The sequence below is a fragment of the Felis catus genome, chromosome A2, assembly GCF_018350175.1.
Source record: "Felis catus isolate Fca126 chromosome A2, F.catus_Fca126_mat1.0, whole genome shotgun sequence".
Taxonomy (NCBI): domain Eukaryota; kingdom Metazoa; phylum Chordata; class Mammalia; order Carnivora; family Felidae; genus Felis; species Felis catus.
Window position 1 is genome coordinate 90,418,169 of NC_058369.1, and position 72,089 is coordinate 90,490,257.

General features: G+C 36.4%; 1 pseudogene; it reads right to left on the bottom strand.

The window, feature by feature from the left end:
• Positions 1-17,650: 17,650 nt before the first annotated feature.
• On the bottom strand, positions 17,651-43,977 carry LOC101100198 (annotated as a pseudogene).
• Positions 43,978-72,089: the final 28,112 nt, after the last annotated feature.

The following is a 72,089-nucleotide window of genomic DNA, read 5'->3' on the forward strand; positions in this document are numbered from 1 at the left end:
GGAGAATTAAAAACTCTCAAGCGGTGATTTTCTTTCTTCCAACAATGGCAGATTAGGGTTGTTGTTTTTTTAACGGAGGTATAGTTGGCATACCAGGTTAGACTCATGTGTACAACATATTGACATGACAGTTCTGCACAAGATACAGTGCTCACCAAGGTAAACGCTGGAAAACATTATTACATTATGGACTATACTCTATGTACTACACTCTTAATCTCCATGACATATTTATTTCATAACTGGAAGTTTGTACCTTTTGATTCCTTTTTTTTTTTTTTTTCTATTTCGCGTGTACCTTCACCCACCTCCCCTCTGGCAATCAGCAGTTTGCTGTCTCTATTTAAGAGTCTGTTTGGGAGAGGCAGAGCTAGAGCTAAGGTGGTGGTGTAGGAGGAGGATCCTAAGCTTGCCTTGTCCACAGCTAGGTAAATGTCACATCGTTCTGAATGCCCAAGAAATTGACCTGAGGACTGACCGAACAAACTGCACAATGAGAGGGAGAGAAGAGGCCACGATGAAGAAGGTGGAAGTACAGAGACATGGTATGAGAGAGAAACAGACCATGGGTGCTGTGAAAGGGAGGGAGCCCTGATTGGAGAGAAAGGTGAGAGAGAGTGGAATGAACAGGGGATCACACAAGGAGAAAACTTCCCCAAAGCCATTGGCCGAGGAAACCAGAGAGGCTGGTTTTCATAAGGTTTTGTAACCAGCAGGGTACAAAGACTGGAGTTTTTGGGGTCCGTGGCTTGGCTGGGATAGAGCGCTGAGGATGCTGCCCTACCCCTGGAGAGAAGGCAGGGGAGCAACCCAGGGGGCAGATGGCACAATCCAAGGATGGGCTGAGGCACACAGGGAGAGACTATTTGCTCTTCTTGGAGCTCATTTGTGAGAGGTGATGTTTGCAGAGTCCACTCTTAGGGGACAAAAGAGCAGGTGGGTGTCATTTCCTTCCCTCACTCCTCAGCAGAGGCACAGAGACACCTGCTGAGAGTGGCTAAATCAGACACTGGCGATTCAGTCTGCTTTGGCTCCAAATCCTATGTCCCTGTGCTGTGCCCTTTTCATCCAACCTGCATCAGTCCCAGCATGGCAAACTGTCCCCCAGAAGATCAGCACAGTTCTCCACACATGAGGTTCCTAAAGTTTGGAGCTGTACTTTAAAAAATTTTTCTTACTGTTTACTTTTTGAGAGAGAGTGAGACAGAGCACGAGAGGGGGAGGAGCAGAGAGAGAGGGAGACACAGAATCCGAAGCAGGCTCCAGGCTCTGAGCTGTCAGCACAGAGCCCCACGTGAGGCCTGAACTCACAAACCATGAGATCATGACCTGAACTGAAATCAGACACCTAATCGACTAAGCCACCCAGGCGCCCCTGAAATTTGGAGTTTTAAAAGTCAGTAGGCTTGTTTGGGATAGAGCCCAAAGTTTACTGCACTGCCCCGGGCAGGCAGGGAACCCGGAGGCAAACTGGTGAAAACAGCAACCTCAGAAACACCCAGGACACCCAAGGGGAAAGTACGTGCTCTTCTGGGAGTCCTTCCCAGAGAGCAGCAAGCACAGAGTCCCCTGTCATGGGACAAAGAAGCCAGCTATTGCCATTTTCTCCCCCCGTCCCTCCGCATACATGAACTTGAGTAACCAGCACAGCACCAACATTGGCTGCCTAACCTGGTTACACCAAGTCCTGTCCTCCTGTCCTCTGATGGTACAGCTTTTCTTGGGTAAGTGTGTTTAAGGACCAGTACAGCGGGCCCTTTCCCCAGAAGACCAGTAGAAACCTTTGCACGTACAACATCTTCCAAACAGAGAATTCTGGAAAGTTTCAGTTCCAGTGAAAGTAGCATCATGTATCATTTAACAAGCAGACCAGAGCACGCTTCATTAAAACTTGCCAGGCTCTGGCCAAGGTCAATACTGCCAAATGGAAGAATTCATCTCAAAGAACAAGGAAAGGTCGTAGCCAGAGATCTAATTGAAACAAATATAAGTAGTATGCCTGATGGAGAAGTGAAAATGACAATCATGAGAATACTTGCTGGGCTTGGGAAAAGCATGGAAGATGCAAGGGAGAATTTTACTGCAGAGACGAAAGAGCTAAAAAAAAAAAAAAAAAACAATCAGGCAGAAATGAAAAGTGCAATATCTGAGATTTGAAACTGACCGGATGTAATGACCACAAGGATGGAAGAAGCGAGGAAACAAGTGGAACAGAAGACAGAATTGTGGAAAATAATGAAGCTTAACAAAAGAAAGAAGAATTATGGATAATGAGAGTAGACTTAGGGAACTCAGTGACTCCATCAAAAGTAATAATATTTTATATCATAGGAATCCCAGAAGAAGAAGGAAAGAGAAAAGGGGGCAGAAGGTTTATCTGAGGAAATAATAGTTGAAAACTTCCCTAATCTGAGGAAGGAAACATACATCCAAATCCAGGAAGGACAGACAACTCTCATCAAAACCAACAAAAGCAGGACAACACCAAAATACATTATAGTTAAATTTCCAAAATCTAGCGGTAAAGAAAAAATTCCAACAGCAGCAAGACAAAAGAAGTCCCTAACTTAAAAAGGAAGCCACATAAGATTAGCTGAAGATCTGTTATATCAGACTTAAATCAGACAAACTAAACTTCAAACCACAAACTGTAACAAGATAAAGAAGGGCACTATATCATAATAAAGGGGACTCTCTAACCAGAAGGTAGCAATTGTAAATATGTATGCCCCTAACTTGAAATTAACCAAATATATAAATTAATAACAGAAACACACACACACACACACACACACACACACACACACACACACACACACACTGGAATATTACTCAGCCATCAAAAAGAATGAAATCTTGCCATTTGCAATGACATGTATGGATCTAGTATGTATTAAGCAAGTGTAATATGTCAGTGACAGACAAATATCATATGCAATATCAGTATCACTCAAACATCACTCAAAACTAATGTTTTGGTGGTAGTAATTTTGCAGTACGTAAGTGAATCAAATAAATGCATTGCACGCCTTAAATCTATACTATATTGTATGTCAATTAGAGCTCAGTAAAACAGTAAATATAAGTAAGTACACATACATAGATACACCATCCAAGAAAAAAATAACGGAAGACCAAAAATAACAGAATATTGCTGTGTTAATTTTCTATGAGAAATTTGGTAAATCACTAATTTCCATCTGCTTGCTTTCTTATTTGGGATTTGAGAATACTGGAAGATCTTGGTTGATCAGAGTACACTACTGAGTTGAAATGTAATTTTGTTTTTAAAATGGTAATTAACCTTACCTCTTTTTACTTTAGTTCCCCTTGATGTCAGTGCATCTCTGAGGATATAAACAGTAGTGTGAGTTGTTTCAGTTGAGAAGTAACACTTTCAAAAATCTCTTAAATGACTTGAAAACATACACATGCAAACACACACACAAACACACACACACACACACACACACACACACACACGTTTTCTTTTATAGATCACACCCAATACCTAAGAATTGCTAGACACAGGAAATCTGGATTTTATAGATGTAGGATAAACAAGATATGATATATCGAGACTTCCTCAAGAAATATTTAGTGGTTCCTTATTCCATAAAACCAAATTAAAGCAGTGGTTTTTTTTTTTAATTTTTTTTTCAACGTTTATTTATTTTTTGGACAGAGAGAGACAGAGCATGAACAGGGGAGGGGCAGAGAGAGAGAGAGACACAGAATCGGAAACAGGCTCCAGGCTCTGAGCCATCAGCCCAGAGCCCGACGCGGGGCTCGAACTCACGGACCGCGAGATCGTGACCTGGCTGAAGTCGGACGCTCAACCGACTGCGCCACCCAGGCGCCCCTAAAGCAGTGGTTTTTGAAAGGGAGATGGGTTAGATGTTAATTCGTCATCACTCGCCAATGTGAAAAACTCTTTGCTGACAAAAATTCTAACTTTGACAATGTGCCTCTTTAGAAGTCTCTGCTTGGAAGCTCCTGGGCCTTGCAATTCCTTTATAACCGGTAGTAGTTTCAAAGGCAGTTCATTAAAGCTCCCAGCACTATGATTCTATGTGTAGAATGAACTACTCAGGAGGAAGTAGAAATTGGACTATCAGGATGATCAGCGTGCTCCTACTAGTGAAAGCTTATAAAAATAAAGCTCTATTTGCAAAATATTAGCAACTTTGCCCAAAGCTCTCTTAAATTTAAGGTTTTCTGAGCAAAATACTTTGTCCATAGTAAAAATTTTCCTCTTCTCTGCTGCACAAAATAAGCACACACCCAATAACACTAATGTTGATGTCCAACATTCAAATTAATTATTAATACATATTAAGCAATTACTATGGGATATATTATGTATTATATGCAAAATGTATTTAGCATGTAATTATAAAAGTTCTATAAGGGTCCATTGGTCTTCAGCTCTTCCTGTACTTATTATTACTTTCTATATTTATTAATTTGCTTCGTTTCTAAAATGCATAATACCTAATTTATGTAATGTTCCCATGCAGAATAGATTCTTTATCTTATGATTTCTTTCATAACCCTTTTCAATCTGGCTTGTTCTATTTTTACATCACACACACACGAAAAAACTTTCTATGTGACTTTCGTCTGGAAAAATTCACTGGTCTCTTCTAATTGTTTTCCTTTTGTATCTCTCACCATCTCTTGATACCAGAAATTAATTTCTTCCAGTGAAACCATTTGCATCTTCAGCTCTGTGCATCTTAGGTTCCTGATTTTCTTCCCTCTTCACGTTGCTCATGTTCTTTGATTCAATCCTCTACTTTTCCAGGCCATGGATTGTAGTAGCCAAGGGTTTTGTCCTAAAATACCTGCTAATCTCTTGCAACACCAATGGTTTGGGAGAAATTATCCATTTGAAATTTGAAAATTTCCAAATCTCTATCTTCAAACTCAATTACCGACACTCACATGTCACTATTAACTCTCCATACATCTTTTGAGCATGGATGTTTTGGGGATCTTTAAAACTCAGTGGAAACTAACCTCCTCTTACTCCAAGGGTAGTCACTTCCTACCCAGTTTTCTGAGCAACAATTATATTTCCCATCCCAGTTCTCTGTTCTGATCTATGATCCTTACTTAATTACTCCCCATATTTCTTTCTTCTTTATATTTAATTTTAATCATTCCCCCAATTCTAATGCTACATTACAGAATGCATTATATATTTTTTTATCTTTTTTTAATTCTTATCTACATTCATGGCACAATTTTGTTTTCAGTGTATCTTCCGCCACCACCTTTTTATTTTTGGTCTTTAGTGGTTTTAAAATACACCTATGCATTAAAATAATTTGGGGAAGTTTTGATTTTCAAAAAGTTATATTGCATTGAAACTTACATAAAAGGCTCCTGGGTGGATCAGTCAGCTGAGCATCTGGCTTTGCCTCAGATCATGATCTCATGGTTCAAGGGTTCAAGCCCCACGGACAGCACAGAGCCTGGAGCCCGCTTTGGATTCTGTGTCTCCCTGTCTCTCTGCCCTCCCCAACTCATGCTGTGTCTCTCAAAAAATAAAAATTAAAAAAAAAAAACATAAACTGCATAGGCCCTTGAGTATACAGCTTAGTGAATGTTTACAAAAGTATTAACCCATTCTCTACTTGAAAATATACATTTCTGGGGCGCCTGGGTGGCACAGTCGGTTGAGCGTCCGACTTCAGCCAGGTCACGATCTCGCGGTCCGGGAGTTCGAGCCCCGCGTCAGGCTCTGGGCTGATGGCTCAGAGCCTGGAGCCTGTTTCCGATTCTGTGTCTCCCTCTCTCTCTGCCCCTCCCCTGTTCATGCTCTGTCTCTCTCTGTCCCAAAAATAAATAAACGTTGAAAATATACATTTCCCACATTATGGAAGGGTGTCTTATGCCACTTCTTAGTATATAAGCATTAAAATTGCCAAAGCTATAATTCCAGCACTACAGATTTTTATGTAATTCGTTTGAGGTGGATCCTGAACATTGGTATTTATTTTTCTACATAAGGCTATTTAATAACTTAAAAATACCAAGCAAAAAGAAGTACATCGGATGCATTTTATTAGTAGAGTTGAGAAATGGAGCACATGTGGATTAAATTGAGAGAGATTAAAACTCGCAGAACATTTTGGGAAGGAGACAGGGGTGAAAGTAAAACATAGTTTGAGTTAAGGATGGTGTGTTATATAAAACACTGCTGTCATGTGTTATTTAAAATGTTTCTCATAAGTCTTTCAAAAACAGTTTCGAGTGGAAAAAAAAACACATCTGTATGCATAATGAGGTCTCTTTAGGGGATTTTTTAAATCTTTTGTGATGTGTATGGCATAACTTAACACCAGAATTTGTACCTATCTGCATTAGGCAGTCATCCACTAGACTGTCAGATAACAAGCACTTTTCCACTATTTTTCAATAAATTAACGGCAAAGCTAGCTTAAATTTAATGTGATTACTGACATATTTAACAATAAATGTACCATTTTGCTATTACTATTTCTCAATTATCTTATCCCTCTCTCTCTATAGGTAGATAGATAGATACTATATTTAGTTGCCTTCTTTTTGATGAAAATGAAAACTACTAGTTTTCATTTTCCTGCTCTACTAACTTGATATTAACATTTCTGTTACTATTATTTTAGTGGTTACTCTACAGACTATAAAACATGCAGACTATAAAATATGACTTGATATTGTATTTTCTAGATAAAGAAGTTGCTCTCAATACCTTTATACTTCCCTCCTGACATTTTGACATTGTTCTATTGTTGTTTGTATATCATGTCTTTTAGTTTTCAATATTTTAAATCCCACAAGGTTAATTATCATTCTGTATCTATCTACATTTAGACATTGTTCTCTATTGTTTCATGAACTTCCAACCTCCCATCTAGAATTATTTTTATTTTGCTTAATAAACACACTTAATAATTATTATTTAGTGCACTCATGCTGATGTCAAATTCTTAAATTCTTTTTTCATTATGTGAAGTTTTTTGTCTGTAGTTTTGAAGGATATTTTTACATTTAGAATTCAAGAGCAGTGTACCACGTTGATTGATTTGAACAACTTTTGCATCCCAGGAATAAATCCCACTTGATACTGGTGAATTATTTTTTTAATGTATTATTGGCTTTAGCTTGCTAGTATTTTATTGAGAATTTTTGTATCAATGTTCATCAGGGATATTGGCCTGTAGTTCTGTTTTTCAGTGCAGTCTTTATGTGGTTTTGGTATCAGGGTAATGCTGGCCTCATACAATGAATTTGGAAGTTTTCCTTTTCTACTTTTTGGAACAGTTTGAGAAGAATAGGTGTTAACTCTGTTAAATGTTTGGTAGAATTGTGGGACACCATCTAGCCCTGGACTTTGGTTTGTTGGGAATTTTTTGATTACTCATTCAACTTATTTGCCAGTTATCAATCTCTTCAAATTTTCTATTTCTTCCACTTTCAGTTTCGGTAGTTTGTATGTGCCTAGGAATTTGTCCATTTTTTCTAGGTTGTCCAATTTGTTGGCATACAGTTTTTCATAATATTCTCTTATAATTGTTTGTATTCCTGTAGTTTTGGTTGTTATTTATCCTAATTTGTGATTTTATTTATTTGGGTCTTTTTTTTCTTTTTGATAAGTCTGGCCAGAGTTTTATCACTTTTATTATTTTTTTTATTCTGTTTTTTGTTTGTTTTTTTTTTGTTTTTGTTTTTTTGTTTTGTTTTGTTTTTTATAGAGAACCAGCTCCTGGGTTCATTGATCTATTCATTTGTGTTTTTTCTTTCGTTTTTTTAGTTTCTACCTCATTTGTTTCTGTTCTAATCTTTATTCTTCTGCTGGCTTTAGGCTTTGTTGTTCTTTTTCTAGTTCCTTTAGGTGAAAGGTTAGCTTATGTATTTCAGATTTTTGTTACTGTTGTTGGTTGGGGTAGGCCTCTATTGTTACATATTTCCCTGTTAGGAACACTTTTGCTGCATCCCAAAGCTTTTGGACCCTATGTTTTCATTTTTCATGTTTGCATGTATTTTTTTTTAAACTTGTTCTTTGACTTCATGGTTCACCCATTCATTGTTTAGTAGCACGTTGTTTAGCGTCCATCTATTTGTGTCCTTCCAAATTTTTCCTTGTGGTTGACTTCTAGTTTCATAGCATTGTGGTGAGAAAAGGCACATTGTATGATTTTAATCTTTGGGTATTTATTGAAACCTGTTTTGTTACTTAATATGTGACCTATTCTGGAGAATGATCCATGTGCACTTGAAAAGAATGTGTATTCTGCGGTTTTAGGATGGAATATATCTAATTCTGAATATATTTAGTTCTGAATATATCTGTTAAGTCCATCTGGTCCAGTGTGTCATTCAAAGCCATTGTTTGCTTATTTATTTTGTTTAGATCATCTGTCCATTGATGTAAGTGGGGTGTGAAAGTCCCCTATTATAATTGTTATTATCAATGAGTTCTTTTATGTTTATTATTAATTGTTTTATACATCTTGGTGCTTCATGTGGGGTGCGTGAATGTTTATAATTGTTAGATCTTGTTGGATTGTCCCCTTTATTATTAAATAATGCCTCTGTCTCTTTTTATAATCTTTGTGTAGTATGGACATTTTAACAATATTAATTATTCTGACCCATGAACATAGAATATCTTTCCATTTGTGTCATGTTCACTTTCTTTCATCAGAGTATTATCGTTTTTAGGGCACAGATACTCCACCTCCTTAGTTACATTTATTCATAAGTATTTTATTGTGTTTGATGCTACTATAGGTGGGATTGTTTTTCTTATTTCTTTCTTAGATATTTTGTTGTTAGCATGTTAAAACAAACTGATTTTTATAATGGCTTTGTACCCTGAAACTATTGAATTCACTGATGACTTCTCATAGACAAAATATATCCAGTGCCTTATTTTTGAACTTTTTTCCAGTTTCTACATTTTATTCCCATAAATAACCCTGGTTGCAACTTCTAATTGTTTTAAAAAAAAGGGAAATAGATAATAGCCTTAGTTAATTTGTCTTAGACTAATCTCCTAGAACTAGAATTACCAGTTCAGTGAATGTGAACATTAGGAATACTCGTTTTACGTATCACTCTCTAGAAATGTTGCATCATATTCTTCTCCTGATTCTAGAAAGCCCTATTTTACTTCATTGTTGTCAAAATAGAGTGCTTTCTTTAAGATCTTTTCACTGTCACTAGCACAAATATGAGAATATTTGCAACTAGAACTATAATCTATGTTAAATAACTTGAATTTAAGTTAAAAAGATAATATTGGTACCTTAATTTGTGTTTCTTTTGTAATTTTAAGAAAAAATATGCCAGTATGCATTAACTAGCTGTATTTCTTCTATCATGATTTTCTGGATGTGTCTACTAACAGGTTATCTAGAAATCTTAGTTTTCCAAGTTTGCATGTTTGTAATTAATTGTCTGTAAAAGGGAAAATGAGAGGGACTAGTTCAGGAGATGCTAGGAAACATAAGTTTTAAAATTCAATTACTTTTTTTTAATTGGAAATAAAGGTGAATATTCTTGATGTCAATATTAAGTATTATAAGGATATGTTATAATCACTTTATGTAGTGTTTTTTGAGTTTATTTTCATTTTTAGAGACCAAGGATGAGTAGGGGAGAGGGGCAGAGGGAGAGAGAGAATATCTTAAGCATGTAGCTCAGCATGGGGCTCAATCCCATGACTCTGTGATCAGGACATGAGCCAAAATCGAGTCCAGTGTTCAACCAACTGAGCCACTCAGGCGACTCTGTTAATTGTTGTTTAAGTAAAGGTATTCTTGGGAGCCTTTTAAATATATGTACTATTTACCTCTATAGTATATGACCTTAAACTAATGTCCACTAATTTACTTTTTATTTTCTACTTTCTTCCCGTCAGAATGTCACTATTGCCAATGGATGTATATTTACCATTTCTAATCCCACAGATCCCTATCCTCTCCCATTTTTTGTTTGTTTGTTTGTTTGTTTCTCATCACCTAATGATCATATTCTGGGAACTTGAGAATACTAAAACTATAATATGTAAATAGCAGGGCGTATATTAAATGTAAATTCAAAATATGCTACTTCTCTCCCTGACTTCAAATATACCTAGTAGAGATATTTCTCAAGCCTTAATTAATCAGATGGTCTTCCGGGGAAAGTGGTCATTATTCTAGAGGAAATTTAATCTCTATAACCCTGGTTTTCTTAGTGTAGGATCCTCAAATTGAATTCATGGCAAATAAAGATCTCAAAGGAACTATATGAATATGGAGATAGTTTCCAATGTAAGTATTTCTGAAGCATTTCTCATTTAAGCACCACAATCTGTGTTGTAAGCAATTGTTGACCTCAGATTGAGTAGCACCTTTCACCTGGTGCAATTCTTTACATAAAATTAGGAAGTCAAACAGCTGTATTGAGTAACATATTTCAGCAACACACAGTTTATTAAAAGGCTTTAAAGAAATAGATCTGAGACCACTTTGTTTTATTTTTTAAACTATTTCATATATAAACTTGCAATCAGACAGGCAACATGAATGAATAACACAGTGAACGTCATAAACCATACATAGAACAAGAATAATTAATATTTTTCTGTTTTCGTTACCTCTCCCTCTCTGCACGCGCTCACGCGCACGCGTGCGCACACACACACGGATGTAATTGTAATGTCACATAAAGGGTCTCTTCTTCGTTCTGTTTGGTTGTTAATAATTGGACATGGAACTGGGATTGATTTTCTCAGTGCTATTCAATTTTAGATGTTAGAAAATTCTTCCCAAATTTTTTGAATGTGTAAAATATTCTCTTAGTCTTTAAAAGTCAAAATTATGTAAGAGTATACTTAGAAAAGTTTTGCTTGTAACTCTACACTCACGTTGACTCCCACTCAGATGTGAGAAACCTAACATTCCTCTCCATTTTTTGTACAGTTCCATGGTACTCCTTCATGTTGATGTACCATTTAAAGAAATTAAATAGGCCCTTAATTTGAACATTTGTACTGTTTTAAATTTTTGGTGTAACCAGTGCTACAGTGGACAACACTAGTGTCTTCCCTCCTCCCCCCCCACCCCCCCACCCCCATTTACAGAGAGCTACATTTAGGTCGGATGCCTAGCAGTGGATTTCCTAAGCCAAAATGAAAATGGTGTCCAGCGTTTTGTGGTGGTGTCAGTTTCCCCCAATAAATTTTGTAACATTTTGCGCATATATACCAATGAACTATGAGAATAGCTTTTTCCACCAGGCACTAGAGTGTTTTGTCAAAATTTGGCGGGATTTTTATGAACTGCAAAGTGAGCAAATATTTTAAATATGGGTCTTCATTAATTTGGAATTCTTTTATTATGGGGGTGTGTCTGAGCATTTTTCCTAAATAGAGCATTTACTCTATTTTTTCTGTCAACTGTATTTTTAAGTTATTTGTCATTTTTTTCTACTAGAATTTACATAAGAAGTAGATAAAACATAAATAAAGACAAATGATAGGAAGTACAGGAAGGGAGGGAAGGGAGAGGAAGAGAAAGAATGGACACAGGTATTAAACTTCATCTATGATTAAAATCTGCACATATATTCTGATTTTAGCTTAAAGTGTGTTTGTGTTTCTATGTCTAGGTTTTTTTTAATTGTGAAATTCATTGATCTTTCATTACTTCTGAATTTTGAGACATAGTATGTAGCTTTCCAACTCCAACTTATGATAGTAGATATTTTCTTTTTGTAGTTGGAGAATTTATTTGTAAGCATTTATATTTCTGACTGATTTGGAATTTATCCTAGGGAAAGTAATGATACACAGGTTCAATTTTAGTGGGTTTTTTAGTGACTATTGGGTTACTTTTTAAACTTTTTTTAAATGTTTATTTACTTTTGAGAGAGAGAGCATGAGTGGGGGGAGAGCAGAGAGAGAGAGACACAATCTGAAGCAGGCTCCAGGCTCTGAGCTGTCAGCACAGAGCCCCATGCACGGCTCCAACTCATGAACCGTGAGATCATGACCTGAGCCAAAGTCAGACGCCCAACTGACTGAGCCACCCAGGCGCCCCTAGGGTTACTTTTTAAAATATTGATTGAAAACTCTATTTTTCCCCTGTGACTTAATTTATCATATACTATACTTTCGTATGCACTGGGGTCCAATTTTACTCTTTGGTGCCAGGATCTTTCTGAGTATTCATGTACAAATAGCATTGTTTTTATGAGAAAGTTTTTTTTTCTTTATTTTAATATCTGGTAGGGCCAAAATCCTACTTTGCCTTGTTGATCTTTTTTATGGTTTCCTAGTCTAGTCATGTTTGTTGGTTTTCCATATGACCTTCATAATGAATCCAAGTCCTGGCTACTTTATTGGGACCATGGTAAATTTATTTTACCAAGTGTGGAAAATGTCTTCATAAAGTTTGATTGTTATAGTCAAAAACTGGTGTTTCCTTACATCTTTTCAAGGAAAAGATTATATTATATTATCTATCATATATTATATTATTTATATTATATTATATTATATTATATTATATTATATCATATTATATTATATTATCTATTTTTTTTTAGAGAGAGACAGAGACAGAATGTGAGTGGTTCAGGGGCAAGAGAGGGGGAGACACAGAATCTAAAGCAGGTTCCAGGCTCTGAGTTGTCAGCACAGAGCCCGATTAGGGGCTCGAACTCAGGAGCTGTGAGATCATGAGCTGAGCTGAAGTCCAATGTCCACTGACTGAGACACCCAGGCACCTTGGAAAGTCACCATATTTTTTATTTTATTGGTGCTTTGTTAATAAATAGTGGACTTTTAAAAAGCTTCAGGTCTATGGTATGAATTAAATTAATGGAAACCCTGTATTAAATCATCCAGTTTTTGGAATAAATCCTACTTGAACATGATGTATTTTTTAACGTGATTTTAGATTCTTCTGCAATTATTTTATTCATGATTAAACAGGACTAATCTGTACTGTTTTATTGTGTATCTCTTATGCCATTATATCTTTAACATCCTTCTAAACTGAAATGACAATCTTGATTGGGTTTAATATCAACGTCTTCTTTCATAAAAAAAATGTGGAATGTTTTCCAGTACTTCTTAATCTTTGTAACGATTTAACTGGCATGAGAATTAACTGCTTTGGAATGTTTGATAGAATTTTCCAGTGAAATTCAATCTGATTCTTTTTGGAAGGTAGCACTTTGAAACTGTTTTTTTATTTGCTTTTTCTGACATGCATTTTTAAAATATGAAAGGCAGTAGGTGTACACATGTTTCGTTGATTCATTTTTTATTACAGAAGTTAAAAAATAACATTTTTGAAATGGACATTATTCATTCTGCCACTGCTTTTTGTTTAGAAGGCATCTCTTTAATTCTCTTACCCAGAAATCAGCTGATGATGAACAGATATATTATTTTGCTGATTGCTTATAGAACTTAAAACAGAAGAGTGAAAAAAATAAAACGAAAAGAGTGAAAAACAGGTTAACTCAGATTTGTTAAATATCATTAATTTTCTTCTGCTTCTGATATCTGAAGGAAAAGTCATGACTAATGCCCAACTTGATAGCTATTTATTTTCTCTATTAATTCATAAGAACAAACTCAGTGATAGAATTGTCATATCTATATTCATGTATTTGAACGTTGATATTTTAATTTTGAAAGAATTTTTGTTAGGAACTTTGTCTCCCACCTAACACAATAGCAAAGTGATCTTCCCTGTGACAACCACAGATGTGATGTGCCCATGGAATTCTAAGTGTTTTTTTCTGAAGTATTTTTGTACAAAGCAACTAAAAGCTTTCAGTGCATTTTCCTTTGCTCATGGCCTACTTCTGATTGTCATATACCACCTACTTAAAGCAAACATTCTTTGTAATTTCTATTTGTCAAGGTCAAAGGGGATCTCTAAATCAGAGAATGTAGTATTTCCAATTTATGAACAATGCGCAGTACCCTAACAGATTATAAAAATTGTGTGTTATTAACTATAAAGTGGATAGAGAAATTAATTTTTTCTTTTATTGTTAGGGTAGGAATATTCACAGGTCTGAGCAATTAAAATATCTGAGGGCTCTTTCTTTTAGAATTGCTGAATGTCTTACATATAATTCAAAAATTAAATTACAGGAAAAATGAGTGCTGTTTGAGCCCCAAACTTGTGTTCTCCTCTCTTTTCTTCAAGTTTTATTTAAATTCCAGTTAGTTAACATACAGTGTCGTACAGTTTCAGGTGGGGGCACCTGGGTGGCTCAGTTGGTTAAGCATCTGACTTCAGCTAAAGTCATGATCTCATGGTTTGTGAGTTCCCACCCCGGGTTGAGCTCTGTGCTGACAGCTGTCTCTCTGCCCCTCCTCCACTCACTCTCTCTCACTCTCAAAAAAAAAAAAAAAAAAAAAACAAAGTTAAAAAAAATAGTTTCAGGTGTACAATATTGTGATTCAACATTTCTGTACAGCACCCAGTACTCATCTCAGCAAGTGTGCTGGTTAATCCTCATCACCTATTTCACCCATCCTCCCACCTTATCTCTCCTCTGGTAACTGTCAGTTTGTTCTCTACAGGCAAGAGTCTGTTTCTTGGTTTGCCTTCATCTCTCTTGTTTAATGCCTTTGTTGGTTTGTTTTGTTTCTTAAATTCCACCTAAGAGTGAAATCATATGGTCCTTGTCTTTCTCTGACCTATTTCACTTAGCATAATACTCCCTAGCTCCATCTATGTCATTGCAAATGGCAAGATTTCATTCTTTTCATGGCTGAATAATATTCCATTGTATATATATGCACACCACTTCTTTATCCATTCACAACTTTCTGGGCGACCGGGCTGTTTCCATAATTTGGCTGTTGTCGATGATGCTTCTGTAAACACGGAAGAACATGTATGTTTGTATTCTTTGGGTAGGTACCTAGTGCAGTTGCTGGATCCTAGGGTAGGTAGTTCTATTTTTAACATTTTTAGGAACCTCCATACTGTTTTCCAGAGTGGCTACCCAGTTTGCATTCCCACCAATAGTGCAAAAGGGTTGCTTTTTCTCCACTTGGTTGCCAACACGTGTTGTTTCTTGTGTTTTTTATTTTAGCCATTCTGATAGGTGTCACATGATATCTCACTGTGTTTTTGATTTGCATTACCCTGAAGATGAGAGATAGTAAGCATATTTTCATGTGTCTGTTGGCCATCTGGATGTCCTCTTTGGAAAAATGTCTATTCATGTCTTCTGCCCATTTTAATTGGATTATTATTTGGGTATTGAGTTTTGTAAGGTCTTTATATATTTTTGATATAACCCTTTATCAGGTATGTCATTTGCAAATATCTTTTCCCATTCCATAGGCTGCCTTTTAGTTTTGTTCGTTGTCTCCTTCACTGTGCAGAAGCTTTTAAAAAGCAAAAATAAACTATTGGGGCTTCATCTCCCCTTTTCGTTTTAAAAAATATTTCCATTCATTCAGTAGATATTTCATAAGCACATGTGAAATTTTACTTGGAAATATGCATACTTACATCTGTGTAATTCATGATGTTTTTAGACTGTTGTGGATTTAATAGCTGTGACACAGTTAATTCTGGCTCAATTTTGTTACCTACTAACAAAGTAGCCTACTAACCGTAATGAAACGCTCCCAGGTTCAGTGAGTTGAGTTCTTTCCACCTTGCTATTGGAAGTGTAAGTGACACAAGGAATAATTTAAAAATAATTTTTTGAGATCTTCAAAATTTTATAATCTTTGACTTAGTAATTCTCATCCTAGAACTCTGAGTTAAGAAAACAGAAACTCAGGTAATGATTTAAGTATAAAGAAGTTCAACATTATTTAATTTGAAATCGTGAGTAACAAATCTATCAAGAAATAGGTACTAAATTAATGCTATATATCTGAATTCCTGTACCATATATTCAGTTGTGCAAAGATCAGCACAACTATTTCCATTTGAGAGTCAAAATTTTCAAATCAGAAGCAAAAGCTTACAAGCTCAAAGAATGTCACAACAAAATGCATTTGCCACAACCCTGATAACCAAGTTCCAACCAAACTTTTTACTACCTAAGAACCATTACATTCCAATTACTATCGTATTACCCATTTTCATTATGGCCATTATTTTATCATTACCCATTTTTTCACTGTTCTTTATGACTGACATCACACTTGAAATTACCTGATATTTTGTATTATTATTTGTCTCCTTGTAATGAAATACAAGCTGCGTGAGAGTTTGGCCTATTGTCTTCAGGATTCCCTATTAACAAAAACATATTTCCTGTTTATTGTAGGCACTCAAATATATTTAATAAATAGGTGAAAAAATTAGTAATAGGATATCATGGAACTGTTAAAACACTTGTAATATTTCAGGCATATATTTATAAAAATGAGTGTTCAGCAAAATTGTAGTTACCTCTTACACATATATTTATAAGCAGAAGGAAATGGAAATATTAATATGTTAAGAGTGATAACTCACAAAAGTATTAGAAGTAGAAATTTTTATTTCCACTCTTTCCTTGCTAAATTCTCTGAAATGGGCATTACTAATTTTCTAATCAGAAAAGTAAACACAGTATCTCAAGCTAATGATACATAATAGCAAATTCTATAGACACTTTTCTCTTTTAACTCCTTAATACATATCCCCTTGAATATACTACTAGAACAATTAAAAACCTTAGGAGAAAAAAATAACATATACATAACATGAAAAAAAAAGATGTATACAGATACTAAAAGAAATCTCTCTTGATAAAATCAAAGATTATCAAATGTTTGGTAGTTGATAAATGTTCAAATATGTTAAAACTGATGATTTTCTAAAGAATCTTGTATGAGCATAAAAAGTTGATTTTCGGGGCGCCTGGGTGGCGCAGTCGGTTAAGCCTCCGACTTCAGCCAGGTCACGATCTCGCGGTCCGTGAGTTCGAGCCCCGCATCCGGCTCTGGGTTGATGGCTCAGAACCTGGAGCCTGTTTCCGATTCTGTGTCTCCCTCTCTCTCTGCCCCTCCCCCGTTCATGCTCTGTCTCTCTCTGTCCCAAAAATAAATAAACGTTGAAAAAAAAAAAGTTGATTTTCTTTTAATATTTATAAAGGAGAAGTTTTTCATACCACTTTCTGAGTGAGAGAAAAATTACAAAAAATTACTTAATACCCTTTTGGAAAGTATCTTTATTACAAAATATCAACTATCATTATATACCTCATATGCATTATATTTCTAACATCCTTATAAAATGAAGTAATAATTGACTGTAATTTTCTTTACATGATTGTTTATAAAATACCATTAAGGTAGTCAAGGATCTATGAATAAGTCAAAATATTTTTCTCTCCCAGAGATCTAGCCACTTAAATATTTGTTACTTTAAAAATCATATTGAATATATAATTGTTAAAAATATTGGGGCGCCTGGGTGGCGCAGTCGGTTAAGCGTCCGACTTCAGCCAGGTCACGATCTCGCGGTCCGTGAGTTCGAGCCCCGCGTCGGACTCTGGGCTGATGGCTCAGAGCCTGGAGCCTGTTTCCTATTCTGTGTCTCCCTCTCTCTCTGCCCCTCCCCCGTTCATGCTCTGTCTCTCTCTGTCCCAAAAATAAACGTTGAAAAAAAAAATTAAAAATACTAAATGTTTTTATTTTTTTATTTTTCATTTTTAAAAAAAAATTTTTGTGATAACAGATCAGTTTTAATTCTAGCACCTGAAACTATACAAGGGTATGCTTTATCAACTTCACGGGGCTGTTGTACACATTCAATAAAGTGACAAGCGTGCAATACCACTTAGTATCTCACCATCAGGAACATACTTCTGAATTGTTGAAACACATCCACAAAATTAAAAACAAAAATCAGAAGCCATCCACAGTTACACTAATCGTCAAAGAGAAGTATTACACTTACTACTTGATAGAACAGTCAATACCTAATACGGCACATCACAAGTGACTTCAGATTCTCACCCTGTTGTTGTATACGGAGGAGGTTTCTCAAGCAGGTGTGTGACTGGCCAAAGGTGGGAGCCACCAGGACCAGGACCGGGATGGCAAGGATACCTCTACCACAGTTTCTATAGTTTTCACTGGTTTTCTTTTCTTTGTCAGTTAAAAGTGAACAGTGAGAATTAAATAATTATCTTTACATATACACAAGGTATGCTGTGAAAGCATATTTGCTTACAAACATATAAAAATACTTGTTAACTAGTTGGGTAAGAAAATAATGTATAAAACTACATAGCAAAAACATTAATCATCTCTGACCCCGGAAAGATCAATTCTGTATTCTATATTACAAACAAAAAAACAGTTTTAGTTTTTTTTAATCCCATATCCAGAAATACTTGAAAAGGCAGACAGACAGAAATTATTTATTTTTACTCTCAACATGGCTATGAGAAGAGTTAACTTAAAAAGCCAAGAACATTGAAATGCCTAAATCCAGAATGAGTCCAAATATTTGGCCACAAAGAACATTATTATCATCTTTAGGAATGGAGGTGTAATAAAGGCTTTATACACAGTTTTTAATCTATAAACATAACAGGCATTTTGGTATTTTGGCCACTGGAAAACAAAGGCTATAGCGTCAGTAAAGGTCTGAGATGTATCACTTTTGTGGATTCAATTCAGTGTACTTAAGGTTAACTAAAGTTGACATCAAAATTTTTAGAGATAGGCAAAAAATTCACATTTAAAAACAACTCATGTTTCTATTTAGAGTAACAATAGGCAATATGATTCCAGAAGTTACAAGTTAATTTCACAACCTATGACTTCAGCTTGGCAAACAGCTTAGGTTCCAAAACTGATTCATCCCTATTAAAATGTAAGCCCTTAAAAAAGAATGTGTCTATGTATATAGATCATTATCTTTAAGAAATCAGATAATCTTTGAGGCAGCCTTAGTGTTTCCTTTAAATGTGTCTCAAAATGACCATAGGATTAGCTTCACGGAAAAGATTAGCCAGCTTCTTGGTCTAAGGCTACTAGTCACGGCGATCGTTTGTCCAAGGCTAGAAAGGTACCAACACGATGTGATGTAAACCATAAGGAGAAGAGGAGACGATGGGGGCTTTTCCTGGCAGTTGGTAGCTAAAATTCCAGGGATTCTTAGAAAATGACACAATGGCAGCCTTTCTTGTCTTCTTCTTTCCGTGTTGGTTCTGCTGAAGGAGGACATTCCTGATCTGGAAATTTCCTTATAACCCGGACACGTTCATGGAAAGCTTGATCTACATTCATGGCAATCTCTGCTGACGCCTCCATGTATGTTACCTTAAGCTGTCGTGTTAACTGTTGTCCTTCTTCCTGTGTTACCTGTCTTTGATGATCCAGATCTGCTTTATTACCAGTTAAAATCATTGGAAACTCATCACGATCCTTCACTCTGAGAATCTGTCTTTGAAACTTACAGATTTCTTCAAAACTGCCTCGATCTGTGACTGAAAAGACCAACAGGAGACCCTAGCCAGCTCTCAAATACTGTTCTCTCAGAGCTCCAAACTCTTCTTGTTCTGCCGTATCCAGAATATCTAGCTGGGCTGCTCTCTCATCTATTACACACTGCTTTGTGTAGGAATCCTCGATGGTTGGGTCATAATCCGTCACAAAATAGGACTGTTAGAACGGGGTCCCTTCCTTCTCTCGCACTGTATGCCACACCTTTTAGGTTGACCAAAGCGGAGAGACATCTTGTTTTCTCATTTTTAAAATCCCGAAAAAGATCTTTCAACCTTCTTAACCAGAGCAAATCCTAAGAATGAAGAATTCCATCGCTCTTGTCTTTACCACAAGCCCTGACTTTTCCAATACTAAATGGTTTTAAAACAATTCTTGCTGAAACTTCAACAGTAGCATTTTCGAATGACCTATATATATATAGTTAATAGTTTTCCTGAGTGATATAATCCACGAATTCATTCAAATTAAATTATTCAACACTTTTAATATTCCATCAGCCAAGCTATTATGAGCTTATTAAATGATTAATCCCAGTGTGATTTTCGGAAAAAATAATGAGTGCACTCTCTGTCAGCTTAGAAATATAATTGCACCATTATTGTGCTAAACTATTATCAAAGAGAATACAGTATTAGGTACATTAGCAATGACATTACTTTGCCTGCTGAATTTTTGCTTATAGAATTATTTGAAATAGAGGATTTGTACAGTCAATTAAAACCTAAGTATTTAAGGAATAATATGTTTAATTATTTGCAAGTTACCAGGTTGTTTGTATAGTTCTTTGACACAACAAATGTAGAAAATGTTTCATTGAGGAACGTCAAATTATTTAATACCATAAAATTCCAAGGTCTGTTTTAATAAAAATTAAAATCTCCTAAATGTTATAGGAGTAAAATAGAGGAATGATTTCTAAGGCTGTCGCTAATTACCTTAGTTTTCCTTAGTAATGAACTCTAGTTTTGTTCAAATCAGCAACATGCTCAAATAAAGTAATTGGCAATTTCCTTGGAAAGATGGATGCATTCATTCCCAATGATTCCTAACTGAGAATTAAGACACAATAGAGGTTAACTAAATAAGGAGGAAAGTTTTCTGCTGTAAGTAAATGATACACAATGTAGTCAGCAGGACATGAGTATTAACTGGTGAATATTTTCCACTGCATACAGTTCATCTTTATCCTGCCCTTGCTTGAAATAACTTCTTTTAGATTTAATTACATTCCTTTTTCGTAAAATTTTTAAGTTCATTTTTCTTCAGCTTCGCTGAAATATTAACACGTAATATATGTAAAGTTTAAGGTGTATAGTCTGGTGACTAGATACAAGCATATATTGTAAATAGCACAGTAATCTTCATCCTCTCACCTTTAATATGGGGGAGGAATGGTAATATTTCAGATTTATTCTCTTAACAACTTATAAGTATCTAATACAGTATTGCTGATTATTGTCATGATATTATACACTAGATCCCCAGACTTAGTGATATTATAGCCGGGAGTTTGCACGCACTTTGAGCACATTCTCATTTTTGCCACCCACAGCCCCTGGCAACCACCATTTTACTCTGTGTGTATGAGGTTGGCTTTTTTAGATTCTGCACATAAATGACAACATAAAGAACCTACCGAATATTATGTTAACTGAAATAGTCATAGACAAATGCCATATGATTTTACTCAGATGTGGAATTTAGGAAATAAAACAAATGAACAAAGAAAGACATCAACGACAAAAAAAGATTCTTAAGTATAAAGAAATGGTGGCTGCCGGAGGGGAGGTGGGTATGGTCAAAGGGGGAATAGAAAAAGGGGATAAAAAGCGTACTTTTCTTGATAAGCACTGAGAAATATATAGACTTACTGAATCATTATATCATACACCTGAAATTAAACTGTCAATTATGTTTGATGGTAAAAAAAAAAAAAAGGTATCTGTTCTTCCGACTTTGTCCCCTTAGCATAATGTCCATCCATGTTGTTGTAAAGGGCAGAATTTCCTTCTTTCACAGGGTTAAATAATATTCCATTGTTTTGTATCTATACTACCTTTTCTTTATCCAGTCATCTTTTGATACACATATAGGTAAATTCGATATCTTGGCTGTTGTGCATGATACTGCAATGAACATGAAACTACAAATACCTCTTCAAGATTCTGTTTTCATTTTCTTTATCTATTACCTAGTAGTGCAGTTGCTAAATCATATGGTAAAATTGTTTTTTATTTTTTTGAGGAAACTCCATACTGTTTTCCATGGTGGCCGTACCAATTTATATTCCCAAAGTAGTGCACAAGCGTTCCCCTTTTCCCACATCCCCACCAACACTTGTTGTCTCTTGTCTGTTGGATAATAGCTATTCTAACAGGTGCGGAATAATATTTTAATATGGCTTTTATTGGCATTTCTCTGATGATTATTAGCAATGTTGAACACCTTTTCATGTACCTCTTAGCCATCTGTATGTATTACTTGGAAGAATGTCTATCATCCTCTGCCCACTTTTTAATTAGGCTGTTTGGTTGTTTGCTGTTGAGTTGTGTGTATCATTTCTATATTTTTTACATTAACTCCTTATCTGATCGATGGTTTTGAAAATATTTTCTACTGTGTTGTTGATTGCCTTTTTTTCCTGATTCTTTGTTTTGCAAAAGCTTTGTAATTCAACATAGTTCTACGTGTTCATTTTTGCTTTTGTTGCTTGTCATTTTGTTGTCACATCCAAAATAATCATTGCTGAGACCCATGTTTAGAAACATTTTGCCTGTGTTTCCTTCAGTAGTTTTACAGTTTGGGATCTTGAGTATAATAATTTAAGCCATTTCAAGTTAATTTTGGGGAGTGGTATAAGATAGGAGTCAAGTTTCATTCTTCTGCATGTTATAGTCTAGTTTTCCCAACACCATTTATCCAAGAAAATATCTTTCCTGCATTGATTCTACTTGATTCCCTTGTCAAATATTAGTTAACCATATATTCAAGGGCTTACTTCTGTGCTCTAGATTCTGTTCTACTCTTCTATGTGTCTATACTTATGTCAGTACTGTACTGTTTTGATCACAACAGCTTTGTAATAAAGTTTGAAATCAGGAAGTATAATGACTCCAGCTTTGTTCTTACTCAAGATTCCTTTGGTGATTCAGAGTCTTTTGTTGTTACAAATTTTAGGATCATTTTTCTCTTATTACGAAAAATGTCATTGGAATTTTGATAGGGCTTGCATTGAGTCTTTAGATGGCTCTGTGTAGTATGGACATTATAACAACATTAATGTTTCTGATGCAGAAACAGGATATCTTTTCATTTATTTGTGTCTTCAATTTTTTTCATTAGTGTCTCAAATTTTGTAAATGAAATATATTTGACATACTATAAATTTAAGTTTACAAAATGTTAACTTGATACATTCATATATTGTGATATAAATGCCATAGCAGCAATCATTACCTTACATTATTACCTCTATCACCTTACATTATTATACTCCTTTTTAGTGATTAGAATAATCAAGTTCTAGTCTCTTAGCAAGTTTGTTATAATACCATTGAATAATGGTTATAATATCATCATTAGTGGTTATAATACCATTGTTTTCTGTATTTACTACACTTCCCATGAGATCTAAGATCTTTTTTTTACTACTCATATGTTTGTGATCTCAAACAGTATTTGTCCTTCCCCTCCACGCTCCCATCCCTTGGTAACCATTTTACTCCATTTCTATGAATTTGGCTTTGTTAGATTCCACATATGACTGATACCATACATTTTGTCTGTCTCAGACAAATTTCCTCAAATTCCATTCATGTCTTCACAAATGGCAGGATGTTGTATATATCTTTCACTCCTGGATTACAGATATTCCTATATATTTTGGTGCTATTGTAAATGGAATTGTGTTTCTTTTTCAGGTAGTTTTTTTGTTAGTGTATAGACACAACTAATCTTTTTATATGAATTTCATATCCTGCAACTTTACTTACTTTGTTGATTAGTTCCAGCGGTCTTTTGGTAGAGTCTTCAGGGATTTTCTCTGTATGAGATCTTATCTTGCATAAACAGAGATAGTTTGACTTCTCTCTTTCCAATCTGGATGTCTTGTGCTTAGTTTTCTTGCCTGATTGCTCTGGTAGGACTTCCAGTGCTATACTGAATAGGAGTGGAGAGTGAGTACTTTCGTCTTGTTCCTGATCTTAGGAGGAAAGTTTTCAATCTTACACCATTGAGTTCTTTATATACGGCCTTTGTTATGTTGACATGCATTCCTTTTTTACCCAATTTTTTGAGTGTTTTTAACATGCATGGATGTTGAATCTTTTGAAATGCTTCTTTTCCATCTCTTGAGATGATCACAAGATTTTTACCATTTTATTTACTACATTTAGTATTTTGCATCAGTATATTGATCTACTCTGGTATCCCACTTGATCAGGGTGTATGATCCTTTTATGTACTGTAGAATTTGGTTTGCTAGTATTTTGTTGAGAATTTTTGCGTATATATTTATCTGTAGGGATATTCACCTGTAATTTTCTTACAGTGTCCTAATGTGGCTTTGGTATGAGGGTAACGCTGGCCTCACAAAGTAAAGTTTAGTTTTGGAGTATTACCTCCTATTTTTAAGAAGAGTTTGAGAAGGACTGGTATTAATTTTTTTTTTAATGTTTGGTAGAATTCACCTATGAAGTCATCTGCTCCTGGTGTATTCTATGTTGGAAAGCTTTCCATTACTGTTTCAATCCTGTCATTCATCATTGGTCTGTTCAGATTTTCTGTTTCTTGATGATTCAGTCTTGGTAGATTCTATGTTTCTAAGAATTTTAAGTTAAAATTGTTTACAGTAGTATATTGTCCTTGTATTTCTGTGTTACTAGGAGTAATGTCTACTTTTTGACTTCTAAATTTTTTTAATGTGTATTTTTGAGAGACAGAGAGTGCACACATGGGAGGGGCAGAGAGAGGGAGACACAGAATCTGAAGCAGGCTGCAGGCTCTGAACAAGCCATGAGCACAGAGCCTAATGTGGGGCTCAAACTCACAAACCGCAAGATCATGACCTGAGCTGAAGTAGGTCACTTAACTGACTGAGCCCCCCAGGCACCCCTTTCACTTCTGATTCTTCTTTTTCTTAGTCTAGTTAAGGATTCGTCAACCTTTTTATATATTAAAAAAAAATACCTTTTACTTGTAATGATCTTTTCTATTAACTTTTTAATCTCTATTTACTTTTGCTCTGATTTTTTCATGTTTTTTTCTTCTACTAACCTCAGACTTAAGTTCTTCTTTTTCTTACTCCTTGAGGTGTAAATGTAGGGTGTTTATTCAAGAGTTTTCTTTTCTTTTAAGGTAGGGATTAATTTCTCTTTTAGAACTGTTAGTCTACACCACAGTAATTTTGATATATTCCGTTCCATTTTCACTTGTTTCAAGTATTTTTTATTTCTGTTTTTATTTCTTGGATTCATTGCTCAGGAGCTTCTTGTTTAATTTCCATACATTTATGAATTTTTCTTTTTTTTTTTCTATTGATTTCACTTTTCATAACATTGTGGTCAGAAAAGGCAACTGGTATAATTTCAGTCTTCTTACATTTGCCAAGATGTGTTTTATGATTTAACATATGGTATATCATGGAAAATGTTCTGTGCATGCTTGAAAAGGATATGTATTTTGCTACTGTTGGGAACAATTATCTGAATGCGTTTAGGTCCATTTGGTATAGTTCAAGTCCTGTGTATCCATACTGATTTTCTGTCTGGATGATATAACCTTTGTTTAAAGTGGGGTATTCAAGTCCCTTACTGTTAATGTATTATGTTTCTCCCTAGAGATATATTAGTATTTGCTTAGTGTATTTACATGCTCCAGTATGGATGAATATTTATGATTATTATAGCCTATTGATAAATTGGCCTGTTTATTGAAAAATTATTTGTTTTTTGTTATAATTTTCAACTTAATATCTATTTTTCTTATAAGTATACCTACCTCTGTTTTCTTTTCATTTCCAGTTGCATAGAATGTCTTTCTCCCCTATATTCACTTTGAGCCTAGGTGTGTCCTTAAAGCTAAGGCAAGTCACTTGTAGGCAGCATATAACTAAGTTATTTTTTAATCCATTTAGCCACAGTGTCTCTTGATTGGAGAATTTAGTCCTTTTACATTTAAAGTCATTTTTAATAGGTAAAGACTTATTAATGCCATGTTAATTTTTCCTGGCTGGAGCCCTATCAAGGAAGCTACTTTGGACCATGGGATGGATATGCCTGGGTCCCCCAGAGCCTACAGGGAGTGACCCAGAGAGATCTGTGTAAGCCTGGTATTGGGAAAGGCGGATTCTGGAGTCTTCCCTGAGATGAGTCACTTTACCATCCATTTCTCATGAGGGAATGTCTCTTTCATTCTTTTTCTCTGTGATAGGCTACTTAGACTTGTAGGATGCGTAATGGGGGATATGTGAATCTATTCTTCTTACTGTTACCAAACCCAAGTTTGGCTGCCCCTTGCTTGAGAGGCCAATACTCAAGAGATGAGTTTTGATTGGAAAGGAACTTGAGCTTTATTCAGGAGGCTGGCAACCTGGGGAGAAGGCGGATTCTTGTTCAAAAGCCCACTCCAAGGTTTCTAAGCCTGGCCCAAGGGTTTTTAAAGGGTTTTAGGGTAATCAGCAAAGAGAGTGCAGTGGCCTGCAACATTTCTTAATGATGTATAGACCTGATGTTGCCAGCTACAAACATTATCTCAGTGGGAGGAGGTTGTTGTGGAGGGGGTCTGGTTCTTGTTTTTTGGTGTGCAGGAGTACTCTGTTATTTCTGCCAAAAAGGGCAAGGTCTACCGATCCCCAAAACCATTTGTGTAACCTAAAAAATAAACACATTGTGCTAAAAAATTGTGAAGCTAATCCAAAATCTGAGGCAGCTCCAAAGAGACTTGCTGAATTCTGTGGCCAGGAAAATTCTGGTCTTTCAGTCCTCAAGGTCAGTGGTCTGCAAATCTCAAAGAAAGTAATTTCATTCTGTTACAGATCGAGGGTCTTAGGTCAGCAGGTGAGGAGTGTGTTATCTTGAAGCAACTTTACCCTTAAGACCAACTGGAGTGCTCTTCTACTACCCTCCTGACTGTATCTTTTTTTTTTTTTTTATTTCTGTACTTCCTGCATATGCTTCACCCATATAAGCCCTGATCTGGATCTTTGGGTCTGTGTGCAGAATAGTTGTTCAGATTGATGTTTATGTGTGTGGTGGTATGGAGGCATATTATTATGCCACCACTTTTTCTATTGGTTCATTTTAAGTTTAACATAAGATTCACATGTTCTATAGTCAGTTAGACATCTTTTATGTGTTGCTGGACCATATTATACAGTATTCATTTAAACTTTTCTCATATAATTGTATAAACGACTCAGCACCTGGTATTGACATTTAACTCACTAATCCATACATTCATTTCTTAAGTTTATTTAGGTGTTTGTTTTTTTACTTTTGTGATTTTGGTATACATTTGAAGATATTCTAAGGACTTTCTGAATTTTAAAAGGGCTATTTTTTATTCTAAACCATCTGATGAAATAGAATACCTGTAATTTGGCTACAAGTATTGCGAATTGGCAGTAATATGTGTTTTTCCAAGTCAGTCAAATAATTGCAAATACTGTTTGTTCATATATTACTATAATTTGAATCAATAATATTCCCAATTATTAACAATGATAATTAAACCACAATGTAATTTGCTTTATATGTGTCCATGAAAGATGTTATAGGAATATACTAAATACACATCCCTTCTTTAAAGATATTCCTATATACATACAGTTCATGGTTCTTCAGGATTTCCACTGAACAAAAAATCTAACTGTATTAAAATGCAAATAAGCATAATGATAGCCAATAAGTGAGTCGTAAAACTAAATTTCAAAAAAATATTTAATGGTTTCTAAACATTTTCCATTAGAAGTAACCATAGTGTGGTAGTTCTTAAAAGTAAACTCATTTTTTAAAGCCTGATTGTCAGTTGCTAAATTATGTTTTTGTGATTGCACCTTGTAAACCTTTGTCAGGTTTTTTGCAAGAAACCCAGTTAGCCAGTAGAGTAGCTACTGGATAATTACCATTATCAGTAATGTAATAAATACTACTGGACTTGGAATGCAATTTAGGTTGAAAACAGAAATACTATTTCCACCAGCACTTATACTCTTGTATTCCAAGGTCAGTGAATTTGCAAAGTGTACATACATAAGAATATTGATAGATATAGCTATATATAAATAGATATCCAGAAATGGCAGGGAACTGAAAACATTGGTGAATAGCAGTAAAATCAATGATTCAATCCACTAAACCAACTTAATGAACAGTCTAAGTTGTGTGACAAATTACCAATTTAAATTTTTTGCATTATAGTGTGAATACATGGGTAGTATTTGGCAAAAAATATATTTAGCACTTAGAAAACTGTTTTGTTTTCTTGGACAATATATGCTTATTTTCTGAACATTTAAAAAAAATATTCTAAGACTTGAGGAACCTGGGTGGCTCTTTCGGTTAAGCGTCTGACTCTTGATTTCGGCTCAGGTCATTTCACAGTTTGTGGAATTAAGCTCTGTATCAAGCTCTGTACTAACAGTACAGAACCTGCTTAGGATTCCTGTTCCCTCTGTCTCTGCATCTCTATTGAAATAAATAAATAAACTTAATTATAAGACTAAATTATTAAGTCTCTCTCTCTCTCTATATGTGATATACATATACACACACACACATATATACATATATATATATGTATATATATATAATACCAAACAGATGACCAAATCTATCTATCTATGGAGAGAGAGGAGAAGGGTAGAGGGAGAGAATCTTAATCATGCCCTAGGCTCAGCATGGAGCCTGACATGGGGCTTGATCCCATGACCCTGGGACCATGACCTGAGCCAAAATCAAGAGTCTGACGCTCAACCAGCTGAACCACCCACGCACCCCTAAGTCTGTATTTGATGAAGTTATTCTAATACTCTAAGCTCAGTAATATTTATCTATTTGAATGGTAACACACATGGTCATGGTCATGGTCAACTTTTATCTATTTCATTATTTTATGAAAAGTATGTATGAAAATATAAGGCAAATATTCTGTAAGCAATATTTCATGTAAATGCATTTGGTTATTAATCTTCAGGACTTTCAATTGTAACTTGGCGATCATAATTGTCTCATATCAATTTATTTCAGTGACAACAGCCTTTTCCACTCTTTTTTAAAATTATTTTTTTTAATTTAAATCCAAGTTAGTTAACATATAGTATAAACATATAGTGTAATAATAATTTCAGGAACAGAATTCACTGGTTCATCACTTACATATAATACCCGGTGTTTATCGCAACAAGTGTCCTCCTCCATGTCGGTCACCCCTTCAGCCCCTCCCCCCACCCAACACCCAACAAGCAACCCTCAGTTTGTTCTCTGTCTTTAAGAGTCTCTTATGGTCTGTCTCCCTGTTTTTATATTATTTTTGCTTCCCTTCCTTTTTGGTCATCTATTTTGTATCTTAAATTCCACGTGTGAGTGAAGTCATATGATATTTGTCTTTCTCTGACTAATTTCACTTAGCATAATACACTCTAGTTCCATCCACATTGTTGCAAATGGCAAGATTTCATTCTTTTGATAGCCGAGTAATATTCCATTGTGTGTGTGTGTGTGTGTGTGTGTGTAAGTATATATATATGTATGTGTGTGTATGTATATATATATATATATATATATGTGTGTGTGTGTGTGTGTGTGTATATATATATATACACACACACACACACACACACATATATATATATATATATATATATATATATATATATATATATAACATCTTCTTTAACCATTCATCAACCAGTGGACATTTGGCTGTTTCCATAACTTGGCTATTGTCAATAGTGCTGCTATCAACATTGGGGTGCCTGTGTCCCTTTGAATCAGCACTCCTGTATCCTTTGAATAAATACCTAGTAGTGCACTTGCTGGGTTGTAGGGTAGTTCTATTTTTAATTTTTTGAGGAACCTCCATACTGTTTTCCAAAGTGGCTTCACCAGCTTGCATTCCCACCAACAATGCAAAAGAGATCCTCTTTCTCTGCATCCTTGCCAACATCTGTTGTTGCCTGAGTTGTTCATGTTAGCCATTCTGACAGGTGTGAGGTGGTATCTCATTGTGGTTTTGATTTGTGTTTCCCCGACGATGAATGATGTTGAGCATCTTTTCATATGTATGTTAGCCATCTGGATGTCTTTGGAAAAGTGTCTTTTGCCTCTTTCTTTACTGGATTATTTGGGGGGGGGGGGTATTGAGCTTGATAAGTTCTTTATAGACTTTGGATACTAACCCTTTATCAGGTATGTAATTTGCAAATATCTTCTCCCATTCTGTCACTTGCCTTTTAGTTTTTCGAATTGTTTCCTTCACTGTGCAGAAGCTTTCTATTTTGATGAGGTCCAAATAGTTCATTTTTCCTTTTGTTTCCCTTGCCTCTGGTGATATGTCAAGTAAGAACTTGCTATGGCCGAGGTCAAAGAGATTTTTTCCTGCTTTCTCTTCTAGGATTTTGATGGCTTCCTGTCTTATGTTTAGGGCTTTCATCCATTTTGAGTTTCTTTTTGTGTATCATGTAAGAAAGTGGTCCAGGTTCATTCTTCTGCACGTCACTGTCCAGTTATCCCAATGCAATTTGTTGAAGACACTGTCTTTTTTCCATTGAATACTCTTTTCTACTTTGTCAAAGATTAGTTGGCCATACGTTTGTGGGTCCATTTCTGGGCTCTCTAGTCTGTTCCATTGATCTCAGATGGGGTTATGTTTCAAAACCCCATGCTTCAGGGGCACCTGAGTGGCTCAGTCAGTTAAGCGTTCCACTTAGGCTCAGGTCGTGATCTCGCAGTTCCTGAGTTCAAGCCTCACGTGGGGGTCTGTGCTGACAGCTCGGAACCCGGAGCCTGCTTCAGACTCTGTGTCTCCCTCTCTCTCTGCCCCTCCCCCCACTCACACTCTGTCTCTCTGAAGAAATAAATAAAAATAAAAACCCCATGCTTCAGTAATACCCCTGTGACTAGGACCTGCACCAACTCTACGGGGAAGGGTCTGGCTGAGCAATGGCCAGTTTCTGGCTTGCCCCAGTAAACATTTTGTGTGATCGCCCAGCAGCAGAGGTTCAGAGATTCTGGCAAACCACAACACACAGCTGGCACAAGGTTTCATTATGGCGTGTTTTTCCCATTACCAGAAAACATGGCTGCTCTTTAGGGTCTGCTGGACCTTTGCATGTGGGGAGGCCATACGGCCTCTACCCAATGCCCTCCTGGCAGGGGAACCACTTCTCCCTGCCTGGCACACAGTGTCTGCCTCTGGGGATTCTCCCCACTTCCCCACAGGGCACCGCCAGGCACTGAGCTCCAGAACTTCAGGCTCTGGGCTCCGCTGATTAGTATTGAAACCCTCTCCTCTCTTCCTGTCCGTGGTTTTGGGGAACAGACTTCTCACACTCTCCTGTGGGGGATTTCACTCTTCCTCTCCGGCCTCTTTCGGGGGAGCGCTTTTCTTGCACAGTCCTCTTACACTGCATTCTCCTTCTTTCCCTTTTGCTGCCGTCTCTCTGCAAAAACAGCTCCTTACTCTCTGCGGCTTTCTCCACCCCCCCCCCCCCGCCCTGCCTCCCAGTTCCTCTCTCCCCACCAATTCCCTGTGAGTTCTGTGGTTCATGTTATGCAGATTGTTGTGTTCGTCCTCAGGTCAGTTTCCTAGGTGTTCAAAATGGTTTGGTGCTGATCTAGCAGCGGTTCAGGGACGAGAGGAGTTCAGGGTCTCCGTGCTGCTCCAAAATCTTAACTCCTCTCTGCAGCCTTTTCCACTCTGAAATGTCCTAATATGATGCTTGATTTCCACACCAATATCTGCTCTGTTTTCTCGATATAAGTGACAAACCCATCCTTTCAGGTGCTCTCATTGATTATTTCTTTTTTTTTATTTTCAGTAGACTTTAATTTTAGAGCAGTTTTAGGTTGAGAGCAAACCTGAGTTGAAAGGACAGAGATTTTTCTGTGTACTTGCCGCCCTCATTTTATGAATCTCTCCTATTATCAAAATCCTATGCCAAAGTGCTTTGATATATCTGATGAACCTACATTGATACATCATTGTACCCAAGGTGTATAGTTTACCATAAAATCACTGTTGGTGTTGTGCCATCTGTGGGTTTGGATAAATGTATAATGACATGTATTCACCATTATATCATCATATGGAGTGATTTCACTGCCTTAAAATTTCACCATGCTTGACCTATTCGCTCTCCCACCTCCCCAATCGCAGGCAACCAATGATTTTTTTTTTCCTGTCTCCAAAGTTTTGCCTTTTTCAGAATGCCATACACTGATAATCATGTAGTATGGAGCCTTTTTGGGTTGGCCTTTCATTTAGTAACTTGTATTTAAGTTTCCTCCCTCTTTTCGTGCCTTGACCGCTCTGTTTTATTTACCACTGAATTCTCTTCCATTGTCGAGAGATACCACAGTTTGTTTATAAATTGAATTACTGAAAGATATCTGGGATGCTCCCAAGTTTTTGCAATTATGAGTAAAGCTATTAAAAACATCCCTGTACAGGTTATTGTATGGACATAAGTGTTCATTGCCCGTGGATAAATAGGCAGCAACATGATTGCTGGATTACATGGTAAGAATGTGTTTTGTATTTTAACAAACTACCAAAATGTTTTCTAAAGTATCCGTATCATTGTGCATTTTAACCAGCGACAAATGACAGTTCCTGTTGTTTCTCATCACCCCTGCACTTGGTGTTATTTGTGTTCTAGATTTTGACCAGTCTAATAGGTGGCTGGTGGTACCTCACTGGGGTTTTGTTTTTGTTTTTGTTTTTTTAAGGTTTATTTAATTTTTTGAGAGAGACAGAGACAGAGAGAGATAGCATAAGCAGAGGAGGGGCAGAGAAAGAGACATACACAGAATCTGAAGCGGGCTCCAGGCTCTGGTCTGCCAGCATAGAGCCTGATGCGGGGCTTGAACTCAAGAATCGCGAGATCATGAGCTGAGCTGAAGTCAGACGCTTAACTCCCTAAACCACCCAGGTGCCCCCTCACTGCTGTTTTAATTTGCCTTTCCCCGATGATGTAAGATGTGGACCATCTTGATATGTGGTTATTTGCCATCTGTATATCTTCTTTGGTCAAGCATCCGTTTAAGTCTTTGGCTCGTTTTCTGATTAGGTTTTCTTACTCTTGAGTTTTAAGGTTTCTTTTTATAATTGAAGAACACTCCCGTATCAGATGTGTCATTTGCAAGTATCTTTTTTCTCATTCAGTGGAATGTCTTGTCATTCTTTTCACATTGTCTTTCATGGAGTAGATGTTTTTAACTTTAATGATATCCAGCTTATCAGTTACTTCTTTCATGGCTAGTGCCTTTGGTGTTGTATCCAAACACGTCATCACGATACACAAGGCCTTCCAGGTTTTTTTTCCCTGTTGCCTTCTAGGAGTTTTATGTTTTATGTCTTCTTCAATTTCTTTCTTTTTTTTTTTATTTTTTTCAAAGTTTATTTATTTTTGGGACAGAGAGAGACAGAGCATGAACGGGGGAGGGGCAGAGAGAGAGGGAGACACAGAATCAGAAACAGGCTCCAGGCTCTGAGCCATCAGCCCAGAGCCTGACGCGGGACTCGAACTCATGGACCGTGAGATCGTGACCTGGCTGAAGTCGGACGCTTAACCGACTGCGCCACCCAGGCGCCCCTGTCTTCTTCAATTTCTTATGTCATTGTCTTAGAGTTTTCAGTGTTCAGTTCTCTTACCTCCTTTGTTCAATTTATTTCTGGATATTTTATTCTTTCTGATGCAACGATAAATGGGATTGCTTCCTTAATTTCTCTTTATACTCAATCATTATTAGTGTACAGAAATTCAACAGATTTTTATATATTAATTCCTTATCCAGCAACTTTATTGAATTCATCTATTAGCTCTCACAGTGTTGTTGGCAGAGTCTTTAGGGTTTTTTATATATGTCACCTCCAAATAGTGACAGTTTTATACTTCTCCGTTTCTGATTCGCTAGTTGCTCCAGCTAGGGTTACCAATACTATGTTGAATAAAAGTGGGTAGCATGGGATCCTTGTCTTCTTCCTAATCTTAGAGCAAATGCTTTTAGCTTTTCACCATCAAGTACGATATTAGCTGTGGGTTTGTGATATACGACCTTTAATATGTTGAAGTATGTTCTTTCCAAATCCACTTTGTTGAGAGTTTTTATCATAAATCAACGTGAAAATTTCAAAATGGCTTTAGTACATTTACTGGGACGAACATAAGATTTTAGCCTTTCATTGTGTTAATGTGGCATTTCACACGGATAGACTGACAGATGTGGAAACATTCTTACACCCATGGAATGAATCCTACTTGTTCATACTGTGTGTTCTCTCTAATGTATTACTGAATTCTAAATTTATTGTGTTAACATTTTGTTGAGGATTTTTGCATCTGTGTTCATCAGGGTTATTGGCCTCTACATTTGTTTTCTTGTACTGTCCTTTTCCTGGTTTTAATAGAACATTTTATGATTCCACGTTCTTTCCTTTTTTGAGCATATTGTCACAATTGTTTTGGGGTTTTTGTTCTAAATTTTTTTAGTGATTGCTTAGCGTTTGCAGTATGTGTGACTAATCCATGTCTACTTTTAAATAATACTCTAACACCTCACAGGTAAGGCAAGTATCTTATAATTGCAAGTAATCATAAGTCCTCCCATTCATTCCTTGTATTATTTCTGTCATTCATTTCATATTTGTATCAGCAAACATAACATTTGAGAATGTTTATATTTGTGTGCATAACACTGTCTTTTGAAGAGGGGAAGTTTTTAATTTTGATGATATCCAGTTTATAGATTTTTTCATTTATGAATCATACTTTTGATATAATGATTAGAAAATGTTTTCTTCTAGAAGTTTTATAATTTTAACTTTATATCAGGTCTATAATCCATTATAATTTAATTTTCAATATGATGTGAGGTATGAAAGGTTTTTTTTTTCAGGGGGGAGAACTAGGGATACAGAATTGTTCTAGTATATGTAAATATCTACAAAGTGGCTTAGTTAATATCTACAAACTGCCTAAGCTAAGATTTTGTTGAATCTATTCATAAATTTTTACAAAATTCCTATCAACAACATCGAGTCTTCTAAATCATAGACATATACTCTGAGGACTACAAAATAGCTAAGGAAATTAAGATAAAATATGTGAAAAGTTAACTCATGTTTATCACATTTTTTGTTGGGTGTACCCTTACAGATTTCTTAATTGTATATAATTTTAAATGGTATTGTAAAATTTCATTTTCCATTGCTTTTGTGTAGAAATACAATGATTTCATATCATAATTTATAATACACAATGTTGATAGACTAGCTTATTAACTTCTAGTAGTAATTTTGTAGATTCATCAAATTTTCTGCATAGATCTTCACATCATCGATGAATAAAGACATTTTTACTTCTTCCTTTCCCATGTGGATGCCTTTTAATTCTTACTCTTTTATTTCCATGCCTAAATCTTCCTTGTAATGTGGAAATAAAAGTGCTAAGAGCCAACACCCTGACATTTTTCCTGATTTTTTTTTAGGGAGAGCATACATCTCTTTGGCATTAGGAATATTATTAGCTGTTTGTTTTGTAGAGGTAGTTCCCTTCTGTTCTTAGTTTCATAAGAAGAATGTATTTTGGATTATGTAAAACACATTTTGTCATGCATCAACTGAGATAATAGGATTTTTTAGTTTATTAATATTGTGAATTACTTCACTGACATTACAAAGTTAAACCAACTTTGCAATCTTGGCATAAACCTCATGTAGTCATGATGTGTTACTATCTTTTTAATATTGTTGAATTAGCTTTGTTAATTTCCATTTAGAATTTTTGCATCTATATTTATGAAGAATATGGTCCTGATGTTGTTTTATATTCTCCTATTGTCTTTCTTTAGTATTGGTATCACTAAAATGCTAATTTCACAAAATTATTTTGAAAACATTCACCTTTTTCAGTTTTCTGAGGAAGTTTCTATACGTATGGCATCAGTGTAATTCCTCAGTGAAGCCATTTAGCTCTAGGGTTTAATTTGTTGGCAGTTTTAAAACTACATTTTTTTTTTTTAAGAATAGGTCTATTCAAGTTATCTACTTCTTTTTGAGAATACTTTGATAGTTCATGTTTTTTGATGTTTTTTCCCATTTCAGTTTATTCATTTCTTCATGAATATATCTCGATACTCTGTTTTTCATGAAGTATGTCCATGTCAGCTAACTTCTTGACAAAATGGCATAAACTTGTTCATAATATTCTGATTTTCCTTGAAATAATTATAGATTGGGGAGCATCTGACTTTGGCTCAGGTCATGATCTCACAGTTCGTGGGTTCGAGCCCTGCATCAGGCTCTGTGCTGACAGCTCGGAGCCTGGAGCCTGCTTCAGATTCTGTGTCTCTCTCTCTCTCTGCTCCTCCCCTGCTCATGCTCTGTCTCTCTCTCAAAAATGAATAAATGTTAAAAACTTTTAAGTAAATAAATATTTATAGATTGTCATGTGACATCATGTGTCTCATCCTGATACTGCTTAATTTGTGACTTTTCTTTTTTATCCTGAACAGTTTAGAGTGTTATGAATTTTATTCATCTCAAACAACTAGGTTTTGAGTTACTCGTTAAGTACTTTCTATCAAGTGCAAAAATATTTAGCATTTTTATGTACTTTTTAAATTAATTAGCCAATGTATCATTATGAAATCACCTTATTTAGCCCTGTCAATATCTTTTGCTTTGAAACCAACTTTGTCTGTTACCAGCTTTGGTTTGATTAGTGTTAATATCATATGTATTTTACTACCCTTTTACTTTACCCCGTTTCTTTATGTTTACAGTACGTTTCTTGTAGGCGTCATATGGTTCTCACTTTTTATACAGTCCTGTAATGGTTTCTCTTTAATGGTGGTGTTTAGACCATTTCCACATAATGTCATTATTATTAAGGTTAAGTTTAACCATACAATTTTCTATTTGTGTTCTACTGGTTCAATCTGTTCTTTGCTACCTTTTTTGTCTCTTTTCTCCTTTATTCAGATCTAATATAATTTTTTTAAGTTTATTTATTTTTTGAAAGAGAGAGAACATGGACACAAGTCAGGGAGGGGCAAAGAGGGGGAGAGAATCCCAAACAGGCTCTGTGCTGTCAGCTCAGAGCCCGATGTGGGGCTCCATCTCACGAACTGTGACATCATGACCTGAACTGAAATAGAGAGTCGTATACTTAACCAGTTGAGCCACCTAGGTGTCCCAAGATCTAGTATAAATTTTTAATGATCCACTTTATGAGTTTTGTTGACATATGGACAGCAATTTTTGTTGTTGAAATTTTAGGGTTATTTTAGTTACAGTAAAAATATTTAATATATCAATATAACAAAATGGATATTATACCAACTTAGAAATTTTGTTTCATTTTTGTTACACAACTTCTAAATATTATATAAACACCAGGTTGTATCACTCTTGTTATTTAAGAGTCAGTAACGTGTTAACAAATTTTTTTAACATTTTTTTAATGTTTATTTTTGAGACAGAGCATGAGTGGGGGGGCGGGGGGGAGCAGAGAGAGAGAGAGAGGGAGACACAGAATCTGAAGTAGGTTCCAGACTCCAAGCTGTCAGCACAGAGCCCAGACACAGGGCTCGAACTCACGGACTGTAAGATCATGACCTGAGCCGAAGTCAGATGCTTAGCCGACTGAGCCACCTGTCTTAACAAATTTTAAATGATGCCAAAAAATGTCATTTTTACCCATGTATTTACCCTGCCTAGTGCTTTTCCTTCCTTTGTGTGGATTCATGTTTATATTGAATATCATTTTTTCCATCTTAGAAAGTACTTTTTTATTGAAGTATAGTGAATACACAATTTTATATTAGTTTTAAGTATACAGCATGTTTTGATAACTCTGTAATTTATGCTGTGTTCACCTAGGTATAGCTACAACCTGTCACCATGCAGTGCCATTACAATACCATTGACTGTATTCCCTATGCTGTAGCTTTAAACATTCCCATAACTGGAAAGCTGTACCTTACATTGCCCTTCACTCATTTTGCATTTTGCCCATCCCCTAACCTTACTCCTTTCTGGCAACCCTAAGTTTGTTCTCTGTATTTATGGGTCTGTTTCTGCTTTTTGTTTGTTCATTTATTCCTTTGTTTTGCTTTCTAGAGTCTATATAAAAGTGAAATCATATGACATTTGCCTTTTTCAAAGTCTTATTTCATTTAGTGGTCACAAATGCCCAGACCTCATTATTTTTAATTGCTGAGTAATATTCCTGTGTGTGTGTGTGTGTGTGTGTGTGTGTGAGAGAGAGAGAGAGAATGTGTGAGTATGTTCCACATCTTTATTCATCTATTAATGAATACTTGGATTGCTTCCCTGTCATGGCTATTGTAGATAATTGCAGCAAAAAAAAAAAAAAAGGGATGCACAGATCTTTTCAAATTAGTATTTTCCTTTTCTCTGAGTAACTACTCAGTAGTGGATCATATGATATTTCTATTTTTAATTTTTTAAGGACTCTCCATCCTGTTTTCACTAATGGCTGCACCAGTTTGCATTCCCACCAGCAGTGCAGGAAGGTTCCTTTTTTTCCACATCCTTGCCAGGACTTGTTATTTCTTGTCTTTTTTACTCTAGCCATTCTGGTAAGTGTAATATCTCCTTGTGGTTTTGATGTACATTTCTCTGATGATGTGGTAACACATCATTTCATGTGTCTGTTTGCCATATATATTTCCTCTTTGGAAAAATGTCTATCAGGTCATTTTTAATCAGATTATTTCTCTTTTTTTAGGGCTTTTTGGTATAAGTTCTTTATTTCAGATATTAACTCCTAATCAGATGGATTATGTGAAAATACCCTCTCCTCCTCACAGGGTTGCCTTTTCATTTTGTTGCTGGTTTTTTCACTGTGCAAAAATTTTTATATTGCTGTAGTCCCAGTATTTATTTTTACTTTTGCTTCTGTTGCCTGAGGAAACCTATCTGGAGAAATATTGCTAAGACTGATGTCAAATACATTCCTGCCTATGTTTTCTCCTAGAAGTTGTAAGGTTTTAGGCCTCAAATTTAGGTCTTTAGCCCATTTTGAGTTTACTTTGCATGTAATTGTCCAGTTTTTTCAGTGAAATTTATCTTTTCCTCATTATTTTTTTTTTGTTCGCCTCCTTTGTCATAGATTAATTGACCATATAAGCATGTGTGTTTTTTCCTGGCCTCCCTATTCTGTCCTTTTTCTCTGTGTATCTGCTTTTGTGCCAAGATCAGACTGATTTGATTACTACAGTCTCCTAGTACCTTTTGAAATCTGGGATTGAGACATCTCTAGCTTTGTTCCTATTTCTCAGGATTGCCTTGACTGTTAAGGTTCTGTGTGTGTGCGTGTGTGTGTGACTTCATACAAATTTTCATATTACTTGTTCTACTTCTGTGAAAAATTCTGTTGGTATTTTGATAGAGATTGCATCGAATCTGTCGATTTTCTGGGCAGTATGAACATGTTAACAAACATTGATCTTCCCATCCACAAACATGAAATCATTTTACGTTTATGTCATATTCCCTTTCTTTCTTCTTTGGCATTTAATCTTTTTGGTGCAGTTGTAAATGGAATTGTTTTCTGAATTTCTCTTTCTGCTGCTTCATTATTAGTGTAAAGAAACTCGGTTTCTATGTATTAATTGTGTATCTTGCAACTTTAGTGAATTCATTTTTTACTTCTAATTGACACTTTAGAGTTTTTTTAATGTAATGTGTCCTCTGCAAACAGTGGTGGTTTGAATTCTTCCTTACCAATTTGGATGTCTTCTATTTGTTTCTGGGGTTGCTGCAGCTAGGACACACAGTACCATATTGAATGTAAGTGGTAAAAGTAAACCTCTTTTCCTTGTTTGGGATTTTGGAGGAAAAACTCTCAGTTTTAACCATTGAGTATGATGTTCACTGTGGGTTTTTCATCTGTAGTCTTTATTATGATGAGGTATACAACCTCTACATCTGCTTCGTTGAGAGTTTTTATCATACGTGGAGCAGATTTTACCATAAATGGATCAAATGGATCAAGTATTTCATCAAATGCTTTATCTCCATCTATTAAGGTAATCAAGTAAGTTTTATCCTTCATTTTGTTAATAGAGTTTATCAGGTTGATGGACTTGTAAATTACAAAACCATCCTTGTATTTCCAGAGTAAATCCCACATGATTGTGAGCGACCCTTCTAATGTATTGTTGAATATTTTTTGGTAATATGTTGTCGAGGATTTTTGTATCTATGTTCATCATGTGTATTTTCTTTTTGTAGAATTTTTGGGTTTGGTATCAGGGTAATGCTGACCTCATAGAATGAATTTGGAAGCTTTCCTTCCTCTTATATTTTTTGGAATAGTTTGAGGAGAATAAGTATGAACTCTTCTATAAGTGTTTGGTAGAATAGACCTGTGACTCCATCTGGTTCTAAAATTTTGTATTATGGGAGCTTTTGGTTGCTGATTAAACCAATTACTAGTAATCTAATTCATTCAAATTTTCTATTTCTGATTTAGTTTTGAAATATTGTGTATTTCTAGGACTTTATCCACTTCTCCTAGGTGATCTAATTTGTTGGCATAAATTTTTTCATATGATCCTTATAAGGGCTTTTATAATCCTTTCTATTTCTGTGGCATTGGTTGTTATTTCCCTTTCAGTTCTGATTTTGTGTCTTGTCTCTCTCTTGATGAGTTTGGCTAAATGTTTATAAATAAATCAGTTGTTGGTTTCATTGTTCTTTTTCTATTTTTGTCTCTATTTCATTTATCTCTTCTCTGAACTTTATTGTTTCCTTCCTTCTATCAACTTGGCCTTTGTTTTACTTTTCCTAGTTCCCTTATATGTAACGTTAGATCTTTATTTTTTGAGGTTTCTCTTGTTTCTTGAAGTAGGCCCATATCTATTTACATTTCCCTCTTAGAACTTCTTTCACGGAGTCCCTATTTTGGACTGTTGTATTTTCATTTTTCATCCGTATCCATGTGTTTTTTAATTTCCTCTTTGAGTTCTTTGTTGAATAACCCACTGGTTATTCAGAACTCTGAAGGACCATTTTTAACGGTTCTTATCGTACAGATCTCGTACATCAATTCTCTCGGGTTGCATTTTGGAAAAAAAGTGTTTATTTTGCCTTCATTTCTAGAAGACCCTTTCTCTACTCATCAAATTCGCGGTTGACAACTTTTTGCTCAGTACTTTCAAGATGTTGATCAACCATCTTCTCACATGCTTTGATCTAAGAAAAAAATCTGCTTTCATCCTTATCTTTCTCTTTACATATGTATATTTTTCCTCGGGATGCCTTTAATATTTTATATTTGTAACTGATTTAGAGCTATGTAATTAAGATACTCCTTGGTACAGCTTTCCTCATGTTATTAGGGCTTGTTGTTCCTTGAGTATCTTGAATACCTGGGTTTAGTTTTTATCAGATTGCCAAACTGCTGGCTAATTATTTCTTCAAATATTTTTCCCTTTCTCTTTCAGGACTCTAATTATATGTAAAATAGACTCCTTAAATTTGTACCACACATCATATTGGGTTTTTTTTCCCCCATTCTTGTGCTTTGTTTTGAACAGTTACTATTGTTAAGCACCCATGTTTATTGATTTTTTCCTGCAGTCTCTAAAAGTAATTATATCCAATGTATTTATTTTATGCGAAACATAATTTTTTGCTTCAAGAAGATCACATGGATTCTTGGGGCACCTGGGTGGCTCATTCTGTGGGGCATCTGACTCTTGATTTCAGCTCAGGTCGTGATCTGTTTGGTTTGTGAGGTTGAGCCCCAGTGGGAGCTTGAGATTCTCTTGCCTGAGATTCTCTTTCCCTCTCTGCCCTCCTCACATTTGCTCTCTCTCTCAGGATAAATAAATTTATTTAATTTACTATTAAAGAATCAGATTCTCTCCATATCTTTATGCTTAAAAGGTTCAAATTCTGTTTAGCTTTATGAACATGTAAACTATAGCTTTAGTAACTTCTCAGGAGCTACTTTGAGCATCTCTGTCACTACTGAGTCAGGTTTGTTTCATTTCGTTTCCTCATTTGGAGGATGTTTTTCTGCTCCTTTGCATGCTTGGTAATGTTGGGAGAAAACAGACTGTGAATTTTACTTTTTTAGAAGTTAGATCATTTTCTACCCCTTCAGTTTTCTAAGTTTTTTGAGCTTTATGCGAGGCCATATTTAAGTTACTTGCAAACAGTTTGGTTTATTGTTGGAGTATGTGTTTTAAGAGTTTTTTAGGCAACATCAGAATGATGTTTAGTCTAAGGAGAACTACTCCAAACACTAAGGCAAGACCTTTTGACGTTCCCTACCAATGGCTTTTCCACTCTGGCTGGTGCCAACAGGCAATAGCATGGCCCTGTGGGAACCTTGGACACTGTTTCTCCAAACCCTTTGGTTTGTGTTTTTTTTCTCCCCACCCTTGGGTAGTTTCTTCATGTGTGTGCACCAGTTCATATGCTACGATTTTTCTAGGGCAGACGTCAATGAGTTTTCTCTCTGTTCTGCAAACCCTTTTAATTTTTTTAAATTTTAATTCCAGTGTAGTTAATACACAGTGTTATGTTTCCAGTGTACCTTACAGATATTCAACAATTCTATACGTTACTTAGTGCTTTTCATGGTAAGTGTACCCTTAATCTTCCCTCATCTATTTTACCCATCCTCCTCTCACTCCTCCTCTGCTGTTTTTTATAGTTAAGAGTCTATTTTTTGGTTTTCCTCTTTTTCTCACCTGTGTGCATTTTGTGTGTGTTTGTTTCTTAAGTAAGTTCCACACATGAGTGAAATCATATGGTATTTACCTATCCCTACCTTATTTCACTCAGGATTATATGCTACATTCTCTAGATCCAACCATGCTGTGGCAAATGGGAAGATTTCATTCTTTTTAATGGCTGATTGAGATTTCACTATATATGTATACACACACACATCACGTCTTCTTTATCCATTCAGTTATCAGTGGACACTTGGACTCCTTCCATAATTTGTCGATTTTAAGTAATGCAGCACTAACCATAGGTGTGGACATATCTTTTCAAATTAGTGTTTTTGTATTCTTTGGGTAAAGAAAGATATTCCATGCTCATGGATTGGAAAGGTAAATATTGTTAAAGTGTACATACTACACAAAGCAAACGACAGATTAAATGCAATCCCTATCAAAATACCAACAGTATTTTTTTTTTACTGAACTAGAACAAATGATCCTAAAATTTGTACGGAACCGGAAATGAACCTGAATAGCCAAAACAATCTTGAAACAGAAGAGCATAGCAGGAGGTATTACAATTCTGGACTTTAAGTTATATTACAAAGCTGTAGTAATCAAAACAGTTTGGACCTGGCACAAAATTACACACAAAGATATCTGGAACAGAATAGAAAGCCCAGAAATAAACCTACAATTATATGGTCAATTAATCTTTGACAAAGGGGGTAAGAATATATAATGGAAAAAAAACAATCTCTTCAACAAATGATGTTGGGCAAACAGGAGAAACTGGAGCACTTTCTTACATCATACACAAAAAATAGCTCAAAATGGATTAAGAACCTAAATGTAAGACCTGAAACCATAAAAATACAAGATGAGAGCACAGGTAATAATTTCTCTTACATCAGTTGTGGTAACATTTTTCTAGATATGTCTTCTAGGACAAGGGAAGTAAAAGCAAGACTAAAGTATTGGAACTACAACAAAATAAAAAGCTTCTGCACAGCAGAAGAAACAACAAAACTAAAAGATAACCTACCGAATGAGATATTTGCAGATGACTTATCTGATAGTGGGTTAGTACCAAAATATACAGAGAATTTACACAACACCCCCCCACAAAAAAAACAAATAATCCAATTAACAAATGGACAGAATACACGAACAGACATTTCTCCAAAGAAGATCTACAAATGGTCACGGGACACATGAAAAGATGCTCAACAGCCCTCATCATCAGGGAAATAAAAATCAAAACCATAAGAGACAAGTGTTGGTGAGGATGTGGAGAAAAAGGAACCCCCATGCATTGGTGGTGGGAATGTACTGGTGCAGCCACTGTGGAAATAGTATGAAGGGTCCTCAAAAAATTGACAACAGAAGTACCAAAATGTCCAGTAATTTGACCACCAGCTTTCTAGATCTACGTAGACTTTCAGCTACATCTGCTCCTCTCTGGGAGTCCACACCCTCTGCCTGAGTTACTCTTTCTGCATTAGGCCTGGAAAGTTTCATTGCAGTAAGCTGGGTGATTGTGGGGCTCACTTTGTTTTCCATCTCTCAAGGATTATTTTCCTTCTTTGTAGGATTCCCAATTTCTTGAAATTCATGGTTTTAAGTGGAACATAAATCTACTCCCTGTTATTCCATTGTTAGAAGCAGAAGTCCCTTTTTTTTTTATCATCATTAAACATTAACAAAATGTTATCATCTTTTCACTAGTGTTTCTGGTGTTTTTTTTTTAACCAAATACAAATATTTTACTATAGTTTCAGTAACATTTTCTACTTATTATTCTAAAAACACATTCCCTCATTTAATTCTCCTTCACCCATTAGTGCTTTTAAACTCTACAGTTAGCCTTTCTCCTCTCAATTCTCCCTTAATTTCCTGACTTAGTGTCCAACATCTTTTCTCAAAGTTGTTTTGAAGTCACATCATTTTTTTCTGTACATGAAATGACATCTGCAGGTATTTTTTTTTTATCACATTCCTATATTCTTAAGTTGGCAAATACCCAATACTTCTGGGGCATATTTGGATGAAACATTGGCTTTTTGTTCCACCCACGCTCATGGGTGCAGAGAATCAACTGAATTATTCAACATGCAAATCAGATATTTTAGATAGGTTACTATGCCTCTAGCACTAAAAAAAAAAAAAAAATGAAATCCTAGCATAGGAAAGAAAAAAAGAAAACAACATTCACGTCAGGGTAAGTAGGACACTAAAGCTGATAATTCTCTGTTTGTGGGGATGGGAGAAAAAAGAATGAACAATTGTCAGGATTTGGGAGCACAGTTATCCCTCCAAGACCCAATAGACTTTGCTGTGGCTCAAAATCTGTCTAAGAATGTATTAGTGCTTTGTTAGCTGAAATAGCTTTTCAGTGATAAATGTTTGTTTTTCACTTTGTACCCATAGAAGAAACATTAAATGTCTGTCAGTGATAAATAAACACACTCTCCTGAACCTTGCAGAATATTTCACTGATCTGAGCTATTTCTACTCATTGTTACTCTCTTCTCTAAAGCGTGAACAAATGGCTTTACTTACACTCCATTTATAAAACTGCTACAGACAAAAAATTAAAAATGACAGCCCTAGATACCACTGATGGCATCTGTATTCCAACAAAGTGGTCTTAGGATGCTAGTGAAAATCTAGTAAGTATATGTAACTGGTCTAAGCACTATCCACAATGGATTAGTAAAGTATGAAACTATATACATTGTGCGATGGAATTTTAAAACATATTATCAAATAAGTGAATATATTTAAAGAGCTGAAATAATTTTTTTACTCTGAGATCATCTCCTTTACTTATTTTTTTCTCTCTTTCCTCCTCTCCCTATCATTTTCTGCATTTCCTTCCGTACTATTTTCTTCTTCTTCAATTCCTACAAATAGTATTGTATGGCTTTGAAATTCAAGGATTAAAATTTAAAATGTTTTGTCTAGTTGTTCATAACTTTCTTGAACTCCAGGCTCCCTTTGTAATTAATTTGAGTATCAGTTAAAGTTGGAGTTGTCTTTCATATTGTTCATTCACACTTGTAAGATTCCATGAAAAATGTCTAATAAACTTTCCTGAGTTCCTTAAAGTAGCATTTTCACATTAAGACAATCAACATTTAGTAGATGCACAAAGTAAACCTCACCAACTGCTAACTCATTTTATTTTCAGAGACCATAGAGAAGAAAAATCATTATCCTATGATACTGTGTAAAAAAGAAAAAAATAGATTCCAGTAAAGTTAAATAAATATGTATATATCTAAACTGCTCCAGGAAAGAGTAGATTCTAGACATATCTTTCCCACCCTACGTACATGTCTGTCTTTATGCAGTATATGTTTCATGCATTATTTATCTGGTTCTAAAGGTAGAGTATAAATTTAGGGGTTGGGGACAAGTGAGGCAAGGAAGAAAGAATCCAGATGTCTAGTTAACACAAAACGATGTAAGAAAAGTACATAGCAGAAAGTGAGGCACAGATGGATTGATAATAAAAATAATACATAAACTGACAAAAATAACAGACTCCATTAAGTGGCAAGTACCCAAGACCTTATATGACTGACAGAATACGAATACTTGCTTCGGAAGCCAATTGAGGTCTGAAACAAGATTTTAATTTGAGTGCCAAACTCAGTAAGACTAAGAATCCCAAGGAACTCAATATTCCTGAAGGGAATTGAGAATCAAACACCCATCATTTGGCACCTCGTAGGATATTGTATGTATCAGTGAAGTTAGTTAGAGACGGCAGAAGAGCAAAGAATATTAATGGCGCCTAAATGCAAGAGAGTGAGGGCCCTAGAATTCCTGGAGGCCAAGATTAGAGCCGAAACAGGGGTGGAAGTAATAGGATTTTTAAAAATCTGTTACACTACTGCCTCATTTTCTGAAGACAAGAGTTGAAATGTTAATACTTCAGACAATTGAAAATAAATAGTAGGCTATAATTAATTTGCTGAGAGAGGTGAGAAGTACAATTTAGATGATTTGTGAACTCACAAGTTGAAATACAAACGTTTCAAGTCATTTTGACTATTTTGTTTCCAAGTATGGATAAAACCTTTGGATATTCATGTTCCTTCAAGCATAACACTTAAACGACAACATCGTATTCGGTGAATTTGTTGCATGCAGTATGATGCTATTTGTAGTTAGTGAATTGACCCTTGAAATAATTTTAAAGCTAATTTATAATTTAAAAAAACTAAGCTTTTGCCTTCAAGTCCAACTTGTAAAGGTGTCATAAGTTGGCACTCTTTCCCTACAATAAAAAAAGCTCAGCAATCTTCAAACAAACAAACAAACAAACGTTCTTAGAACCATCAGAAAACTAGGGTTACAGGGCATTTGGTTGTCCCCACATCTAGAGAGGCAGGAACAACAGCAGCTGGAAGACAGAAGTGGTATTAAGACTCACTTTACTGAAAAATCAGATATTGCTGCCAGCTGAGTGTGGACCGGAGTGAGAAACGTTCGAGGGTCACTATTCCTTCCAGAAACTACACCAGGCTTGCACAGAGAAAATCTAAGAAAAACATCCTCATGACTCTTTCAGGAATAAAGGAAGAGAAACAAACCACTGTAATACCTTTCATAAACGCTCATCGTAAAGCCCAACTCTCAGGGAAACCCTAAGCCTGAGTTTGTTTTCCATGGCGGAAAAGAATTACACAGCACTGTACCCTCTCCAAACTTCCTATCTCCTAAAGAGAAGGAAAAACTAACTGATAACAAGGGACAAGGCTTCAAAAAAATGAGGGGACAAAGAAAATAAAAGTTGTATTACTGGAAAAGAACCAAAAAACTGGAGAAATGCAAACCCCATGAGAGGGGAGAACTATTAGCCTGAGATTTATTCCAAAGAATATGGCGTGCTTCCCTTCTGTCACACCCAACTAGCATCCCAATAAACCCCAAGTAACATAACAGTGGAATACAGTTGAAAGTGGTCCCAAGATGAGGTCTTTCTGAGGAACAGTGTAAAGACAACCCCAATGCCAAGAGAAAATGTAAAAACAAGAACAGTAGAGGTGTTTGAAGCCGATCACTGAAGAACGCCCAAATCCTGAGCAGAATGGAATAAATTCTCACATTACAACAGGGATAACTCAGCACCTGTTACAGATACAATGTCCAACTTTGTACAAAAATTATACATTCTACAGAGACAAAACAATCATCAGAAACAAATTCAGACGTGACACAAATGTAGGACTTAGCAGACAAGTGTTTTAAAATATCCTGTCAGTCCAGAGATGACAACAATGGAAAAGAATCAAAAGCAAATTCTAGAAATCAAGAAGCAAATAACAGAAATGAAGACTGCCTTTGATCACCTCATCACATTTAACACACTAAGGAAATAGTGAACTTCAAGAGAGTCAGTAGAAACTTTCCAAACTGAAATGAGAACATGAAAAGAAAATGAAAAAGACATCAGCACATCTAAGAACTGTTGAACGATACTGAAAGTTTCAATGTAAGCGTAATCGGAAAACTGAAGAAAGAATGGGGCAGAAGAACGATTTAAAATACTAATAGCTGGGAACCTTCAATATTATTGAGACAAAAAAAATCACAGACTTAAGAATTTCAAAGATCATCAACAACCACTTGTAATTAGGGAAATGAAAATTAAAACAACAAGATACTACATGCCTTTTAGTAGAGGTACAAAATAAAAAAAATCGAATCCTAAGAATAGCAATTTTGGCAAGGACTTGGAGAAACAGGAAATAATTTCCATTTACTGGAAATAAAAATGGAACAGCTCCTTTGGAAGATTCGTTGACAGTTTCTTACAAAGCTAAACAGAGGTTTATCTTTGATCTGGCAATCGCATTCTTAATATCTGTCCACCTCTTATGAAAACTCAGGTCCACACATCCATGTGAACTTTTATAGCAGCACTATTTATAATCGCCCAAAACTGGAAGCACTTGAGATATCCTTCAATATTTTGAAGGACACACTGTGACACATGCCTACTATTTACTATTAAGGGGTAACGGAAAATGAGCTATTAATACAGATGAATGTTAATTGCATACTGTTAAGTGAAAGCCATCCTGAACAGGTTACATATTGAATTATTAAATTTATATGACATTCACGAGAAGTAAAAACTGTAGGACAGAAGGCAGAGGAGTACTAACCTTGGGTGCTAGGGGAGATGAAAGTTTAATAGGTGAAATACAGAGGATTTTTTAGGAGATAAACATTTCTCTAAAATAGAGTAGTGGTGAGTACATTGGATCATGAACTTGTCAAAACCGTTACAACTTTACAGCACAAAGACTGAAACTGAATGTAAAAAAAAAAAATGTTTAATCAATTAGGAGGTTAGGGGTTCCAAGGACATAGAAGCAAACTAGAAGAAGAGAATCTAATTGTATTAAAATGTAGGACAGAACCTCACTAAAGGGAAAAGTACAAGGTACTCATCTAAAGAACTTTGGAAATGAGTAAAGAGTCTAAGGCAATAGATAAAAGAAACTGTATAAAACACTGAATTAGTTGGTAAAGCTATTTTTGTTTTTTTTTTTATTTTTTTTAATGTTTATTTATTTTTGAGAGAGAGACAGAGCATGAATGGGGGAGGGGCAGAGAGAGAGGGAGACACAGAATCGGAAGCAGGCTCCAGGCTCCGAGCCATCAGCCCAGAGCCTGACGCGGGGCTCGAACTCACGGACCGCGAGATCGTGACCTGAGCTGAAGTCGGATGCTTAACCGACTGAGCCACCCAGGCGCCCCGGTAAAGCTATTTTTGATCAGAATACATTAACAATCATGAAAGCAGTATACTTGTATACTAGAATTGAACTATTATGTAAATGGATGAAAGATAGTGGAATTCAGGTTCTCGTTATAGGAGTGGGAGATTAGAGGTAAGAAAATAGGGATAGAACTAAAATGAACATGCGATAGTACATTAGAGGTGGAGGCATGAGGGTGAACTTCTCTTTAGCTTAGAAAAGACGCCGATGGATAAATACAGAAATAATTTTAGGAGCGACATCATCATAATGGCGAATTAAGTGTTTTATACCATCTTTTCCCTGGAGAACACGGAGACAACCATCCGTGGATAAGGAACCCTTTCTAGAAGTCCAGGGATCCAGTGGGGAAGTTCCAGCACATTGTTAGACCAAATAAAATCCAAGATGGAAGCATGGAAATGGGTAACAGCTCACTTTACCCACAGCACCCATTTTCTAAGCCCACACAGCTCAGTGTGAAGAGAAATGTTTTTGGCCCATGATTTCTCCCCTGGGGAAAAGTAAGAGTATATGAGTAAGTGCAGAGCTTCTCCATGAGGGCAGGACATTGCCAAAGAGTCTCATTTCTCTTTAGCCCTATCCAGAACACTGAGTACTGAACTTCATGACTTGGGAGGGGTGAGCGATGAAGAGGACGACAGCCAAGGTATGGGCGATGTACCAGAGGGATGGAGGTTCTACTCACCATGTCACAGACACCATCAGGAAGCCTGAGTGAGCCACAGGGGACACCTGGAATGCAAATCCCCAAGCGGCCCATGGGCACTCCCAACAGCAGCAAAAGGGTTTCACAGAGGGCTACTGAGCGTCTTCATGAAACCAGCCCAAATCTGTGGACCTGGAAGAGTACCACAAACTTGAGTACTAGCACATTGTAGGGAAAGCAAAATGAAAGCTGTCAGCAACAGGGCTGGCTTTACAGTATTGAGAAATATCTTTACAAGAAGATTGAGGGAAGACACATGTAAGAATTCTGTCACAGGAGTGGCCGGGTGGCTCAGATGGTTAAGTGTTCAACTCTTGGTCTCAGCTCAGGTTATGATCTCACGGTTCCTGAGTCCGAACCCTGCATCAGGCCCTGGGCTGATGGTGCAACACCTGCTTGGGATTCTGTCTCTCTGCCCCTCCCCCACTTGTGTGCACTCTCTCTCTCTCAAAATAAATAAACATAAAAAAAAAATTTTAAAGAATTCTGTCACAAAAGTTACCAAGATGTATTCAGCAGATGTATGCATAGAAGGGCGTCCCTTGCAGGGCTTACAAGGTCCTTCTCTTAGCTAGTTAGTGAGGAACAGAGAAGGTGACTTCTTCAGCTGTGAAGACAGAAATTCAAGACTACAAGGAACATTACAAATTAAAGAAACATGATGACTCCAGAAGAACACAATTTTTCAGGAATCAACCACAAAGATATGAAAATCAGTGATTGACCTGATAAAGAATTCAAAATAGCTGTTTTAAGGAATCTCAATGAGCTACAAGAAAACATTTAAAGATACCTCAGTGAAATCAGGAAAACAATACACAAAATGCAAAGTTTAACAGAAATAATTTCAAAACAACCAATCAAATTCTGGGACTGAAGGAAATAGTGAATGAAATGAAAAATACAATAGAGAGTATCAAAAACATAATGGAGCAAGGGGGAAAAAAAAGATTCTGTGAAGAAGACAAAGCCTTCATAATTATTCAGAGGAGATCAAAAAAAGAATGAAAAAGGGTGAAGAAAAGGAGCATGAACAACCATGGAATATCATTAAAGAAAAGTTGGAATCTCAGAAGGAAGAGTGGGAGAAAGGAGAAGAAGGCTTAATTAATGGCTGAGGACTTCTCAAATGTGGGGAGAGACTTGGACATCCAAATTCATTACGATAACAGATCTCCCCCAAATTTCAGTCTAAAATGACTGTCTCCAAAACACATTCTAGTACAACTGTCTAAAATCAAAGACAGAGAGAGTACTTTAAAAACATCAAGGAAAAAAATCTCTCCTAGAAAGGAATCCCCATAAGGCTACCAGTGGCCTCCTTAGTAGGAACCTTGCAGGTCAAGAGAGAGTGGGATGATATATTCAAAGTACTGGGGCAGGGCATGCGGGGGACCCTGCCAACCAGAATACTTGACCCTGCAAAGTTGTCCTTCAGGAATGAAGGGAAGGTAAAGATATTCCCAAACAATAGCTGAGGGAGATAATCACCACTGGACCTACCTTACAAGAAATGCTGAAAGAAATGTGTCAAGTTAAAATGAGAGGACATTAATCAGAAATACGAAGACATATGAACATATAAAACACACTGGTCAAGTATACAATCAATTCAGAATGCCCTAATAATGCCATGTGTTGACTTGTGATGTGTCTATCAGGTAACCTTAGTAAAGGAAAAAATAGGACAAATTATAGCTACAATAATTTTAATAGATAAACAATATAAAGATATATAAATTACAACATTAAAAACATAAAACACGTGAGGAGGAGTAAACGACTAGAATTTTTAAATGTAATTGAGGTTGTTAGCCTAACATAAACTATTAAATCTATGTTTTCTAGTAACCACAAAGCTAAAACTTAGATTTTTCAAAGATTAAGAGAAGCGAATCAAAGCATATCCCTATGGAAAATCCTAAATTCTCAAAGGAGGACAATAAGAAAGAAAGGAAAAAGAGAGTTACACAACCACCAGAAAATGATTAATAACATAGCGCTAGAAGTCCTTACCTACTAATAATTACTTGAATATAAATGGATTAAATTCTCCAATCAAAAGGCAAAGAGTGATTGAAGGCTTTAAAAAACAAGGCCAAAATATGTGCTGCCTAAAAGAAATGCACTTCAGCTTTCAGGAGCCATAGAGGCTCAAAGTGAAGTTATGGAGAAAGATATTCCTTGCAGATGGAAACCAAAAGAGAGCAGGAATAGCTGTACTTATTTGGGAAAAAAAAAATGACTTTAAGTCAAAACCTGTAACAGGAGGAAAAAAAAAACTTTACGAAGAGATAAGGAAGAGCATATTTTAAATAAAGAGATCAGTGATCAAGGGTATATGCCAATCATAAATTTACCTGAACTCAACATCAGAGTACCAAAATATATTTAAAAACTAATGGTTATTAAGACAGAAATAGACACTACAATCATGGTAGAAGACTTGATTGCCTCACTTTCAAAATGGATAGATTAGCCTAAAAAATAAGGAAGGAAATCTGTTTGCCCTATGCTTTCCAACAAATGAACCTAACGGATCTATAGAAAACATTTCTACGGAGAGTTGATACATAATCTTCTCAAGTGAACAGAACATTATCCAGACTAATGGATACAATGTATGTTTTCTTTTTTTTTTTTTAATTTTTTTTTCAATGTTTATTTATTTTTGGGACAGAGAAAGACAGAGCATGAACGGGGGAGGGGCAGAGAGAGAGGGAGACACAGAATCGGAAACAGGCTCCAGGCTCTGAGCCATCAGCCCAGAGCCTGATGCGGGGCTCGAACTCACAGACCGCGAGATCGTGACCTGGCTGAAGTCAGACGCTTAACTGCGCCACCCAGGCGCCCCCAATGTATGTTTTCTGACCACAGTGCTATGAAACTAGAAATCAATTGCAAGAGAAAAGCTGGAAAATTCACAAATGTGTGGCAATTAAACACACTACTGAACATCCAATGAGTCCAAGAAAAAAATCAAGACTAACCAAAAAATATCTTGAGACAAAAGAAAAGAGAAACGCAACAAACCGTAACTTAGGGGAGGCAGCAAAACCATTTTTATAAGGGAAGTTTATAGAGATAAAGATCTCCAAGAGACAACCTGTACGCTTCAAAGAGCTCGACAAAGAACAAGATAAGCCCAAAGTTAATAGAAGGAAGGAAATAATAAAATCAGAGCAGAAATAAATAAGGACAAAAAAAAACAGTAGAATACAGAGTTGTGAAAAGATAAAATTGATAAGCATTTACTCTAGACTTATTTATTAAAAAAAAGGGAAACTCAAATTCAGAAATAAAAGAGGAGATATTAGAACTGACACACCACAAATACAAAAGATCATGAGAGCTTGCCATCAGCAATTATAGGCTAACCAATATACAACCTATGAAGATTAAGTCATTAAGAAATAGAAAATCTGAACAGACCAGTAAAGAGACTAAAGCAGTCATCAAAAACCTGTCAACAATGAAAGCCCAGGGCCAGATGGTTTCTTTGGTGAATTCCTCTAACAATTGAAGAATTACCACCAACCGTTTAAATTCTTATAAAATGAGCTTGGGAGTGTTCCCTAGTTCTTAGTTTTTTTCAGGCCAGCATTATTACCCTGATACCAAAGCCAAATAAGGACACTACGAGTAACTAGAGATCAGTATCCTTGCTAAATATAAATGCAAAATGTTAACAAAATACTGGGAAATAAAACTTAACAGCACACTAAAAGGATTATACCCCACAATAGAGTAGGATTTACCCTTGGGAGGCAAAGGTGACTCAGCACATGCAAATCAATAAATATGATAGGGGCGCCTGGGTGGCTCAGTCGGTTAAGCATCCAACTTTGGCTCAGGTCATGATCTCACGGTTCATGGGTTCGAGCCCCGCATTGGGCTCTGTGCTGACAACTCAGAGCCTGGAGCCTGCTTCGGATTCTGTGTCTCCCTCTCTTTCTGCCCCTCCCCTGCTCACGCTCTCTCTCCCTGTCTCTCAAAAATAAATAAATGCAAAAAAAATTTTTTTAATAAAATAAATATGATAAACCAAATTCAACATCCTTTCATAATAACAATGCTAAACATATTGAATGTAGAAGGAACATATCATCATAAAGACCATAAAAGACAAGGCCACAGCTAACATAGACCCACATGAAAATTTGAAAGCTTGTCTTCTGAGATCATGAACAAGACAAGGCTACTCATTCTCATCATTCCTATTCAGCACAGTACTGAAAGTTCTAGCAAGAATATCCAGGCAAGAAAAAGAAATCAGAATGGGTGAAGTAAAAGTGTTTCTATCTGCAGATGACGTTATCTTATATACCGGAAATTCTGAAGACTCCACTGAGAATTGTTAGAATCATGTATTCAGTAAAGTTCCAGGATATAAAACACATAGAAATGAGCTACCTTTCTATACTCTAACAACAAAATATCTGAAGAAAAAAAAGAGAATGGTCTCTTTCATAATTGCATCAACAACAGAAGAAAAAAAAAAAATACACAACCAAGGGGATGAGAGATCTGTATACCAAGGGGAAAAAAAAGAAAACACTTTGGTGAAAGAAATTGACAAGGATACAAATGAATGGAAAGATATCCTGGGTTCCTGGATAGAAAGAACTCATGCTAAAATGTGCACTCCCCAAAGCCATTTATAGATTTCATAGAATTCCTAACTAAATTCTAATGACATTTTCACAGACATAAAGTTCTAAAATTCGTATGGAACCATAAATGACCCTGAATAGCCAAAGAAATCCTAAGAAAAAACAAAGCGGGAGGCATCATACTTCCTGTTTTCAAGCTGTATTCGAGTCATATAAATAAACACATAGATCCAGAAAACAGAATTTTCTCAATAAATAAAACATAAATCAACCCTTGTATATATAGCCAAATCATATTTAACAAGAAACTCACGAATATCCACTGGGGCAAGAATAGTCTCTTCCATAAACGGTGTTTGGAAAATTAATCACATTCTTACACCACTCACAAAAAATAACTTGAAATGGATTCAAGATTTAAGTCTAAGACCTGAAAGTGTGAAACTCCTAGAAGAAAGCAAAAGAAAAATTCCTTGAGACTGATCTTAGCAATGATTTTTTTAATGTGACATCAAAAGCACAAGCAAGAAAGACTTAGTTTAGTTTGACAAATGGAAAAAGTTTCTGTACAGCCAAAAATAAAAATAATTAAAGACACTATAATAAGGGGTGCATGGGTGGCTCAGTCGGTTAAACATGACTTCGGTTCAGGTCATGACCTCCTGGTTCATGGGTTTGAGCCCCGTGTCATGCTCTGTATTAACAGCTGGGATCCTGGAGCCTGCTTCGGATTCTGTGTCTCCCCCTCTCTGCCCCTCCCCAGCTCACACGCTGTCTCTCTCTCTCTCAAAAATAAACATTAAAACATAATAAAAAGGCAACCAATGGATGGAATGGGAGAAAATATTTGCAATCATCTATTGGATAAGGGGTAAATATCCAAAATATATAAACAACTCCTACAACTCAAGAGCCAAAAAACAAAAAACCAAAAAAGCTGATTTAAAAATGAGCAGAAGAGCTGAGTAGACATTTTGCCAAAGAAGACACACCCATGGCCAACAAGTACATGAAACGTGATGCTCAACATCACTAATCATCAGGGAAGGGCAAGTCAAAACCACAATGAGAAATCAAATCCCACCTGTTGGGATGGCTTTTATCAAAAACACATTAGTGAAGATGTGTTGGCAAGAAATGTGAAAGAAAGGGAATTCTGTGTACTATTAGAATGCAAATTGATACAGCGACTTGTGGAAACTAGTATGGGTTTGTCAAAAAAAATTTAAAAATAGAACTATTCTATAATCCATCAGTCTCACTTCTGGGTATACATCATAAGGAAATGAAATCAGTATGTGAAGAAGATACCTGTATCCCCATGTTCATCAAAACATTATTCACAAGAGTTAAGACATGGTAAGGACCTAAGTGTCTGCTGATGGATAGTCATTGATGAATAAAGAAAATGTGGTATGTCTATATCTCTAATCTCTCTATTGTTTCTCCCATACATAGATAATATGAATATGATTCAGCTATGGGAAGTACCTTCTGCTATTTGTGACAACATGGGTGGAATATGAGGACATAATGCTAAGTGAAGTCAGACAGATGAAGACAAATACTATGTGATCTATTTTAAATGTGGAATTTTAAATATGTTAAATATTTAAGTAAAAAAAAATGTAAATATCCAAACTCCTAGAAACAGAGATTGGACTAGTGGTAGCCAGGGGCTGGATAGGTTGGGGAGAGTAAGGACGAGTCCGTTAAAGGTGTAAACTTCCAGTTACGAGGAAGTTCCTTGAATTGAATGTATAGGATGGCGACTGTAGTGAACAATACTGTATTATGTGTTTGAATGTTGCTGAGAGAATAGAGCTTAAATAGTCTCACCACAAAAAGAAATGCTAATTACATAAGGGAATAAAAAGTGTTAACGAACGCTATTGGGGTAATCGTTTTGCAATGTATACATGTATCAAATCATCACATTGTACAAATTTGATTCAGACAATTTTATATGTCAATTATGTGTTAATAAACTTGGAAAAAAGAATTATAGTTAAGTTTCATACACTTTTTTACTATAAATACATGTTTGTTTATTCTGTTAACGAAGTCCCTAGCAACAATACCTCCCCTTAACAACAAACCCCGTATTCTAATTTTTCCATCAAAAGGAACCTGGGATGCTTAGAGAAATGATAATGCAGGGAATACGCACGATGAGCCTGAAATACCTTTCAGTGTCAGAAATTAATGAAGTGTTTAAAAAAATAAAAACAACTGAAATATGCTAAAAGGGACATCGGAGCCAACTGATAGAACTCTCTATGGTCAAAAATGAAAAGCAACACAAAATAATATGTGATCGTAGCCCAAGTTAGAAAATTAATATCCTTTAGCCCATAATGATTAAGTAAATAGATTATAGATAGGTAAGAACAAATATCCTAAACAAGAGAATTCCAATTAATGCAGGTAGTGTAGCATAATTCCCCAACACTTAAAACTGTGTTATACATAGTGACCTCCTTCAAAACAATACAATATGGAAAGGAGGAAAAAAATAAATTAATATCTAAAAACCTGACAAACATGATCAAACTACACGATCAAACTTAACATCCACTATGACAAATTCTGTTGACAATATGCATCTTTTAATATGATGTGATGAGAACTCTATCTTACCTCTATGTTCTTCCTTCCAAAAACCCTCCATCCAAGTCTAAGCACAGTAACATCATTAGAAAATTCTCAGTTGAGGGAAACTATATAAAATACCTGACAAGTGGGGTTCCCGGGTGGCTCCAGTGGTTAAGCATCCAACTCTTGGTTTGGGCTCAGGTTGTGTTCTCATACAGTTTCTGAGATCGAGCCCTATGTCAGGCTCTGTGCTCACAACATGGAGCCTGCTTGGTATTCTCTCTCCCTCCCTCTTTCTCTGCCCCTCCCCTGCTCATGCTCTCTTTCTCTCAAAATAAACTTTTAAAAATTATGTAAGAAAACGGTAAAATAAAAGACCTGACCAGTACTCCTAAGAACTAACACAGTAGGTAAAAACTAAAGCCATCAAGGCCTCAATTTAGTTACTGACAGTGTTTACATACTGGTTCATCAGATGTGTCAGGTGTCCATAGTAGTGTCAGATCTTAACATCAAGGAAAACTAGGCATGGAGTATATAAAAACTATCAATTTTACACCCTTCTTTTCCTCTGAAACTATTCTTGAAAAGCTATTTAAGGGGCGTCTGGGTGGCTCAGTCGGTTAAGCGTCCGACTTCAGCTCAGGTCATGATCTCGCGGTCCGTGAGTTTGAGCCCCGCGTCGGGCTCTGTGCTGACAGCTCAGAGCCTGGAGCCTGTTTCGGATTCTCTGTCTCCCTCTCTCTGACCCTCCCCTGTTCATGCTCTGTCTCTCCCTGTCTCAAAAATAAATAAACGTTAAAAAAAAAGAAGACACTTTAAAAACAAAAAAAAAAAAAGAAAAGCTATTTAAAAATATGTAGTGAGAAAACAAATACTATGAATAAAAGTCTAGGACGATGTAATCAAATTCCTGTTTGGGTGCTTCCTTGCAAAAATATACTCTGTGTAATGTGAACATTATTTTCTGTCATTAAGGCATCTGTATCTAGACATTCATTCTTATAGGTCTAGAGATCAAGAGGGACACGTAATCACACACTGATACTGATAATCTTAGTATGGAAATGGTAGTGAAAGAAATATGCAGAGTGTACTATGGATATCCATAAGAGAGTCCATAAAACTCTGGGAGAAGGTAGCCCATGAACTATCTTTTAACTGGTAAATCAGAATTAACCACATGTAGAAAAGAGAAGGAAGTTACCCACTTTAAATAGACAGCATATTCAAATGTAAAATAGTAAGGAAGACAAAGTTATGTGTGGGGAACCTACGCACTATAGACTGGATAGGATAATGAGTGAAAGAGGCAGTATAGAGCAAGCATAATCAGCGGTCCCCCTGATGGTGTCCCATGTCATCTGGGAATAAATCTTACTCATTTGCTCACTCTTATCCCAGAGAAGCCATGGATACACTCCCATGCGAACAACCCAGATAGTAATCCTCTTCCTCTTACTAGTTCTCGGTTTCAAGACAGCAACCCTTTCCAATTTTTGCCAATGAGATTTGAGATCTGTGGCCGTGAAAATCGAGATTTCCACTCTACGGTTGAAGACTTCCTCACTCTTAAAAGTGACAGTCAAAAAGAACTGATCTCTTCTACTTTTGAACATTGCAGGGGATGCCTGTCATTATTGTAACCTTTTTGCAGCCATGAGAAGATAAAACCTGATGTCCATACAAACCCCCGTAGAGTAACAGAGTAAAAACAAGAGAGAATCAGCGTTTTGGTGAGGCCACTAAACCACTAAAGTAATTTAAGTAATGCTTTACAGAGCCCTAGAAGTTCTTGTTAGGGAGACAATAAATTTGACTGTTATTTAATCCAATTAAATCTCTAAATCATGCCCCCCAATTTGTGATTATGTCTGTCCCACCAGAATTGTAAGATCAACAAATTATGCATGTAAATGAAAGAATAACTGAGTGAATGGATGAATATCTTAATACAGGTTACATGCCCTGAGACTTAATGAATACAATTTAATGGAATAAGACGAAGCCGAAAGTAAAGACAGGTATCAGAGCACGGGAGCTGTAACATGCCTTATGAAGAAACTTAAGCTTTATTATATAAACCAGTATTTCTAAAAATTTATGTCAGTACTAATTCCACTAATTCCATGAAATGATAATAGGTACTGCATAAAAATAATCTTTAAGTAAACAAGCATTAAGATTTCATCAACGGGGTTTCTTTCTTTCCAGGAACTTAATACAAAATTACACAAGATAGATATACTAAAACGGATGCTATAAAAGATATAGTTTCCTATCTTTAGTGATCTTTGAAATGCATTCTGGGAGTTCTGGTCCAATGGCAACAGAGAAAGACCCTAAACTCACCTCCTCCACAGACACAGCAAAAGTACATCTGTATATAGAGAAATTCCTCTGGAAGAACTGAGGTCTTACTAAACAGCTTCTGCTCATACAGAATGGCCAAAAAGATGGAGACATAGTAACAGAGGGAATCGCCACCCGTGGCCCTGTGAATGCAATGGGGAGGAATACTACCTACAGACCATGAGCCGATTCCTCTGCCCTGGGGCACAGACAAAAAGCTAAGGTTTAAAAAGGGCAACTAGTCTGTTAAAACCAGCCCTAGAAACCTGCCGACGGTGCGAAAACTGCTGGAACTCTCTCTAGTCCAGGAGGCCGTGAGCACCGGTTTATACTACCCTACCACAGGAGCAGGGTTCCAGGAACCATCACCAACCTGCCACCTCCATGAGCCCCAGGCCCCTAGCCTACTCCAGCCACATTCTGGGACACAGAAAACAAAAGAACTTTGGTTTAAAAGGACAACTAGAATGTCAAGAAATGAGCCCTAGAATCCTGACAAATGGCAGGGTTGTTGCTGGAACTCTGAGTCAAAGGGGCCAGTGAGCACCATGGTTGATGTTCTCCTTCCACCTTCATAGCATGTCTGGGGGCGGGGTCCAGGCACTAAGGCAAACCTACGACGTCACTGAGCCTCGGGCCTCTAGCCCGCACCTGCCCCAGCCAAACAACCAAGACCTCCATTGTGGTGCACACTGCACACCCCGGTCAGTGCTCATTACAGCTCCAGCCATTGTCCCAAGCTGCCACAGAGACAAAGCATCCTGAAACACTCTAGGTGCATGCAACTTTGATGCAAGATGACTTGCTAGGGTACCCCTGGCTCAGAGCACTTGGGGACCTCTGGGCTTCCATCTGCTTTGTTTCTAACACCCCACCAGGTGCCAGCTGCATAGGCCTTCCCTGGTCCCCTGGCCCACACCCTGCATCGCCTTGAGCCACCCTGCCAGGGTACCCCCTCTGCTGAGTATCCAGGGACACCCCGGTTTTCTCTTACTAAAACTTCAGTTGTCTTGCCTTCTGTGTGGAGAGAACTAGGACACTCCCACTCCAAGCCTGCACCACGCCTCAGTTCTAGCAGCCCCACCGGGGTGGCCCTGTGTGGAACGCTACAAGGATCTGAGGCCCATGCCCTGCCCCAGCTCTGGCCACTGCACCAAAGTGGGACCTGTGTTGAAGGCCCCAGGAGACACTGACTAGCATCCACTTTAGCTTTAGCTGTCCTCCCAGGGTTTTTCCTGTGCTGAGAGCTTTGAGACAACACTACCACCACAATACACACACACACACACACACACACACACACAGCTTTTAGCTACTTGAGCTTTGGCTGCTCTGCCAGAGCACTCACGGCATGCAGAACCCTTAGACCACTCCCACTTATGCCCACTTCAGTTCCAGACATCTCTCCAGGGCAGCCCCAGCACATGTGCCCTGGAATGCCCAGGCAAAACCAGACACAGCTCTGGCCTCCACCCAAAGTCACCAGGCACACAGAGCCTATACAGGGGATGACCATAGGCAAGACCATTCCTTCAAGTTTAGGAGAGGTAGGTATTCTGTCAAATTCATAAAAAAACAAACACAGAAAAGTCAAACAAAATGAGGGGCCATTAACTTAATACAGACTGCTATATGTTTAGGATGTGATGTATGAACCTTGTGGTAACCACAAACCCAAAGCCTCTGATACACACTCACACACACACACACACACACACACACACACACTAGAAAGCCAAGCATAACAAACACTAGAAAGTATTCAATTTCAGGGAAGAGACCAAGAAAAGAAGTAAAAAACAGGTAAGAACTACAAAAGTACCAGAAAACTACCAAAATGGCAATAGTACATACCTCTCAACAATTACTTTAAATATAAATGGTCTAAATGCTCCAATCAAAAGATATAGGGTAGTAAAGTGCATTAAAAAAAACAAAAACAAAAAAACAAGACCTATCCCTATGTGGCCTACAGGAGACTCATTTCAGACCTAAGACCTACATAGGCTTAAAGTGATCACTCACTCTCTCTCTCGCTCGCTCTCTCTCTCTAAAACAAACACCTAAGTACATATAACAAAGACTATAAGAAGAGACCAAAAGAGGGCATTACATAATGACAAAAGGATCAATAAAACAAAAGGATATAAAATTGTAATTCTTGTGCACCCAACATTGCAGCACCTAAATACATAAAGCAAATATTAACAGATATAAAGGAAGAAACTGATAGTTATATGATAATAGTAGTGGACTTTAACACCTTACTTACATCAATGGATAGATCATGCAGGCAGAAAATCATCAAGAAAACAGTATCCTCTAATGACACATTAGACTAGATAGCTTAACAGCTACATACAGAACATTCTACCCCAAAATAACAGAATACACATTCTTTTCAAATGCGCATGGAATATTCTTTAGGATAGATCACATGTTAGATCCTCATATATTTAAAGAGATGAAATCCTATCATGCATCTTTTCTGACAACAAGGGTACGGAACTAGAGGAAAAAAAGAAAAAAACAAAAGTAAATGGAAGCTAAACAATATGCTTCTAAGAAACCAATGGATCAATGATAAAAGAGAGGTAATTTAAAAATACATGGAGATGAATGAAAATGAAAACCCAATGATTCAAAATCTGGGATAGCAAAAACAATTCTATAAGAGAAACTTATAGAGATATAAGCCTACCTCAGAAATAAGAAAAATCTCAAATAATTCAAACGTATACCTAAAGAAACTAGAAAAAGAACAAAGTTCAATGTTCATAGAAGGAAAGAAATAATAAAGATCACAGCAGAAATAAATGAAACTGAGACAACAAAACAAAAGCCTAGAATAGCAAAGATCTAACCAAAAGCTGGTTCTTTGAATAGAAAACAAAACTGATAAAACTTTAGCCAGACTCAAAAGAAAAAGAGGACTCAAATAATATCAGAATGGAAACAGGAGAAGTACCAACTGACACCACAGAAATACACAAGAATTATAAAAATGCTACGAAAAATTACATCCCAACAAATTTGACAACTTCAAAGAAATCTGGATCATCCCCTAGATACAGACTGAATGTTCCAAACTTAATCAGGAAGAAAGAGAAAATTTGAACAGACCAATTACTAGTAATGAAATTCAATCAAGAATTTCCTAAAAAACAAAGGTAAAGGGCCAGATGTATTCACAGATCAATTATACCAAATATTTAAAGTGTTTATACTGGGGTGCCTATTGGCTCAGTTGGTTAAGCATCTGACATCAAGAACTCACGGTCCATGGGATCGAGCCCTGCATAGGGCTCTGTGCTGAGAGCTCAGAGCTTGGATCCTGCTTCTGATTTTGTCTCTGTCTCTCTCTCTGCTCCTCCCCCGCTCACACTCTGTCTCTCTCTCAAATAAACATTAAAAAAATAATTTATAAAATAAATAATTTATACTTATTCTCCTGAAACTGTTTCACAAAATAAAAGAGGAAAGGACTTCCAGGGAAGATAACAGAGTAGGAGGATCCTCGACTCACTTGTCCCAAGGATACAACTAAAGAACATTCAAAGCAATGCAAATAACTCAGAAAACATCCTGAAGACCATCAGAATAAATTCCAAAACTAAATGTAGAGAAGAGGCCACATAGGAAAAGGATAGGAAGGACAGAGACATGAAGGACACAGGACTATCCCTGGTGGTGGGGAGGGGATGCAGTGGGTATGGAAAGGGGAGAGAAACAGATTTCCACACTGGGGGCACTTGCAAAGGAAAGATGGATCCCCATAACATGTGGCTTTGAAAAGAAAAAAAAAAACCAGAGAGGCTAAATTTTATGAATCCTTACCAACCAGCAGAACTTTCAGAAACCTGAAATTAAAAAAAAAAAAAAAAATGGGTTTGGCTTTGGGAGAGCCAGGAGGGCTAGAAGACACTAAGCCTACCCCACCCCCTTCCTTAAAGAGACAGCACGACAGCCCATGCAGATAGAGCATATAAGCAGTAGTTTCCAAGGTCCCTGGGGCATATGGGAGGGAACATTATTTCCTCATCTCAGAGCCCATCCCAGAAAGACAGACATCTCCGGTGAACTCCTCCAAGAACAAAACAACTCGTTGGCACCATTTCCCTCCCCCACCCCCAGCACATACACACAGGAACCTGCTGGGATTGGCTACCTAACTTGCTAACACTGCTGCCCAGCCTTCACATGCTGTGCTTCCCCTAATCTAGTCCCTTCAGATGGCCTACCTCAGTCCAGTGCAGCAGGGCCCCTCCTGCAGAGAACCTCAGTGCACAAATGTTGCTAGCATGCCACCTAGCTGCCCTGAGTCCCCCACAGGGTACTTGCACAGAGCCAGAAAGGCCCCTTCAGTCATGGCAATGTCGGGTGTCTCCTGTAGAGAAAAAGAGCTAGTTACATACAAGGGAAATCCCGTGAGGTTATAAGCAGATTTTCAACAGAAACTTTGCAGGCCACGGGAATGGCAGGATATATTCTAAGTGCTAAGAGGGAAAAACCTACATCAAAAAATGTACCCAAAAATACTTTATCCAGCAAGGCTATCATACAGGATGGAAGGAGAGAGAAAGCATTTCTCAAACAAAAACTAGCGGGGCCGTGACCACTAAGCTAGCCCTGTAAGAAACATAAAAGGGACTCTTTGAGTGGAAGGGATAGACCAAAAGTGACAAAGACAAGAAACCATCAGAGAAAAATTCCAGGAACAATGACAAAACAAATTAAAAAAATAACAATAAATAAATTCACAGGTGAGTTCTCGCAAACATTTAAAGAAAAGTTAATATCTATTCTTCTCAGACTATTCTAAAAAATAAAAAAAGAAAACTTCCAAATTCATCTATGAGGCCAGCATTATCTTGACTACCAAAACCAGATAAAGATACCACAAAAAAAAAAAAAATAGATAACTACAGGACAGTATCTCTGCTGAACAAACATGGAAAAGTCATCAACAAAATACTAGCAAACCAAATCCAACAATACATTAACAAATAAAATGGGACTTATTCCTGGGGTGTAAGGTTAGTTCAATATTCACAAATCAATCAACATGAAACATCACATCAATAAGAATAAAAACCATATCATCATTTCAATAGGTGCAGAAAAAAATTTGACAAAATACATTCATTCACAATAAAAACCTTCAACAAAATAGGTTTACAGTAAACACACATCAACATAATAAAGGCCTTATGTGAAAACCCCACAGTGAACATCATACTTAATGGGAAAAAACTGAGACCTTTCCCCCGAAGTTCAGGAACAAGACAAGGATGCCCATCTCACCACCTTTATTCAACACACTACTGTAAGTCCTAGACCCAGCAATCAAAAAATAAAAAGAAATAAAAAGTATCCAAGTTGATAAGTGAAACTTGCACTATTTGCAGATGACTTGATACTATACATAGAAAGCTCTAAAGATTCCACCACCAAAATTATTAGAACTGATAAATGAATTCACTAAAGTCACAGGATAAAATCAACATCTAGAAGTCTACTGCATATCTATATACTAATAATGAAGCAGCAAAAAGGAAAACTAACAGTCCCATTCACAATTGCACCAAAATAATAAAGTACCTAGGAATACAGCTAAGAAAGGGGTGAAAGACCTGTACTCTTTCACCACTGATGAAAGATATTGAAGAACACACAAAGAAATAGAAAGACATTCATGCACATGGATTGGAAGAAGAAAAAAAATTTAAATGTTTCCACTATCCATGGCAATCCACAGATTTAATGCAATCCCTATCAAAATACCAACAGCATTTTTAACAGAACTAGAACAAACAATCCTAAAATTTGTATGGCACAATAAAAGACCCCTAATATCCAAAGCAATCTTGATAAAGAAAAGCAAAGTTGGAAATACCACAATTCCAGACTTTAAGTTATACTAAAAAACTATAGTAATCAAAACAGTATGGTACCGGCAGATACAAATAAAATAGACACTCAGATCAATAGAACACAATAGAAAACCCAGAAATAAACTCACAATAATATCAATGAACCTTCAACAAAGGAGGAAAGAATATGCAATGTGAGAAAGAGTCTCTTCAACACATGGTGTTGGAAAACTAAATAGCTACATACAAGAGAAAAACTGGACCACTTTTTTACACCATACACAGAAACAAACCCAAAGTGAATTAAGACCTCACTGGGAGACCTGAAACCGTAAAAATCCTAGAGGAGAACACAAGACGTATTGTCTCCAATACTGGCCATAGTAACATTTTTCTATATAAGTCTCCTGAGGCAAGGGAAGTAAAAGCAAAAATAAACTATCGGGATTACATCAAAATAAAAACTTCTGTACGGCAAAGGAAACAATCAACAAAACTAAAAGATACCCTACTGAATAGGAGAAACTAGTTGCAAATGACATATCTGATAAAGAGCTTAGTATCCAAAATATATAAAGAACTTCTACAACTCCAAACCATCCAAAAAACAAATAATCCAATTAAAAATGGACAGAAGACATGAACAGACATCGCTCCAAAAAAGACATACAAATGGCCAACAGACACGTGAAAATGTACCCAGCATCACCAATCATCAGGGTAATACAAACCAAAACTACAATGAGGTATCATCCCATACCTGTTGGAACAGCTAAAAGCAAAACTCAAGAAATGACAAGGGTTGGTGAGGATTTAGAGAAAAAGGAACTCTCTGACATGTTGGTGGGAATACAAAATGGTGCAGCCACTCTGGAAAACAGCATGCAGGTTCTTAAAAAAGTGAAAAATAGAACTACCCCACAATCCAGTAATCTTATTACTGGCTATTTAACCAAAAAATACAAAAACACTAATTCAAAGGGATCTATGCACCCCTATGTTTGTTGCAGCATTATTTATAGTAGGCAAATTATGGATATCAGCCCAGTATTCATCAATAAATGGATGAGTGAAAAAGGTGTAGTATACATATAATGGAATATTACTCAGACACAAAAAAAGAATGAAAGTTTGCTATTTCCCAGATAATGGACAGAGCTGGAGAGTATTATGCTAAGTGAAATAAATCAGTGAGAAAGACAAATACCATAGTATTTCATTCACATGTGGAATTTAAGAACCAAATAAGCTGGGGCGCCTGGGTGGCTCGGTCGGTTAAGCGTCCGACTTCGGCTCAGGTCATGATCTCACGGTCCGTGGGTTCGAGACCCGCGTCGGGGTCTGTGCTGACAGCTCAGAGCCTGGAGCCTGTTTCAGATTCTGTGTCTCCCTCTCTCTCTCTCTGACCCTCCCCCATTCATCCTCTGTCTCTCTCTGTCTCAAAAATAAATAAACGTTAAAAAAAATTTTTTAAAAGAAACAAATAAGCAAAGGAAAGTAGAGAGAGAGACAAACCAAGAAACAGACTCCTAACTATAAAGTACAAACTGATGGTTATCGGAAGGGGGATGGATGGGGGCCATAGGGAAATGGGTGATGGGGATGAAGTACTATGTGTAATGAACACAGGGTGATGTATGAAATTGATAAACTGCTATATTGTACACCTGAAACAAGTATAACACCGTATGTTGATTATATAGGAATTATAATACAAACTTAACAAATAAAAAAATTTTTAAAAATAAACAAAGCAGAAGATGAAGGAAAGTTTTCAAACACATTCTACAAGGCCAGCATCACCCTGATTCCAAAACTATACAAAGACACTTCAAAAACAAAACCAAAATGAAAAACAAAACAAAAAGACGACAGGCCAATATCCCTGATGGACATACATGCAAAAATCCTCAATGATATATTAGCAAGTTCCATTCAACAATATAATTAAAGGATCTTTCCACGTAGTCGAGTAAGATTTATTCCAGGGATGCAAGGATGATTCATAATTTGCAGTTCCATCAACCTGATAAACCGTAGTACTAAAACAAAGATTAAAAATAATATGATCATCTCAACAGACACAGAAGAAGCATGTGACAAAATTCCACATGTGTTAATGATAAAAACTCTCAACAGTGTAAATTTAGAGGAATGTATCTCAACAGAATAAAAGCCATGTATGAAAAATCCACAGGAGAAAAAACAGAGCTTTTCCTGTAAGATCAGAAATAAGAATGTCCACTCTAACCACTTTGATTCAACATTGTACTTTAAGTTCTAACTACAGCAATCAGACAAGAAATAAAAGGCATCCAGGCTGTTAAGAAGTTAAACTATCACTTTGCAGATGACATAATACTAAATACAGAAGACCCTAAAGACTCCACAAAAAAGCTTTTAGCAGAGTAACATGAACTCAGTGAAGTTGCACAATACCAAATTATTACACGTCAGTCAGTTGTGTATTTTTACACTAATAATGAAGTAGCAGAAAGACATATTAAGAAAACAATTTCTTACAATTGCACCAAAAAGAATAAAATGAATAACATGTACTCTGAAAAATATAAAACATTGATAACCAAATTGAAAGTGGCACAAATGAAAATATTCTTCTTGTTCATGGGTTAGAACAATTAACATTGTTAGTATGTCCATACTACCTAAACCAATCTACATATTCTACCAATCCCTATGACAATACCATCAGCATTTGTCCTAACACTAGAAAAAATAATACTAAAATGTATGTGGAACTGCAGAAGATCACCTGAGCCAAAGCCATCTTAAGAAATAAGAACAAAACTAGGGACACCTCAGTGGCTCACTTGGTTGAGCGTCCGACTCTAGCTCAGGCCATGATCTCATGGTCTGTGAGTTCGAGCCCTGCGTCGGGCTCTGTGCTGACAGCTCAGAGCCTGGAGCCTGCTTCAGATTCTGTGTCTCCCTCTCTCTCTGCCCCTCTCCTGGTCATGTTCTGTCTCTCTGTCAAAAATAAAACATTTACAAAATTTTAAGAAATAAGAACAAAACTTGGAGGTATCACAATTCCACATTTCAAAATAAATTCAATGCTGTACTAATCAAAACAGTATGGTACTAGCAAAAAAAAATAAACAAACACATAACTCAACAGAACAGAATAAAAAGCTCAGAAATAAACCCATGCTTCTATGGTCCATTAATTTATGGCAAAGGAAGCTAGAATATACAATGGGGAAATGAGAGTCTCTTCAACAAATAGTGCTGAAAAACTGGGCAGATATCTAAATGTGAGATCTGAAATCTTAAAACTCCTAGAAGAAAATATAGAAAAATTTGATAAGAGCCTTACCAACATTTTTCTAGATGTCCCCATGGGCAAAGAAAACAAACACAAAAATAAATTAATGGAACTACATGAAAATAAAAGTTTTTGGTCAGCAAAGGAAACCATCAACAAAACACAAAGGCAACCTACTGAAAAGAAAACCATATTTGCCAATTATGTTCGATAAGCAATTAATATCCAAAATCCATAAAGAACTTAAACAATTCAACCCCAAACAAAAACAAAACAAACCAACAAAAATCAATCTATTAAAAAATGAGCAGAGGACGTGGGTAGACATTCAGATACCAACAGACACAATAAAGTTGTTCAACATTACTAATCATCAGGGAAATGCAAATCGAAACCAGGTGACGTATCACCTTAAAGCTGTCAGAATCAAAAAGGTAAGATATAACAAATGTTGATGAGGGTATAGAGAAACGAAAGCCTCCCTGAACTGTTTATGTATTCTGTTTTTTTTTTTTTTTTGAGGAAGAGGGTATGAAAGCATGAGTGGGGAGGGGCAGGAGGAGAAGGAGAGAGATTCTTAACCAGGGTCCATGCTCAGCATGGAGCCCGTAGCAGGGCTTGATCTCATGACTGTGGGATCATGACCTGAGCAGAAAGCAAGAGTTGGATACATAACTGACTGAGTCAACCACGTGCCCCCTGTTTGTGGAAATTTAAATTGGTCCAGCAACTCTGGAAGACAGTGTGGAAGTTCCTCAAAAAATTAAAAATAGAAATACCATAGGATCCTGTAATTCTGCTACTGGATATTTAGCCAGGGAAAATGAAAATATTAATTTGAAAAGACACACGCACCTTTATGTTTACAGTCACATTATTCACAAGAGCCAAGATACGGGAGGAATGCAAGTCTCCATTGATAGATCAATGTATAAAGAAGATATTATTATATATATACACATACACACAATGGAATATTACTTAGTCATAAAAGGATAAAGTCTCATCTTTTGCAACAACATGGATGGATCCAGAGAGTATTACACTAAGTGAAATAAGTCAGGGAAAGACAAATATGTCTGATTTCACTTATATGTAGAATCTATAACACAAAACAAAGAAACCAAAAGCAGAAAGAGACCCGTAAATACAGAAAACAAACTGATGGTTGCCAGAGGGGAGAGGATTGGGGGACAGGCAAAATGGGTGAAGAGGAATGGTAGATATAGTCCTCTAGTCTCAGGGATAAAAATACAGCATAGGGAATATGGTTAATGACAGTGTAATAGTGTTAGATAGTGACAGGTAGTTACACTTGTGATGAGCATAGCATAACATACAGAGTTGTCAAATTATTATGCTGTACATCTGAAACTAATAAACCATTGGTGTGTCACCTTTAATGAAAATAAATAAAATGAACTTTAGAAAACACTAACTAAACAAAGCAAAGCATTGAGGAAGTTTTTTGTTTTTTCTTTTTTTTTGTAAGATTTTATTTATAAGTAATCTCTACACCCAATACAATGCTTAAACTCACAACCTGGAGATAAAGAGTCACGTGTTCTATGGACTGAGCCAGCCAAGTGTCCCTGTACTGAAAACATAATCATTTTGCATTTCTGATTTTTAACTGTAATATTGAAGATGAATTTTGGAGAAACAGGTACATGGCAAAAAAATCATTTTGGAGTCTTTTGCAGTGGTCCAAGAGAAAAATTATATAAACTTTAAAATGATACTAGATATGAAGGCTCAGGAACACAGTGGAGACCTACTTACTTATTAATAATCAGTAATTAATAGGATTTTTTCAAGTGTGTACTCTTGGATTCAGTTTAAGAAGAAAATTATTAACTTGGAATGATACTGGTGCTCTCACAGAAGACATGAGAAAGTTGGAGTATCTGTCTCATTAAAAATTAAACACACACACACACACACACACACACACACACACACACAAAAGACAGTTGAGAACACAGCCCAAGACTATCACAGATCAATCTAGCTAGCATGCTGTTGGTGGCACCACACCATTTCTAGCATCTCATAACTACTGCTTTGGGTTCTATTCCACCTGAGTCCTAAGACCTAAGACTTGGTCATTTGTTAGGAGAAGGGAACTAACTTTAAGAGCTTCTTCTGGATCCATCCTATCACAGCAGCCTCTGGGACTCAAGACAGAGATTATGTCAAAATGTGGCACAGATCTCTTTAGTCAGAAACTGGACAGATAACTAGTAGATAAGTCCAAAGTTTCACAGAACCTTCCATGAGGAGCTATGGATAAAGTTTCGCTAATCCTATGACTGCTATGACCATCATAGTGATCTATAGGGACTTTCTAGCTCTCTAGAAATTACTGTTCCCTTGAAGCTTCCAACTCTTGAGGTCTAGGTTTTCTGTCTACCCTTACAAACAGCAGTAATGAATGACCCACTAGTTATTCTCAAAGTTTTAGAAAAAAATATTGCTATCAACTAGGATAATCTTCCTTTTTTTTTTAATTTTTTAAATGTTTATTTACTTTTGAGACAGAGAGAGAGCATGAACGGGAGAGGGTCAGAGAGAGGGAGACACAGAATCCGAAGCAGGCTCCAGGCTCCGAGCTGTCAGCACAGAGCCCGATGCGGAGCTCAACTCACAGACTGTGAGATCATGACCTGAGCTGAAGTCGGATGCCCAACCAACTGAGCCACCCAGGCGCCCCAGGGTAATCTTTCTTAAGAGCACCCACTTTTCTATTCACACAAGGAACATTGGGTCTATGAATGGAATTACATCTGGAAATTGGATGAGAAGCCATGACTTTCTTTCCTTCTGTGGCTTATGTCAGGGTACTATCTACGAAAGAGGATGGATAGATAGATAGATAGATAGATAGATAGATAGATAGATAGATATATGTAATTCTTATGGATTCCATGATTATTTATCATCTACAAGCTTTTCTGATGGTCAAAACCTTTCTGATAGCTACTCTGGCCCTGATAGTAACAGGAACCCATTCTACTCCTAAGACTTAAATGAAGCTTTTTGGTTTCTACAATCATTGAAGCCAGCAGGCCATTGAAACTGCAAAATATTCCATTAGTGTATCCTAACTACGGAAACAAACAACAGGAACACATTTCAAGGAGCTGGCATTCCTCTCCATAGTATATTTCTTAGGGTGTTAGTAAAAGAGTATTCATTTCTTACAGATTGTGGTGAGCAGGTACCATATCATTATGCAGTTTTCATCCTAAATAGTTTTGGGAGTCCTCCTGTTACATCGAATAAGGTAACTAGGGGCATTTACCATGGGCCATATTTGAGTCCAAGTACAGCAAATTCCATCTACACAATTAAGAAAATTCATCTTTAAATACCAAGACCTCTTACAGTGATTATCAGTATTTCTGTCTGAAGACTTTTCTAGCTGCAGGAGGTAGGTAATTA